Source organism: Mytilus galloprovincialis, chromosome 5, assembly GCF_965363235.1.
Source record: "Mytilus galloprovincialis chromosome 5, xbMytGall1.hap1.1, whole genome shotgun sequence".
NCBI lineage: Eukaryota > Metazoa > Mollusca > Bivalvia > Mytilida > Mytilidae > Mytilus > Mytilus galloprovincialis.
Window position 1 is genome coordinate 82,261,136 of NC_134842.1, and position 72,089 is coordinate 82,333,224.

The 72,089-nt window shown below is 33.4% G+C and overlaps 2 long non-coding RNA genes across 3 annotated transcripts; one reads left to right on the forward strand and one right to left on the reverse strand.

Annotated features, from left to right (window-relative positions):
* Positions 1-4,213: 4,213 nt before the first annotated feature.
* LOC143076512 (uncharacterized) lies at positions 4,214-28,487 on the reverse strand. 2 transcript variants are annotated; one of them, XR_012978678.1, is made up of 3 exons: positions 28,445-28,487; positions 5,899-6,103; positions 4,214-4,490 (listed from the first exon to the last, which is right to left on the reverse strand). It is a non-coding gene; the product is annotated as an uncharacterized LOC143076512 (long non-coding RNA). The 2 variants fall into 2 exon arrangements; XR_012978677.1 differs by lacking the exon at positions 28,445-28,487 and adding an exon at positions 15,367-15,460.
* Positions 26,253-44,004, forward strand: LOC143076511 (uncharacterized). The gene is made up of 3 exons (XR_012978676.1): positions 26,253-26,306; positions 41,223-41,309; positions 43,112-44,004. It is a non-coding gene; the product is annotated as an uncharacterized LOC143076511 (long non-coding RNA).
* The last annotated feature ends 28,085 nt before the right edge of the window (positions 44,005-72,089 follow it).

Consider the following 72,089-nt stretch of genomic DNA (forward strand, 5'->3'; position numbering starts at 1 on the left):
ATTTTCATATGATATGAATATAGCAATTTTTAAATCTGTTCAGAAATATATCAGTGACACTCAACGTTTTGTTTGATAATTACTTAATTTGTGTTTCATCTAGTTTTATTTCTTATTTTTTTCTACACTCCAACATTAATTCATTTATTCCACTTAGCAAGTTTAGTGTCGACGTCTCTTTTAAGCCATTTATATATTTCTAATGACTTATAAAGGACATTTGCATGTTTCAAGGTACTTTAAATGACTGATGATTAATTGCCTATTTATTTAAATATACTTTGCATTTAGTAAGTAACACTGTAAACATTTATTTGCTCATGTGTGCTCACAAGTAGCATGCATGTTCCACTATATTGCATTATTTTAAATACAGTTGTTGTAATTGAATTATACCTTGTACATGTATTATGGAGAGAGCTTGTATAGGCTGTGCCTGTTGTTCAATCCTTTTCATATCTTTATGAATAAGATATGTTTAAAATCAAATTAAACCTGTTTCTTAGCCTCGTACAAATACAGCTGATATTTAAGGACACTAAGCAGTTATTGACTATTTTATTTTGATATGATACGGAATGGTTGATAAAGAGATGCTTACTATAATGCTAGTTTATATTATCATAAAATGTCGGGGTTTCTTTTTGCCATTGTATTGCAGACGATCCTCATGGGGATTATAAATCAAGTAAAACTCTTTGCTACATCCCAGCAGATGCGGAGTAAATATCTCACAGCTGTTGCGATATTCCAAAGCTCGCTTTTCATATAATGATTTACTAGATAAAAGGATTACTGCTTTTCAAATAGAAACCACGCACGAGATCCAAGTGGTCAAGATTAAGTTATCCCTGCAAACGTTTTACGGCGTTATCACAAGTAAGTTGACTGTAAAAAAATAACTGTTCTACAAATGACGATGGGTAAGTTCAAATTGTCGTAACCACAACATCGTCTTTTTTTCCTGGAATATGACCCACCGAATTACACTTATCTCCCTGATTTTACTAGCATGCTCAACATGACGGGTGTCACATGAGGAGCAGGATCTTAACATTCTGAATCTGAGATCAAACGTTTTTTCGGGTTGCTCATTTTTCTATGTTGTGTTAACACGGCAATGTCAGTTCGTTTTCAATTTATGATGTTTACTATCCCTCAAGTATCTTCTGTCTTTTTTTAATGTTGGATTGAATGAGTATCAATGCTCTTCAACTTCGTATTTTATTTGGCCTTTTTAACTTTTTTGGATTCGAGCGTCACTGATGAGTCTTTTGTAGACAGAACGCGCGTCTGGTGTATAAACAAAATTTAGTCCTGGTATCTATGATGAGTTTATTTATATTCATTAAAGATTTAACGTGATAACATTCTCTTAAATATTTTTCCAAAATCCATTGTTTGTTCATCAGTCGCGAAAACTGTTTGCCAGAAGATCATACGGTCTTTTTTGTAATATTTCAAAGCGACTCCCATCACAGAAGTACACATTTTGAAACAGTTCAATGAGTGAATGATTAATTTGGTTGTCTTCAAAACAAGACAAGGTATCTGCTTGTGTGATAGCCGAAATCAATTTGCCTAAATGGATTGTACGTTGTATTTAATTGTCCACAAAGCTCTGTTTAAGAACGGGTTTTGTCTCACAAAAAAGAAAGCAGCTTCTTCTCGATCAGATGTTTTTCGGGGTCTCCCAACACTTGAGGTGCCAGTGAAGTACAAGCAATTGTTATCAAAATATTTGCAATCTTTCCTCATTTTTGAGATGCAATTGACCCATGATTTTAATTTAAAAACTCAAGTTGTTGAACTTTTTAAGTTATAACAAAATGCAAACATGGTAACAAAATTGAGCGTTCGTCTAGTTATTGGTACAATAATGCACGTGCTGGTATAAATTTGTTTTGTGTAGTCAAACATTTACAGGACACGGAAGTTAAACATTGTCCATGTAATTTTATAAATCACAAACTATTTCCCGGGTAACTTTATTTGTCATTTGTAAAAGATTCTATGAATTTTTTTCCATCAGTATACTAGTATATGAATATAGAAATACTCCTATTCAAAAAGAGTACACCTCAATTACAATATATTGTTTCATTTGTAGACAGAACGCGCGTCTGGTGTATAAACAAAATTTAGTCCTGGTATCTATGATGAGTTTATTTATATTCATTAAAGATTTAACGTGATAACATTCTCTTAAATATTTTTCCAAAATCCATTGTTTGTTCATCAGTCGCGAAAACTGTTTGCCAGAAGATCATACGGTCTTTTTTGTAATATTTCAAAGCGACTCCCATCACAGAAGTACACATTTTGAAACAGTTCAACGAGTGAATGATTAATTTGGTTGTCTTCAAAACAAGACAAGGTATCTGCTTGTGTGATAGCCGAAATCAATTTGCCTAAATGGATTGTACGTTGTATTTAATTGTCCACAAAGCTCTGTTTAAGAACGGGTTTTGTCTCACAAAAAAGAAAGCAGCTTCTTCTCGATCAGATGTTTTTCGGGGTCTCCCAACACTTGAGGTGCCAGTGAAGTACAAGCAATTGTTATCAAAATATTTGCAATCTTTCCTCATTTTTGAGATGCAATTGACCCATGATTTTAATTTAAAAACTCAAGTTGTTGAACTTTTTAAGTTATAACAAAATGCAAACATGGTAACAAAATTGAGCGTTCGTCTAGTTATTGGTACAATAATGCACGTGCTGGTTTAAATTTGTTTTGTGTAGTCAAACATTTACAGGACACGGAAGTTAAACATTGTCCATGTAATTTTATAAATCACAAATTATTTCCCGGGTAACTTTATTTGTCATTTGTAAAAGATTCTATGAATTTTTTTCCATCAGTATACTAGTATATGAATATAGAAATACTCCTATTCAAAAAAAGTACACCTCAATTACAATATATTGTTTCATACCTTGTATTTTCTTTTCACATGCAAAAATATATTGAGATTCACATCTTCTACTCTCCCACTCAAGGGAATCTCTCCTAATCATATAACATAGTTCAATTTCTCTGTAACTCTCTCCTTTTAACGTATGATAATCGTTTTCTATATCGAGCTCCGTGCAGTCATTCCATATAAAGAATCTTGGTATAGGTTCTGATAACCCTGACCAGTAGTCCATATCTCTACAAAATAAAGTGTAAACATACTAAAAAGTAAAATCACAAAAATACTGAACTTAGAGGAAAATCAATTCGGAAAAGTCCATAATCACATGGCAAAATCAAATAACAAAACGCATCAAAAACGAATGGACAAGAACTGCCATATTCCTGACTTGGTACAGGCATTTTCAAATGTAGAAAATGGTGGATTAAACCTGGTTCTATAGCGCTAACCCTCTCACTTTAATGACAGTCTCATCAATTTCCGATATATTTACATTGATGCGTTAAATAAACAGACACAATAAATAAAATAGTCAAAATATGGGTACATCAGTCATCATCGTATAACAATTAATCAACAGTTAATAAACTGGACACTTTAAATTTGCAAAACACTCATTTGCAAATCCGCCGCCGCCTCAAACAAGAGCTACAATATCATGAATATAACCAAAATGTGCGGAATTACATGGGATTCAATAATTTCATTGGTTTTCTACTGTTACTATTATATTTATTTTGCTATTTGATTTATAAAAACATGGGATTTTCAATATCCCATGGGACAGGGCAAAATCCCATGGGATTGACCATTATCCCATGGGATTTTGGTTAAATCCCATGGGATTTTTTTTTTCCCATGTGATAATTGTAGTCCCATGGGATATTTGTTGTCCCATGGGACAAAAAAAATCCCATGGGACTGTAATTATCCCATGGGATTTTTAATATATTATATCCCATGGGACAAATTAAATCCCATGGGATTCAAGTTTTAAATATATAGATATAAATATACAGTTATGTGTATGTTACAATGTATTCTATTTGGTAGTAAATTGTTATACGATGAATCTTTTTAATTGAATATCTTTTTTTCTTTGGAAATGTTAATTCAACATATTGTTTTATAACTGTTCAAAACTAAACTTTTAAACAACAAAGCAGATAATGTAAGTATCAATATATGTGTATTCATGAATTATAGAATACTTTCTTGAATCACAATTATTTACCATTTGAAATCAATGAAAAGCTCTATTTTTAGGGTTAACATACTAATTAATAGCTATTTAAGTAAATCTATTTTTTTTCACAATATCCCTCCACACAAAACATTAATAGTTTCTTATCATCCAGCATTGTTTGATGGTATCTATATAGTCCACTTTTTGGTCATTCAGCACAGAACTTTGACATTATTGTGGTTTCAATATCTTTTGGTATTTAAAAGAACTTCAAATCATTGACTGAGTGATGAAAATAATAACTGATCCAACTTTTGTCTTTGAATTTATTCTGGTCTTGTATCTATGTTTTCTCCATTTATTCTAGTTGATGAATTTCAATCCTTCTGAAAAAGAGAAGTTATGTATTATACAAAATTGTTTGCATACATGTAGCAATAATATGATTTTCAGTAAAAACAGCTATGCGGTATGGATTTAACTGAATGTTAAAGGTTGTCCAGTGTCATCAGTTGCTAACCTCCTACATCCTTTGGTCTCTGATGGAGAGTTGTCAAATTAGCAATATACCATATCTTCCTATTCTTATATTATATAACGATCAATTAATTTATTCTTCTTTATAACATTTGGGTATTTTCCCAAGTTATATATATAATATATATATAAAGATCAATGTTAAAACTTTAGGCAACTATAATAACATTCCATTATTCACAAGAATTTGCAATATATTATACAAAATGCAGACAACAGAAACAATATTTCTTTACGCTTTTAAAGTTCTGACAGATTTCAACTTGTGTTTTATTTCAATCAAAAAATACCTTTGGATATATTGGAAATTATAACATTGATACAAAAAATTATATTGTTTTATCCTTATTTTTTGTGTTGTTGGCTTGCCGTCTCATTTTAATATACATTTATACATACATCAATAATCTTCTTCTTTATCAAATGTAAAAATGGGATATTTTTGATTTTGATAATCTCAAAACATTATAGTTCTATCGAATAACTTATTACCAAGTTAAAAAAAAAACCAATGTGTTTGATATTAATTTTAAGACATGTATAAATGTTCCAGATCATATCAGTTTTTGGACCGTACGTTTACGGTCCAGAACATAAAAGTATACACTTACAGTCCCACCATATGCATACAGTCAGACCATTTGAGTATACTTGTAGTATAAAAAAGAAGTTGTGGTATGATTGTCAATGAGACAACAATCCACAAAAGACCAAAATGACACAGACATTAACAACTATAGGTCACCGTACGGCCTTCAACAATGAGCAAAGCCCATACCGCATAGTCAGCTATAATAGGCCCCGATAAGACAATGTAAAACAATTCAAACGAGAAAACTAACGGCCTTATTTATGTAAAAAAAAGTGTCTAGTACCAGCTCAACCAAACATGTGTTTTTATTTCAACTGCAAACTTTTTGTATAAATCTATTAAAGATTTCAGTTATGTTGATCTGTACTGTACATTTGTTTCTAATAAACTTGACCAACTTCTTAAAATTGGGCAGACTGTACGCGTACAGTCCAAACACTCATATGTTCTGGAACATAAACATGATTAACAAGCATTTTCCAGGATGTCATGCTAAAATCTCATTAATATTATTACTAAATTTTGAGTATAAACATGTAAATCCACAAGTTACTTACTGAAATTCATTGTGAACACTCACCAAAAACTTAAAGAGGATACAATTTAGAGGAAAGACTGGACAGATGAATGCACTAACACTATTAAAACAGGAGCATAAACCTTACCGAAAACAAGATGTTTTACATTTATCCTTCAGGAGCAGGATAATTGAAAAGTTTTTTTTTCTTTCTCTGCCATCCATCATATAAACTTTAAATTCATTCATGCAAAATATGAAAATCTGCAAAGGTATGACCTTTCAAGAACCTCAGCTTATCCACATTTTGAATTTTGAACTGCAATATTTGTCCTTTTCATCTTGCTGACAACCTAAACATAAAAAAATGATAAAAACATAATTCTAGATTAACTTTGTGTTTTTATTTTTGTTGGTACAAACAATTATCCCAACTTAAAAACAAAAACATCATCACAAAAAAGGAGGTCATAATAACCTCCGAAATATTTAAACAAACCGAAATTATTGCTTGATTAAGATCTTGTCATAAATTAATAGCATTGATACTCTTATTTTTGAAGACCATATATGTCTTTTGCATACTTATATTCCTTTGTACAAGAGTATGCATATTAAGATTGATTCCAAGGACTTTAATGTAAAATAAGCATGATTAGTTTTACAGTTTCTCAGCTCTATGTGTACATTTTGAGAGAATCTTGCAATACTGTTAATTCTGATATTCAGAACTTATTGTGAGGTTTTTATTAATGCAACTGAGAGCTGTATCTCAGTCTCATTTAGGATACATATTAATGAGCTGAAGACCAGAGCCGAAATTTTCTCATTGCATTGAAGAGAAAACATTTTGCTAGGTTGTATTTATATACCCCCCGAAAATACACGATATACTTCTGAAGAGTCGTTTTTGGAAATTGAAGATGAATTAATTAAATACTCAACTGATACAAAAAATATTGCATTAATTGGTGATTTTAACGCCAGAACTTCTACTGTCTCAGATTACATTATTCCTGACGAAAACTTATTAGAAATTTTAGATGTCAATGATTTTTATGATAATGATGATAATATTTTTTCATACCTTCATCTTAAAGATAAAGATATCCCTCTTGAGAGGTGTAGTAAAGATCGTGGTAGAGTAAATAAATATGGTAATATGTTAATAGAACTTTGTAAAAGAAGTGGTATTTATATTTGTAATGGCAGATTATTTGCTGATAAACATATTGGTTGTACAACTTGTAAAGATGCAAGTTTAGTAGATTATTTAATTATGTCTCCACGTATGTTTGATATAACATCAGATTTCGGTATTGTTGATTTTAATCCTATGTTTTCTGATGTTCACAATAGATTATATTTTTCATTTTCGTTTCCCTCGAGCAATTCATTAAACAATTCGCATAATCATACAATAAACAGTAATACTTACATCAGGTGGGACAGTACAAAAACTACGGAAGCGTATTAGGGACATAGAAAAAATAAAATTGGCAGTGAACTTTTTTTTTCAAAGTCGAAATTTTGACTTTTCAAACCTCGAAATTTTGACTTTAACTTGAAATTTTCACTTTTCAAATCCCGAAATTTTGACTAAGACTTGAAATTTTGACTTTCTAAAATCTTGAAATTTCGACTTTTCAAAAAGTCGAAATTTTGACTTTTTTGAAACTCGAAATTTCGACTTATTTAAAACTCGAAATTTCAACTTATTTTAAACTCAAAATTTCGACTTTTTTAAAACTCGAAATTTCGACTTATTCTAAACTCAAAATTTCAACTTATTTTAAACTCAAAATTTCTACTTTTTTAAAACTCGAAATTTCGACTGATTTTAAACTCGAAATTTCAACTTATTTTAAACTCAAAATTTTGACTTTCTGAAAACTCGAAATTTCGACTTATTTTAAACTCAAAATTTCGACTTATTTTAAACTCAAAATTTCGACTTTTTTTTATTCAAAATAGCGACTTTGATCTTAAAATTTCGACTGTTGAAATCTCGAAATTTTTACTTTTACTAAGTACTTTTAAAACTTTGATGTTTGTATTCAAACAAGTATTACAATTTCAGAGGAGTAGACATGGACGCAAATTGTTAAAGCGTCATTTACTTATTTTGGCAATTTATATTCAGGAACTGGTTTTGTTCTTAAATTAAGATATGGATTAGCATTTTTAAATATTAAAGAAACCATTCGTAAAGAACATGCATGTTGACAGAATCACCCCCTCCCCCTCCCCATATTCCATGTTTTAGTTTCCACGACACTGTCGTAGGATCGTCAGATCTGAGGACATTTAGCATTGCAGTTGCAAAGGCCTGTTTGGTATATCAATAGCAAGTCACTGACTTTGCCTTGTTTAAACAATGGTATTAAATCAAGTAGCAAAAAATGCCATGCATATTCAGAACGACAAATGAGCTGCCCCTGTTTTCTACTTTTGGAAGTTTGCATTATTATAACCCAAATATTAACCCTTGTCTTTATATATAAGACTGTTGAATAAAAGTATGTCGTAATATAGGTGTGTCGGAATAGCGGGGTTACATGATACACATATCTGAAGTCCAGACTTGAAATATGTATTTGAACGTGAAACATATTTTATTTATTCTTTGGCAAGAACAAGATTTTCTATCTAAAATAACCTCTTTAAAATGGTTTAGTTTATTAAAATATGCTTATTAATCTTTTGTGGATAGTTGTCTTATTGGCAATCATACCACATCTTCTTTTTTTTATATTATGCAGTTTATGATGTAAATGGCTCTCCGCTTCGTTGATATAAATGACTGTGAATGTGGTAATCGCAAACGTATAAATACTGAGGAAAAGTCGAAATTTTAAGTTTAAAAAAAGGCGAAATTTTGAGTTTAACAGAAGTCGAAATTTCGAGTTTAGAAAAAGTCGAAATTTTAAGTTTAAAAAAAGGCGAAATTTTGAGTTTAACAGAAGTCGAAATTTCGAGTTTAGAAAAAGTCGAAATTTCGAGTTTAAAAAAATTCGAAATTTCGAGTTTAAAAGAAGTCGAAATTTCGAGTTTAAAATAAGTTGAAATTTCGAGTTTTAAAAAAGTCGAAATTTCAAGATTTTAGAAAGTCAAAATTTCAAGTCTAAGTCGAAATTTCGAGTTTTGAAAGAGGTAGGAATTTCGAGTTTTAAAAAAGGTTGAAATTTCAAGATTTTAGAAAGTTAAAATTTTAAATTAAGAAAAGTTAAAATTTCGAGTTAAAGTCGAAATTTTTAGATTTGAAATGTCAAAATTTCGACTTTAAAAAAAAAGTTCACTGCCAATTTTTTTTTTCTATGTCCCTAATACGCTTCCGTAAAAAACAGACGATTTCACTCAGGTGTTGACAAACGATACAGGTAGTTCATTACAACAGTTTGTACGACTTTGCCCCCCGCAGAGCTATAGAAAAACAGTACATTAACGGGTGTTACACGGACTCTTTTTGGACGATACACGGACTCTTTTTAGTTGTTACACGGACACTTTTTATGAATAGAATCACTCGTGCATGATCAGTGAGTTCATGGGCACTTTATCTTTCAATTAGATTTGAACTTTTTGGTTCACCGACTTATTTCCCGTCTTTTTATTGAACAACATCAATATCTTTTTTTTTCAAATATTTCCAGTTAATTACTATTCACATCAGTACACTAAGGGATTAGACATTTAACTTCAATAGTGGGGGGTATTTTCTCCTAAAATAGATATTTTGGTCCCAAATTATATGAGAAAAAAATTATTATGGTCAAGTAGATGACAAATTAATGTTTTGAATGATTCCTGATTTTCCAAATACCGTTAATAGTGCTCATTGGCGGATCCGGGGGTTGGAACCCCCCTTTTTTGTTGGCCGATCAATGCATTTGAATGGGGACATATAGTTGGAACCCCCCTTTTTAAAATGACTGGATCCGCCCCTGGTGCTAATTTAAACAAAAACATTTGGGTGATGGCGTTGAAAAGTAAATAGTTAATATACTCAAAAAAGAACATACCGCCCCCTTTATGAAGCAAAATATTCGGTCAATAAATGTTTGCTTAAATATATGGACATGAATAGTATTTTGGACAATGCTGAAAGTAAAGAAAGGATGATACTGACGTGAACATTTCAATAAAAAATAAGACAGGAAATAAATAAATAAAAATCAAATCTAATATCAAAAGATAAAATACCTATCAACTCACCAATGCACGATTGATCCTATAAACAAAAAGTGTTCATGTAATACACGTCCAAATAAGCAGCAAATCTAGAAGAAAATCATTCAACTTGTCATCAATTTTGGGCGGTAAGCTGCGATTGGATCATATTGTAACACGTGTTTAATCCCGATCAACACTTGCAGCAGATCTAGAGACGAGCATGAATTAAAAAAAAAAAAATCAAAGTATATTCCTGAATATAAATAATATTAAGACAAAATCCATTTTTTTATAAATATTTCATTCACTAATGAAGTAGGAAATTCATTCTTTTGATACCTTTATATTGTTATCGGATTTATATCAGTGGCGGATCCATGTCTAAATCCAGAACAAAACAGGGGCGGGGGGGGGGGGGGGGGGGGTCCAACTTTATGTCCCCATTTAAATTTTAAATGCATTGATCTTCAAAAAAAGGGTTGTTCCAACCCGCGGGACCCCCACCACTTCATATTAAATTCATGTATTTGGCAACAAACGCGCGATTTTTACGATTTTTTTAAGGGGGAATGGCGGGATTTAATGGCTCATCCTGCATTTTTTCATCAAATATAAAGATCACAGCCTGTGTATTTTAAAATGAATTAGCCCCCTTCCCCCTCCCCGCTTTCCGTTTTATTCATAAAAATCAAACATTATCTTACTTACCACTAAAATATTCCTTAATATATTACTTTTTTACGAAGTTGCATTTTAAAAAGTCTTAAATGTGTACAACATTTATATTTTACTAGAAATGTTTTTTTTTTTTTATCAAACTATTAGATTCCTGATTTTTTTCCTTGAAAAAAAATCTCGGTTGAAGGGAAATGAAAAAAAAATGTGTTTATACTATAACTTACATTTACTGCTTTATGGCTATCAAAGATTCTCAAATGTTTAGTCTTGCTTAACGTATTATTACTTGAAACGTCGTACAAGTCAGATAAAAAACAAAAGTAACAAAAGAAACAGGCCGGTAACAACCAGCCGAATAGTTTTTCTGCACTTGTAGTCAGGTCAAGGTCCTCGGCTATCGCCTCGGACCTTGACCTGACTACTCGTGCAGAAAAACTATCCGGCAACGGTTGTTACCGGCCTGTTTCTTTGTTACCTTTGTATTTTATCTAATACTAAATGATATTTTTAATAGTATTGAAATTGACACAGCCACCAGTGAAAGTGTTAACGGTCTAGTAAATGACCTAGGTCGTGTACTTTTAGACACGGCTGAGACTGTATTTGGTAAATCAAAAAAGAAACTACACAACCCCGACCATGAAAATAAACCATGGTTCAATAAAGAATGTCGAATCAAACGAGATGCATTTCATAAAAGCAAAAGTACATACAATAAAGCAAAATCAGATGCAAACAAAACCGTATTAAATCACACAGCTCGAGAATATAAAAAAATTCTACAAGTTAATTATCACAAATATAAAGACAAATGTTCAAATGAGCTGAGAACATTGTCAAAGCATGACACAAAAGGATTTTGGAAAACACTAAAAAAAATGTCTTACACTAAAAAAGAATCTCCACCAATAGATATAAATACATTTTACGATTATTTTAAGGATTTAAACGCGGGTGAAGAAGATGATATACATGCACCCGATCTTGACATTAATCAGATATCTAGTAACCCCATTTATGATGAAATATTGAATGGAAGTATTACTGAACTGGAAGTCTTGGAAGCCATGAAAAATTTAAAAAATAACAAGGCACCTGGTTCTGATAAAATACTTAATGAATTTTTGAAAAATTCACCACCTTTTTTTATGTCATTGTATTGTAAATTATTTAATATTGTATTAGATACTGGAATTATTCCAGACTCTTGGACAAATGGCATTATTAAACCTGTGTTCAAAAATAAAGGCAATCCTACAGATCCTGATAATTTTAGAGCTATTACTCTTATCAGCTGTTTGGGAAAATTATTCACTTCTATTATTAATACTAGACTAAATTTTTTTGCGAATGAAATTTCGCTTATATCAGAAAATCAAGCTGGTTTTAGGAAAGGATATGCAACAACAGATAATATTTTTGTGTTACATGCACTTGTAGAATTATATTTTTCATTTGGAAAAAAACTTTTTTGTACATTTATTGACTTTAGAAAAGCTTTTGACACTGTTTTAAGAACTGGATTATGGCAAAAACTACATCTTAGTGAAATCAAGGGGAAATGTTTCAAAGTTATCTTTAATATGTATCAAGGTATTAAATCTTGTGTTCAATATAATGGTGAACAATCAGAATTTTTTCCATGTCTGATTGGTGTTAGGCAAGGGGAAAACTTGTCTCCTTTTTTATTTTCTATTTTCTTGAACGATTTGGAACAATATTTTAGAAATTTAGATGGTATTCCTTTAGAACTTTTAAAGGAAAAATTTGAAAACGAACTTCATATATTTTTTGAATTGTTCGTAATTCTGTATGCTGATGATACAGTAATCTTTTCAGAAACTAAAGAAGGCTTGCAACATTCCTTAGATATTTTCCAGTTGTACTGTGAAAATTGGAAATTGAAGGTGAATGTAAAGAAAACCAAAGTTATGGTATTTAGCAAGAGGAAAACTAAAGAAAATCTGAAATTTACACTGCAGAACGATTTACTTGAAGTTGTTGATACATATTCGTATTTGGGTGTAATTTTTAAATATAATGGTACATTTTTTGATACCAAGAAGAAACTTGTAGATCAAGCCCAAAAGGCACTGTTTTATATTTACAAAATTATACGGAATGAATCTTTACCAATTGATCTACAATTTAAACTCTTTGATTCTATGATAGAACCTATCTTACTGTATGGTTCTGAAGTTTGGGGCTTTGAAAACCTGAAAATTATCGAAAAAACTCACTTGAAATTCTGCAAAAGGGCGCTGAAAGTTAGAAACACTACGCCTAATTTTATGGTGTACGGAGAATTGGGTAGATTTCCTCTTGAAATAAAGGTGAAAATTAGAATGATTATATATTGGTGTAAAATTGTAAATAATGAATCAAAACTATGCAGTTTATTGTATAGACTGATGCTTGGTTTAAGGCCTAAATCTAAATACACCTTTAAATGGGTAAATTGTATAGAAGCAATATTAAAGGTCAATATTAAACGATACTGGCATTGGATATATTTTTGCCAATCAAACAGGCTACTGTGATAAAATGTACTTAAAACAGATACTTTGTGATCAATTTGTACAACAGTGGTTTAGTAATATTGAAAATTCATCACGAGGTCAATTCTACTCAATATTTAAAAAAGATTTTACTTTAGAAACATATCTGCTAAAACTTCCCGAATATTGCAGGCTTTGGATTACACACTTTAGGTGTTCAAATCTGCGTCTGCCTATAGAAACAGGCAGATGGCAAAATATCCCGAGGCATGATAGAATATGTACTTTGTGTAAGAGTAATATTGGTGATGAATTTCATTTGTTATTTAAGTGTACTTATCAAAATATTGTTGTATTAAGGGAAAAGTTTCTGCCAAGCTATTACACAGTGAACCCTAATTATAAAAAAATGGAAGGTCTTCTTTCAATATGTAATGTACAACTGTATAAACGTCTTTCTGTATTTATCAAAAACATTGCAAATATGTTCTGAAAATGTTAAAAAAAACCATGTTGTATGTTATTGTTATATCTTTATACTCTGTCATTGATACCACATAATTACTTCGTCATGTTTATATAATGCTATTATGTATGACCTCATGTTACACATGTATCTGTGTCTGAGTGTTCAAATAAAATCTTGAAATCTTGAATCTTGAAGACCCATAGGTGACCTTTGGCCATTGTCTGCTCTTTGGTTGGGTTGTTTTCTCTTTGTCAAATTCCCAGTTTCGTCTCTATAACATGTATGCAGATTTTTCTTATAAATCATACAATTTTCAACCATGCAGTTTTGTCCATTATTTAAAATAAGCACAAAATAAATGCACAAAAAATTTAACATTGTTATTAAAGGCTTTTTTAAAATTCAAAACAGTTGCCTGCACTGTTAATTTCCTTGTTTGATTTATTTCATATTTATAAAGCCTTTATAGCTAGCTAGATGGTATGCCGGGCGGATCCAGACATTATAAAAAGGGGGGTTCCCAACCCAAGACAAAGGGGATGATCCCATATTCATTTGATTTGTTTTATTGTCTCATAAATTTTTTCAACTAACCACTGGGGATCTCAACCATTTAAAAGTTTTTCAAACATAGGGGGGTGGGGGTGACCCCATGGACTCTCCCTATATTTCATTTGATGTGTTTTTTGTTCCATACAAGAATATATATATATGGTTAAGGGGTGGGGATCTTGACCGTTTACAAGTTTTCAAACTAGAGGGGGTGGGGTGACCCCCTAGGGACTTCCCTTTTATTTTATTTCATTTATTTTATTGTCCCCTACAAGAATATATATGGTTTAGGGATGAGGATCTGGATCATTCACAAGATAATAGCACATTCTCAAATTGAACAGGGTGGGGTAACCCCCAGGGACTTCCCTTTAATTACATTTGATTAGTTTTATTGTCCCGCATAAGAATATATGGTATAGGGGTGGGGTGATCCCCAGGGACTTCCCTTTTATTTCATTTCATTAATTTTATTGTCCCCTACAGGAATATATATGGTTTAGGGGTGGGGATCTTGATCGTTTACAAAATAATAGCACATTCTCAAATTGAACAGGGTGGGGTAACCCCAAGGGACCTCCCTTTCATTTCATTTGATTTGTTTTATCGTCCCATTCAAGAATATATATGGTTTAGGGGTGGGGATCTGGACCGTTTACAAGATAATAGCATATTCTCAAATTGAGGGCGTTGGGATTACCTCCCATGGACTCACCCTCCCTTCTTTCTTCCCCCAAAAATACCCTTTAATAGACCCCAATGCAAAGATAATTTACATTAATTTCCCTTGATTTACACTTTAGAATATTACAGGTGTAAAGCTTTTAAGATAATACAACTGAAGACCACGCCCACCGACTGCCTAAGAGGGGCTTGTATATATTTTCCAAAAAGGGGGCCCTGAACTGACACCAACCGCCCCCCCCCCCCCTTTCCCCTTTTCCTCATTTCAATCACCCTGATATAAATTTAGTTTTTTCACTTACAATAGGGATCAATAGGAATGGTTTGAATTCCCCAATAATTTTAATATACCATTAATATCAACATATTTCATTTTTAAATCTGATAAATAAAGGGCAAAAGTTTTCTATGGGTAGAAATGGATAGTTACAGTACAAGCTTTCAAATTCACACCATGCCGGTGGCTGTGTTCAAAGTGCTAGGTTTTATCACCCTCGTTGTTTGTGGACTAACGATTTAGGCCTGTGGTGAATAATAGTGTGCGTGCATTATTTTTCTATACCTTCTTAATCAATATTTTCATATACTGACGGCAAGTGTTGTAATGTATCAATGTCTTATTTGAGACCAACGTGCTATTTACATGTGCGATCGAGAAACTTGTCAATTATGACTATGTTTATGTTTAACCCAAAATAAAATAAGTTGCCGTAAAATTAACCTTGGGTAATCCTCAAATTGATGCAAAAGGGTTACGGGATGTCTTTGTCTCAAACTAACTCGGCAGCGTCAAATAACAGTTGAGGTAAGAATCGTCTCGGGGGGTGGGGGGTGGGGGGGTATTTTTTTCTGTCTTCTTTTTTTTAGCTATATTTTTAATAACTTACACTTTTTCCGATTATTCTCTTAAAGCTTTTTTTGTCCGTTATTCTCTATTCTGTTCAGTGGCGGATCCAGAAATTTTCATAAGTGGGGGCCCCGCCCGCTTCAGTCACGCTTCAGTGATTCCCTATATAAGCAACCAATTGTTTCAAAAAAAGGGGGGCCCGAGCCCCCTCCCCCCTAAATCCGCCTCTGCTGTTAATTCACATCCATACCCTCTTATGTGGACTTAAGGTGGTTTATTTTTTAGTTCTGGCAGAGACATAAGATACAATATATATATGTCTCTGGTTCTGGTATTATGCGATTAGTCTTTCTCATGCAGTTTCATGAAATAATGGTTTCATGCATATCAGCCAAGATTGTGCGTGAAATTTTATTAACCAATTCAACACTATATAATAACAGGAAGGTCTTGTTATAATAGAAGCCACCCGGGATGATGGTCGGGAAAATTTGGACTGCCACTGGAAAACGAGGGTATATTGGATAGGGGCAGACATTTTGCCTTGCAACAGGCCACCTACGGACCCCTCAAATAGTTGTTGCAAGGGTTCTTAACGTGCAAAGAGCGTGGCACTCTCTTTACCTCTTTACAAGAGGCATCGGATTTCAAGTAACGTCCTTATTCTGACCGGACAGCCAAACGGACGCCCCCCTAAGCGAGCGTTTTAAATTACTTCCGGTCGGGAGGAATCCAAGTGACCATGTGTTTCGTTTCCCCAGTCACTCTTGGGTCATTTGACACGAATTCCAAAACCTCACCCAAGTAGATCCTTAAAGAATATACGGTTTATATTATTTTTAAAATGCATCAGTGTTATATTAATAACATAATTGAATTTATTATTATACAAAATACACATATGGCGGAGAATGACAATAAAAATCAATGACATCCGTAATAAAGGTAACTTTTATAGAAGACAGATTAATATGATTGTTCTCTTTTTGGTATTTACCTCTTGAAGTCTTTCTATATCACTTCTATAATCGGGTTTTGAAGAACATGTTTTACTCTCAAATGTCTTTCGAGGTATCTCAGAAGCATTATTTTCTCAATTTATATCTCAAAACTGGCTTCTTAAAAAAAGTTTACTTAGCAATTTTCTTCAAAGCAAAATAAAACAAAAGGCAAAGTAAACACAAAATTCATTTTTTTTTTATTTTCTTTCATCAGCTTGAAATTTATAAAACACCCTAATCCGTTATGTTTATTCAATAAATATCCTTAACTATAATCAATTAGTAACGATCAGAAGACAATAGTTATTTGGAGATGGTTGATTGAACTTGATGATTGGGAATTTGCAATGAGCCGTTGGTCACGTGCCGAGTGGCACGCGCTGATTGAAAAAGAAATTTTACTTCAAAATTATAATATCTATTGATACCAAACTTTTTATTTCTTAGTTATATACTCATATCCTCTTATGTCCATGTTCTTTGTGGTCTTAAAACATAGTTTTAGTGTCCTTAGTGCAAAAACTTTCTTCTTAGTGCATTAAGAAGTCCTTTGCGGTATTTCTACACACCGAGTTCCAGCACCTCACCCAGCACCCTTGCCTTGCACACTGAGTTGGCAAACTGGTGTGTGTCAGTCTTTTTTGTTTGTTTTATCAGTTTGTTTGGATATTTTTTAGGATCGTTGTAAAATTATATCTATTAGCTGAGACTACTATAACACATGTGTTATAGCTGAGTCTTTTGCTAAATACGATTTTAAATTGTTCAATTCTTTCTATTTCATAATTTTGTCAAAGTCTACTTTTTATATATATCTTTTATTCTCATCACCAAATACAAAGGTACAGAGAAGACATGTAATACAATACATTAAACACATAAACATAAATATACAATATATACAACAACAACAAAACAAACAGAATGTATGCAGGAGGACACACTCGCTTGTTTATAATTCGTATAAACTTACATAAATTTATGAGAGCTGCCCTATTTGTAGACGACATAATTTCACTAAATAGTATAATATTTGGTCTTCTACTAAAATTTCGATTTATAAATTTATTTCTCAGGCTCTTCTTTAAAATGTGAGCAATTCATAATGTAATGAAATTCATCTCCAATATCTATATTACATGAATTACACTTTCTATTTTCCCTTTCTATATTGTACCATCTTCCAAGTTCGACTGGAAGTTTATGGTTACATATATTCTAAATTTACATAATGTTAAAAAATCTTTATCGTCTAAAATTTTAAATATTCTAGTCTACTTTTTAAAGTTTAAAATTTTAAAGAAAAAATGAATATTGCATTTTGATTTGAGGAAAATCTTTTTGAACTGTAATGGCATGGTCAGTCTGATTTGTTGCAAAGCTGATTACAGGTAATAATAACATACAGTAATTTTCCATTACGACAGTGCGTGTACCCTCGAGTGTGTATAACGTATAGTTTTCTGGAGAACATCCTGTCTACGTGTAATACAGATTGATGACATTACACAGAAATTCTTTTGTTAAATGTGATTAGGTATCTGTGTCCATTCCCTATTTCTACACCACAAATTTTTTGAAGAAAAAAATCAAAAAATCATTTATATGAAATTAAGAAGAAAAGTAGCAAATATAAACTTCAGTAACTGCGCATTGAGTAAACATAATTTCAATATTGCCTGAACAAACCCGTTAGAAAACGTATACATGTATGAAGATGTGTTTAAAAAGAACAATTCCCATTGGCTTTATTGCACACTAGGACCTAATATAACTAGAACTAAGCAATGGTTGATCCAGAAATTTTCATATCAAGATAAGGTGGGGGGGGGGGGGGGTGGAAAAAATCAAATCCGCCTCTGCTAATTGGGAAGTCATTTGGTCTGATACACACATATATATCAATATACCTTGTATGTACATAATTAAGAACAGCTTCAAATATATGCATATAAAATAATGGTACGTCTAAAACCTGTTCAGGATCTCCTGGGTGTACGCAGGACATTACAAGTCAGACTAAGATATAAAATAGAAGATGTGGTATGATTGCCAATGAGACAACTATCCACAAAAGACCAAAATGACACAGACATTAACATGTATATAAGTTTTAGTGAGCGTTCAGGGTATACATTCTGAAGGATTTGTATAGTAACTGGTTTAATGAAGTCCTTCATTGCTTCCACCCCATGATGAAATTTAAATGGCGAGACGTTAATTAATTAACTATCTATCTATCGGCATGCGTCGTTATTTGGAATACGTCACGGATGACCGATCTGATCATATTCAATATACCAATCATCCTTTGAATTTGGTCAATTGATCTTTAATGATTAGGACTGATTGGTGATGGCAGAGAATAAGTCTCTGGTGATGGTTATAAACACATAGAAGTAAACTTTGCAAAAAAAAAGTTTCCTTGGAAAAAATTATAAAAATATATGAATATGTTAAATAATTTTTTCTTTCGTATATAATAATTGAAGACGTTTAGAAATAACAAAAATTTTCACTAAATGGGAAATTTTCAATTCAAGTTATTTCATTTTGAAAACTTTGAGAAATATAGATCTTATTCGGTGTACAATGTGGCCCGCTTGGAGATCAACTTGTGAAACCCCGCTTAATTAGGGGTTGTCTACTTTCGTCTTTTTATATTGCTAAACATTCTATAATCAAGGATTTGTACAAGGCCTTGTTATAATACAAATGAATCTCGTCGCCAATATCACCATAATTACATAAAGAACAAATACAATCTTCTCCTAAATAGTTTGCCATCTTACAATTCAAAAAGAAATGTTGAGTCGAAACTGAGGTACCAAATCTATAAAAAGAATCACAATTTTTTTTGTAGCAGTAGACGTCGAAATTAAACTGTATATATTCTTTTTTTCAAAACTCCTGAAACAATTTAACATTATCTATAGACAGCTTACATATGCAAATCTTTTTAGAAGTATGTGAGCGTAAATAAAATTTGTTTATTACCTCCCCCCCCCCCCCCCCCACCACCTTTTTGCCTGTTTTAAAATTTAATTGTAAACGATTTTGTTTCTTAATTTGTGTTTGCTAATTAACTGGGATTCATACTGTCAAAAGTCAAAAATGTCTCCTTGTGTATAAGTTATTGATAAAAAAAATATTTGAAGCCGCCAGAAGAATAAATCATTTCCTGAACTATAAAATACATTTATCTGTAATTAAAGAAAATTCGCCTAAAACATTCTCTTATATATTTAAACAATTGTAAAATAATTCTGTCTGTTTACTAATACTTTTCTTGTTCAGTTTTTGTTTATACCGATAATAGATGAAGAGCTCTTCATCTATTCGAATAATAATTACTGATCACAAATTTTCCGGATGCATTTTATCCTATTTTCGTATCGAACTTACATGTTAGTAGTTGAACGGAATTAAGTACTTTTTAAGGAATTTACAACTCAAAGGAGAAGGTCCAGTAAGACCCCTTTTTGGCCCCAAAATATAGCAGTTTTACAAAATTGTTAAAATGTAAACTGTTATTTATTAATTGAACAGTATAATGCTTCTGTTACATAAATATGGGCTGTTTTTGACAATACAATGCACATATATCGGGTACAAGCACCATTAAGTCATGCTAAATCACTGAAATCTTCACAATTCTAGCATTTTAGTAAAATTTTAGACGGTTTTCGTGTTCATCCTTAATATTAAAATGCAAGTTGTATTTTATGATAATACATTACATATATAAAGGTTGAGGATGAACACGGATGCGGCCACTTTCATTTTTGACAAAAACCATCTGAAAAGTGGCATTTTTTTGCATATTTGATAGATTTTTCATATTTGAGCTTGAATCGGATCGTTTTTAATGACAAAATCAGTTAAAATCTTTCACATAAACTAATTGAATCAAATAAAATAGACACTTAAATGTTTAAAAAGTGGTCAAAATCTTTCGTCAGATGAACCTGAAATTTGAGGCCAAAATCGGTCCTTACCGGACCTACTCCTTTCAACAACAAAGGATACTACAGATACAGTTAAGTCGGCCTCATATCTTGACTTACATCTAGAAATTGACAATGAGGGTCGGTTGAAAACAAAACTTTACGACAAAAGAGATGATTTCAGCTTTCCAATTGTGAACTTTCCATTTCTAAGTAGCAACATTCCAGCAGCACCTGCATACGGGGTATATATCTCCCAATTGATACGATATTCTCGTGCTTGCATTTCCTATCATGATTTTCTTGATAGAGGGTTGCTGCTCACAAGGAAGCTATTAAACCAAGAGTTCCAAATGGTGAAGTTGAAATCATCCCTTCGTAAATTTTACGGACGCCATCACGAATTGGTTGACCGTTATGGAATAACCATATCACAAATGATATCGGATATGTTCCTTACGTCGTAACTACAATCCCCTTCCCTTTCCTGAATGTGACCTACCGAATTAGACTATTTACCGGATTTGTTATCACATAAGCAACACGACGGGTGCCGTATGTGGAGCAGGATCTGCTTACCCTTCCGGAGCACCTGAGATCACCCCTAGTTTTTTGGTGGGGTTCGTGTTGTTTATTCTTTAGTTTTCTATGTTGTGTCGTGTGTGCTGTTGTTTGTTTGTCTTTTTCATTTTTAGCCATGGTGTTGTCAGTTTATTTTAGATTTATGAGTTTGACTGTCCCTTTGGTATCTTTCGTCCCTCTTCTACACTTTTTACCTGGATTTTTTTCTCTATTTCGAAGCCGCCACCGGTGACCCCGTATCAAACATAGCCAACACCTCATATGACGTATTCACGATGTTAAGGTATTGACAATATACAATCACATTTATCAATATACAGCAAGTAAGTAATTTGGTGTTGAATGCCAGTAGATCAGAATTTGTTAATTGAACTTTACCTGTTTAAGGGGCACTAGCTGTCAAATTCATGTTCATCATCGATTTTAATAAAATTCACATAACGTGTTAACTTGCTCTCGTTGAAAATTCATGAAATGTTTGCCACTGGACGTAGATCAACCGACAATCAATCAATCGTGTCAAATGTTCGGACTCCTTGGTGTTTTTTCATACAATACAAGGTAAAACAATTTGCCCCATAACACCCATTTATTTTTTTCATATGAGACTTAATAGCTCATGAAAGGTCTTTGATTCTTTGATTTTCTTTCTTTTGTTTTGAGATCCAAATATATCAATGCAAAAATAAGGTTAAAGTCCGAGTCATCCTTTTCCCGCAATATTTTAAATCTCAAATATCTCGACTAGAAGGTCCATGACCTATCAATATTATTAGGTTATTTTATCCTTAACATATACTCTAACATCTTTTAGTATCAATTTTAAATTCTTGATTTATTGATTTTAACCTTACCTCACCTAAATGTATCTTTAAGCTGTATTGCTTCCAAATAAAACTCTTATAATCTTTTATTAGTATTTCGGTTGAACAAAATAACTGTTCTATAACTAAAATTTGGCCCAGATTTCAGATTTCAGAGGAGAAGATTTTTGTAAGAGCTAACGACGACGGACGAAAAGTGAGTTACAATAAGAATAGAAAATACGCTAATACATAGAAGTAAAAAATATAATCGCCAGAAATACAAAAAAAAAAACCATATAACTGCATTGATCATGTCTATAAAAATATTTCAGGTCTGTAAAATCATCACTATCAATGAAGCATATAGAAAAACAAGTTCTTCTACTTAGAATATTACATCAGGTCTTGTCAACCACAACAAAACAGTACTTTTAAAAAGATATATAAACTTATCATCATCAGACAAAATACTAAAATCACCATTACTTCTTTTAACTTCATAAAACAAACTTTCATGTAAATCTGCATATAAAGGACAGTCTAATATAGAATGTTTCGCATCTTCAATTTTACATGTGTAATCAGTATACAAAGTGGATTCTAAACGGTCATGGTTGAGCGAACATGAATTTCTATCGATTACACAGGTGACAATCATCTGATTGAGGCGCGTGTCGATAAAAAAAAACATAAAATAACTTTCTAATTACAAAAGATATGATCATAAAATTTGAAATTATATATTTACAAAGTCGATTTCTATATGTCATGTCCTTTGTGACAGTTGTATCATTCCATCAGGTTCTTAGTGCAAACTTTTTTCTTCTTAGAGCACTATGGAGGTTTTAATTGACATAATAAATGACCACTCCCCTGAGCAAATAGTATACAAACCAACAAGAGGTGTAAGAATACTCGATCTTATCTTAACAAATGCACCAAACATAAAAAATAAACTGGAACTAATGCCACCTATTGGTAATGCAGATCATGACATCGTATTCACTGAATGTTCAATATCACTGAAAAGGAACAAAAAACCAGCAAGACAAATTTGCCAATTCAAAAAAGCAAACTGGGAAAACATTAAATCAGACATACAAGTACTAGAAGGAAATATTAAAACTATATACAATACAAGTAACACCAATGAACTTTGGCAAACATTCAAAGAAGACCTTATAAAGACAATCAGTACTAAAATGATACCACAAAAACAAATAACACATAAAATGAAATTACCTTGGATCACAGACCAACTAAGAATCAAGATAAATAAAACTAAACGTCTGCACAAAAAATCAAAGAAAAATCATCATCTGCAAATTAGATACAAACATATGAAAAAAACATTGCAGACAGATATGCGTTCAGCCTATTGGCATTATATTGAAAACATGATCCTAGACCTCCCAATTGAAGAACTTGGAACCACCAACAAAAAGCACACACCAAAAGACTTGTTCTCATATATCAAGAGCATGAGAAATGATAATTCAGGTGTAGCTGCACTAAAAAAGGATGGATTGCTCGTAACAAACACCAAAGATAAGGCAAACATCCTCAACCAGCAATTTCAAAAGGCATTCTCTACTGAATCATCTGCAGATCCAATACCGTGCAGTAAAAAACTTATCATCACATCCACAAATGAATGAAATTCAAATATCAGAAAAGGGCGTCAACAAACTTCTTCACAACATTAATCCGAATAAAGCCACAGGCCCTGATGAACTATGTGGGAAGGTATTAAAGGAAATGAAAGATCATCTCAGTCCTATCATCACACTCATCTTTCAAAAATCTATTAACACTCATAAAATACCTACAGACTGGAAACATGCAAATGTCTGTCCTGCATTCAAAAAAGGCGACAAAAACAATGCCATAAATTACAGGCCAATTTCACTAACATGTATACTTTGCAAAATAATGGAGCATATCATAGCTAGTCAAGTAATGGAACATCTTGAAAAAAACAATATTTTATATGATTTACAACATGGCTTCCGATCAAAACGCTCTTGTGAGACACAACTATTATCTTTCATTCAGGACCTTGCAAGAGACAACAATATTAACATACAAACTGATGTCGTTGTGATGGACTTTGCCAAAGCTTTTGACAAAGTCCCTCACAAAAGATTACTTTACAAATTAAAATACTACGGCATAGACAATAATACCTTGGAATGGATTGGTGACTTTTTACACAACCGTACACAAACAGTCATGCTAGATGGAGAACAATCAGAAAAAATTGGGGTAACATCTGGGGTGCCACAAGGCACTGTCCTTGGCCCAATTTTATTCCTCATTTACATAAACGATTTCCCAGAATATTTACATCACAGCACCTTAAGATTATTTGCCGATGACAGCATCATCTATAGAAACATCAAAAACACAGATGATGCTGCCAAACTACAACAGGATTTAAATTCAGCGGCACAATGGGAAAAAGACTGGTTAATGTCATTTCATCCAGACAAATGTTCCATACTAAGAATTACACAAAAAAAGAAACCAGTCAACCATGACTACATCCTGCATGGTCACATCCTCCAAACTGAAACAGCAACAAAATATTTAGGCATAACCATACAATCTGATCTAAAATGGAATAAACACATCAATAACGTAACAGCTAATGCAAACAGACAACTGAATTTTCTCAAACGTAACCTTAAAGTTTCATCCCAAAAAATCAAAGAAAGGGCATACATGTCATTAGTTAGACCTAAGCTTGAGTACAGTTCTTGCGTCTGGGACCCTCACACCAAAAGTCAAATCAACCAAATTGAGATGGTCCAACGCAAAGCTGCTCGCTACACATGTAATAAATATCACAATACCAGCTCTGTCTCAAACATGCTTGATCACCTACAGTGGCCTACATTAGAACTGAGACGTATACAAACAAGACTAGTGGTATTCTATAAGATTATACACCAACACATAGCAATCTACCCTAAAGATCTTCTTGTTAAATCAGACAGTAGAACAAGATATAAACATACAAACCACTTTAAACAAATTCAAACAAATAAAGATTCATACAAGTTCTCATTTTATCCACATACAATAGTACAATGGAACCTACTTCCTACATCAGCAATCCTTTGTACAACAGTCGACGGCTTCAAAGAGCAGATTTCTATATCTGCTCTTTCACAAATATTCTAAAAAATGCATAACATGTACATAGTTTTAACAAGAAATATACATAGGATAACAATCCACAAAAAAAAAAAAAAAAAATTAAATCACTGTTATATTTTTACTTTATTTATTTTTTCTAAGCACCAATGCAATGTAACGTAATATTACTACAAATTTATTTATTTTTAATTTTAAATAAGCCACGCATGCAACGGCACGTAATAGTCAGAGTTGTGACTGAGTGCGGAAATATGAAGATAGATAGATAGGAGGTGCTTTGCGGTATTTCTACGGACCCGCTGGAACTTGATGTACATGTATCATTTAGTTACAGTTCTGTTATGATTTGACTGCCTTTTTACCGAGATATTCTAATCTTACTGTTATCAGTTAGTATATACTGTTCCTGGCTTAGAATGATTCTCTGCTCAGTAAATGGTGCGTAATTAGCATTTGATTCAAATTTCTTGTAGAAGTAAAAAACACAAATTAATGTATTTAACAACTTTATTCAGGAGCACAGTCTGTATTAATCGTAAATAACTTCGAGATTTATGTGTAAGTTTACTCTGCTGCTCGAGTTCTGCTAATCGATGTTCCAGTATTTCAGATTTATATTTATTCGTGAGGCCCTCGTCATTATTTATATTCACTAAAACTGAGACACAGTAGTTATAGTAGTCTCAGACTAAAAGCACAATTGCCTAAAGCTTAATAATTATAGCGAAAAAAAGTGAAAAATGGAGGAAATAAAATATTTTTAGTAGCATTATTATTAAATCTTAAGAGGTTCCCCGGCCGTTACTTGGAAATTTAACTCTAAAATGAGAAGCGTATGACGCCGAATATATATATCCATCCTGTGTGCAGATATGATGACTATAAAGGTCCTGAGTGCACTTTGTATGTCCTGTATGTATGTACTTAGAGATTCCGCGAGTATAGACGCACCCCTTGATTGACTGCAAGGGTACAGCGGATCCATGTACACTCGACCTAAGGATTAATGGAGATGTATCCCTGTGTGCACTCAGAAGGTCCTGAGCGGTGTTTAGACGTACCGGGAAAATCTTATCTAATTCGGGATCAATTCATCGGTTACACTCCCCTATCACGAGTGATTCTTTTTTTTAGCTGATATTCTGAAAATGTATTGTGTAAGTGTTGACTCTCATTTTGATGTGATTTTTTAACAGATATCGACTCGTTCACCGGACTACTACAAAAAACAATTATTCAGCTCACTGATTTAGATGGAAGGTAAACGGACAGAAAGTCACAGGACAAAAAGTCACAGGACATATTGATTAACTCAGACATAAAGTCACAAATTTGATAGGACAAAAAGTCACAAACAATTTATTGACAATTGCTTGAATATATATGAAAAAGATTTTAAAATATTTTCTTTTTATTACATATATATATATAACGTGACGGTACCCAAATTGCACCTATTTTGACCGTTTTTTCATCTACGTTTTTTTATGATAAAGACAAAAATGTCCATTCTGTGTTTATTTTGTAGCCGTATCCTTCTTTATTATAAAGGTACACCAATTTGATTTTTATTCCATATGGAATGATAGAAAAATTGGTCTAAACTGACCTCCAAACCATCAATTATTCTGAAATGAGGAGCACCCAAATTGCATCCATGCTTAAATTCACATCGTCAAAAGTCTAATAACAGAGCTTTTGTTTAATTTCTTCAAATATTTTGAACAATTGGATATTAGTCCATGCTTACTCTTCATTATTTTTTAAATGGATACTTGTAACCTGAGACTACTATAACACATGTGTTATAGTAGTCTCAGTTGTAACATATTGTATTTGCTCATTTTAAAAAGATGACGTTTTGATGACGTCGCATGGCGACGTTTCAGTACATTTTGCTTTTTCAGTAAATACTTCATCTGTTGATAAATACTGTGAAAGTTTTGTGTATATCTAAATATTTTTACCTATGTTGAAAGATGTGCTTAGTATCAAATCATAAAAATACAAATTGTTTAGTCTCTATGAAATCTTGTTAGATTTTTGCTGCTAGTTTTTCTAAATAGGTACAATTTGGGTACTCGGTGCAATTTGGGTACCGTTACGTTATATATTCATTTTTAATTTAAGGAAATTGCTGATAATCATGATAATATACATGATATAGAAAAGAAGATGTGGTATGATTGCCAATGAGACAACTGTCCACAAGAGACCAAAATGACACAGACATTAACAACTATAGGTCTTTACGGCTTTAAACAATGAGCAAAGCCCATACCGCATAGTCAGCTATAAAAGGCATTGATATGACAATGTTAAACAATTCAAACGAGAAAATTAACGGCCTTATTTATATAAAAATATGAACAAAACACAAATAAAACACATAAACAAACGACAACCACTGAATTACAGGCTCCTGACCATTAACCTTGATAAATGAAAATGTATTAGATTTTAATCGTGCAAAGAAAATATTTATTGGCAAATTGAAGTCATATGACATGTTTGAAAACCAAGCCTGACTTTGACATTTTGCATGTTTTGTTTTCATAACAATTATTTGATCAGATCATTATTGATATTTATTAGGGCGCACCACATTTGCGCGCATTTAGGGATTACAATGTTTTACGTTTGTGCAAACCTAATGCACCGATTTATTTATTTTAATAAATTTTAACTACTAAGTTGCTTCATCATGTTCATGTATAAAACTTCAAGAAAAATACAAAAAAAAGTTTTTTCTTGTTCAAAGAAAAATAATCTCGAAACTGAATTGTGACTTTTTGTCCGTGACAGTGTGTGACTTTTTGACCGTGACCTTTTAACCGTGAGTTTTTGTCCTGTGACTTTCTGTCCTACATTCAGATTGAATAGGGGAGTTTGGTTGGTCTCCCTCTATCTGAGACGTAACTATCTCAGTCATTCAGTGATGAACTTTATGCTTCATGTATTGTGCTTGTCATATATGTATGTCGGATAAAAGCTTGTGTTGTATAACCAACTTTAAATAAATCTTTTTTGCCAGCCCCTAACAAGTAAGAATTAAGTTACTTCTTTTTGTAATACAAACAATTATGACATCTTGTAAGGCTTTTTATATCCCCACTTTAAAATTTTACCCCTGCTTTAAAAAAGGGGGGGGGTATACTGTTTAACCTCTGTCTGTCCATCCATCCTTCTGTCAGTCCGTCCGTCCCATGAATATTTTTCGTAGCATTTTTCTCAGGAACTACAATACAAGAATTTCTGAAATTTGGTTTACAGGGTTTACATAAGTCAGCTATACCGTGTGATGCGTTTTCAGATTCTTCACTTGATAACTTCCCTTTTACCGAACACTTACAAGTATGATTTTACACATGATAGGCAAGTTGAAAATTTTTGTCAAATTTTTCTCAGGAACTACAATACAAAGATTTCTGAAATTTGGTTTCAGGGTTTATATAAGTCAGCTATACTGTGTGATGTGTTTTCAGAGTCATCACTCGACAACTTCCTGTTTACTGAACACTTACATATTTTTACACTATTAATATTATCCACTTGCGACGGGGTTATCATCAGTGAGCAGTAGCTCGCAGTTTCACTTGTTTTTTACTATGACAACGTCACAGAAAAAAGTTGAAATAGCCATGCAAGACGTCATTATTATTTTGACTAATATTATGGCACATATTGTTGTACCACAGGGATTTATGTCAATTTATCTGGTTTTCTATCCGCACGAAACCCCAAAATACTAGTGATAAAGTGTTAACTTACTTCTTAATTAAAGCCTAGTATCATGAATATTTAGAAGGCAGAAGACCTGGACCATTCATACTTTGCATATACATGCCTTATGTTATGAAGTTTTCGTCTGTCATATGTTCATTGACCTTGAGTGACCTCATTTCATGGCTAAGTGACTGTGCACATTGAAAAAAAGTTAAGGTTTTTCAGAATCCTTATTTCTATTATGATTATTATGAGTAATAGGATTATAAGAGAAATCAAGAATACTAAAAAATTTAAGGATAACTATATTTGATATGTCAGACCTTGCAAAGTCTTCATGTTTGCCAGACAGTTTTCACTTGGTTTGACCTTTTTTCATGGATCAGTGAACAAGTTAAGCTTTTGTGGTCACAACCATATCTCAGATACCATAAGGCCAGGATTTTTTAATTTGTTGGTTTACGGATCCGCCGACCCGATTTTTCCGATTTCCAGAATAAAAATAAAATTGACTTTTCATGCTTTTTTATTCCCGCCGACCCTAACAAATGCATTATCCCTGAAAAATAATTAAATAATTTTTTTTATGAAATGAAATGCATTAATCACTAACAAAATTGATAACACTTTCTGTTGTGAAAAAATAAAACTTCCAGTTTACGTTTCTAAAAATAGACAAATCAATTATAAATGACCTTGAAATGTCGTTTGCGCAAATAATATTGCGGAACGAACTTGTGTTTAAAACCAATTACACAATAAGTTCGTTTCCCTTATTTGTCATGATGAATTGTAATTGTAATTGAAGGTGGTGGATGTGTTTTTGTCTCGTGAGAGAAATATTCTGTTTATAGTCATATTTCAGAGCTTCAAAGAACTTTATGTGTTATTATCTGGTGACATTTACACGCATTTAACATTGGCGCAGATTTAAATTTGACATTTAAAAAAATATTAGACGAGTTTATACCTTTTCAAATTTACCTCGTGTAATTTACCCCCCGCGAAGGCAATCCTTCTTGTTCTTTAAAAAGTAGTTAAAGCCCCACCTGTTATAATCCAAACCTTTAATTATTCAATATAATATAATTCTAAGTGATTAATCATCATTTCTTTTTAGATTTTATCAATAAATTATAGAATTTGACTGTTGAAGTCGGACTATTTTTTGTGGTGACCGCCATTTGCAAATGGCGCACTTTTTAAATTTTTGAATAAATGTCCATGTGTACCCCTTATATTGTATAACTTCTGTTTTCACTGATAGAATATACTGATGACAGAACATAAACTAGAAAAATATTTGAAAAAGGAATTTATTCCCCCAACAAGTCCAGCATCATTGACTCCTGTGATTATTTCAGATAGCAAGGGAAGATATCTTGAAAATCAATGCACTACAGCTTTTGAAAAAAACATTAAGTGGTGGTATAAATCAGGCCAAACTTCATCACAGGGTCTTGCCTGGCTAAAAAACAACTTAGCATCTAAAATTGGACACTTGGATAACATTTCTCTTTATGTTTGGTTGGGAACGTGTGACCTTACCTCTTATGATCGCAGCTCAAAACTTGTCTCTCTAAGACCAAACCCTGAAGAAGAGGTACAAACTGTCATAAATAATTTCAGAGACATAAAAGAATTATTATCAGCTTATCCTATATGTAAATTAACATTTTTGGAAATTCCTATATTTTCAATTTTCGAGTGGAACAAATCTCACGATCACCCAAGTCCAAACCAATTTAAAAATCAGGACGACTCATTGATTGTCAACATAATTGAAATTAATCAGCAAATTCGACAGCTTAACAACTTAGTTCATGTAGGATCACCAGCTTTCTCCCTTGACATATATCATTCTGTAGCCTGTAAATCAAAAAACAGTCGCAAACGACCAAGAGATTTATACAACTTTAATTTATATATTGATGGTATTCATCCGAAAATCAACCTTTCAAAAGTCTGGCTGCGAAAAATTTCAAACAGGATTAGAACTGATTGCTGGCAATAGGTAGTGTAATATAATTCAGTATTCATATTTATTCTAAAATATAAATCTATTATTATTTACTGAATCTATACTTATAGGCGATGGTGGGTCCTACCACAACGTCCTATTTGTATTGATTTATTATAAATTATTTGACAATTAGAAGTCTTATTTCTAATATCAGACTCTGTATGGACGTAACTTAGCATCTGTTGAATTTGATATATAAATATATATACGTGGAACAGCTCATTATTCTACATAAAGTTGCTTGATTCTTTATTAAATTAAACAATATTATCAAATCATGGATTTGTGTATAACAGTTCCGCAACATCACAATGATGACCAAAACAACTCGTCAAAAAATTCTGATGCTACTGCATACAACCAAAGCTATGTCTTGAATTTAAAGAAATCTCTAAAGAAGAAACTTGATTGCACAAATAGAAATGAAATCACGTACAACTTTACAAAAGGAGGTATAACTATACAGCTTGACCCCATTTCATTCGAACTATTTATACATGCCTGTGATCAATATTACAAAAACCCAGTTACTAAATTGGATAGTTTCAATAAAACAACAATGAAAGACAGAATTGGTAACGAAACTCAACACATATTTCGTGTGTTTGATAGTCCATCGTTAGGATATACCATTAATGCATATTTAACCAAATGTAGCCTACTTATCAATGGTGGCAATACCAAAATGCTATTAGAAAGAGATTTACAACAGTTACAACATATTATGGATAATACAAAAATTAATAACTCCTGTATTGACATTCATATATTAAATAAAAAACTTGCTCATACACTCAAACAAGCTCTACAAACTTGGCCAGTACCAAATCATGTAACTAATGATAGAGAAACTCCAAGCAATGTGAGTACCACTGTAGGTACAGAAGAGAAATGCTATGTATGTAAGCGCAACTGCAAAACAAGAGCAGTTCAATGTATTAATGGGCACTGGGTTCATTACAGATGTGAAAGACTATCAGAGGAGGATATCTCAAAACTGGAAAAGGGGGATTACCCATATTCCTGCCGTTCATGTAACAAGGAAAATGAGGTACACACTTTAGAATGCAATGCATCACCCCAAACAGTCCAAAAACTTGATATCCAAAATACAGATCTAAGTACCATATCTAAACAGCTACATATAAGGAATAATGTTCTTGCCATAGAACAACATGTTCTTAAAGACAATGTGATCTCTAATGACCATATCTCTATTGCTGAATCTCTCCTCCGTGAAGAAACAGGCAAAAATTGCCCTTCTTGTAACTTCATTCTCGATGATGAGTGTACATGTATGGTATGTAATGATGCATTCCATAGTAAATGTATTGACAAAAACACAGAAACCTGTTATGGATGTATAGGTGCCAATCATCAACTTTCATTAAATATCTCGAAAGAAAAACCTGAAAAGAGCCATGACAATACCACAGAGACCCTCACTAATGTAGATGACAAAAGTAAAGAACATCTCTATAACAACCCTACCAATGTTAAATCCTCTATATCCTCATCAAAAGCAAATAAGAACAACCAAACAGCTAATGAACCTGACAGCAACAAACAGGAGACTGTCATTCCCAAAGAGATAAGGCAGATAGAACAAAAACTAAAGAAAAAGGAAGAGCAATTGAAAATAAAAGAGGCAATTTTAAATGAAAATGCAACAGAAAAGACCACTCTTCTAGATAGAATACTAAAGGCTGAAAGTAAGAATATTGAATTAGAACATACAATTAGAACATTAAATCAAGCTATTGATAGTAAAATTAAGATGAAAGAGGAAAACAGCAGTGATGACATTGTAGTAGGAATAAGAGACAGGGTCACAAAATATGTTTTGACAAAAGTGGATCAAGAACTGTCGCAACTTCTGGGCATGGACAAAAATAAGAAGCTTACCTCTTCAGCAGCTGATTATAATCCATTGGGTAACGGACCAAATATACAACAATCATATGGCAATCACCATTTATCTCACGATCGTTCCTCATGTGATAACAGTTATAATTCCCAGAATCACAGGCCTTATATGAATCAAACATATCACCATATTGATGACTCAACACAAGATACTCATGGTCGTCAGGGGAGCGATGGTGGGCTTTACCACAACGTCTCTTCTGTTCGTCCTACGAGTAATTTTTCTTATAATTCTCATTATCAGGATTTAGGAACACAATTACACCAACCATATTATCAAAATGACTATTATAATCAATATATGTATAGACATCAGGGAAGCGATGGTGGGCCTTACCACAACGTCTCTCCTGATCATCCCACAAGGAATTATAATTATAGTTCTCATTATCAAGACTTTAGAACAAACCAACCATACCACCATAATGACTATATTAATCAAAGCGTATATAGACATCAGGGAAGCGATGGTGGGCCTTACCACAACGTCTTTCCTGATTGTCCTACAAGTGACAAATGTCATAGCTCCCAAGATGAACAAATTTATACATATCAACCACATACTTATGATCAGTATTCAACTCCACAGGAACCAAGAAACTGTGCAGGTCCATCGAATCAAAATGCTTATAGACATCAGGGGAGCGATGGTGGGTCCAACCACAACGTCTCTCCTGATTGTTCTATGAGTAACAGTCATAATAGACAGAATGATGTGCAACATGGTTACCATCAGACCAACTATTCAATGTATGCATCAAGAAAATGCGCAGTTCTCTCAAATCTTATTGAGATTATTCCAGCACAAGATCCAAATAATCACCTTTGCTACCCCTCTTCCAATCAAGGTGCTGATATAAGAAACAAATGTGTCTCTGAGAAAAGAATCAAACCTGTGTATAATGATGACGTATATCAATACCTAGAACAGTATCATGACGATCGGCAAGGACAACCCTTATTTTATACACAAAAAGAGCAGCAGCAACATTTTTTAGTACAGAAAAGCCTCATTCCAGAGAGGCACAAAATTGTATAACTGTCTGCTTAAAAGAAAAGCAAGTTAATGCTTCATCTGATGAATGTTCAACTGTAAATAAACACAGCAATGTAAATAATATGCACCCTGTTTTAGATTTTAATACAAAGTCTGCAATTGATAACAGTAATAATTGTGAGTCTACAAAAGAGAAGGATATATTGAGTGTTTTAGATTTTAACTGTAAAAATATATTAACTACTGTGCCTCTTATACATGAGATTGAGAATAAGATTGATATAATGCTTATACAGGAACATTGGCTCTTTGATTGTCAAATACATCTTTTACAAGAACTGCATAAAAACTTCAATGGAACTGGTAAAGCGGTCGATATGAATGATCCCATTCCACCAAGTCATATGCCTCGAGGTTACGGAGGAGTGGCTATCCTTTGGAAACGTGAATTAGACGATATAATTACTCCAATGCAGCTAGGGAATGAAAGAATACAATGTGTGGAAATTAGAGGTAATCCCAATACTATATTAATATCTGTCTACCTGCCATGTAGGGGCTCTAATAACCATTTTACTGAACTCAATGAATGTCTGGACCACCTTCATGAAATTTTCGAAACCTTTAAAAACTCTCATCAAATGATAATAGGTGGAGACCTCAATGAAAACATATACAGTTCAACAAATTCTCAACGAAAAACAGCCATATCCAATTTTATGTCAGAACATAAACTTTCAACAGTTGAATGTGGAATTACTTTCATACACCCAAGTGGTCAAGCCATGTCCGCAATAGACTACATTCTATTTCAAGATCACTATAAGGAAAATGTTATCAAGATTGAAAAACAAGAAATAAATAGCAACGTCTCTGACCATACTCCACTGATGTTGTCATTGAAATGTGACATATCCTTTAAGAAGATGAAAGAACTCACTAATACAAAAAACCTCAAAGTTAATTGGAATAAGGTGGACAAGAATGAATATAAAACTTTGATTGATGATAAATTAGAGAAAATCAAACCTATCTCAGAAAAATTAAATTTAGATCAAGCATTTGATGAACTAAAATTCTATCAGATACAACTTCAAAAATTGCTCCAAGAAAACAAAAGGGTAAGAAAAAGAAGAAACTTCCAGTGATGAATGACGAAATCTTACAAGCTGTGAAAAGAAAGAAAACTGCCTTCTATATTTGGAAACAACAAGGTCGACCAAAAGAACCTGGTAACTTCTATCTTAAGGAAAAAACAATCACCACATATGATCTCAGGACACTATGTAGAAAAGAGCAAGCACTACAAAGGATTAATACTAGACAACAAATCTTGGATGCTAAATCCAGTGATACAACATTATTTTATAAGCTAATTAGAAAACAGAGGGGGAAAATGGGTAGATTTATTGAAGAACTTATAGTTGAAAATGAAACATATCAAACATCTGACAGTGTATTGGAAGGATGGACAAAACATTTCGGAGATCTTGCCAAAAAATCTAATTATCAAAACTTTGATCAGAATCATTTAGAAGCAGTTGAGGTTGAAACAGAAATAATATTAAAAATATGTAAGGAAAATTATTTACATGAAAAAGTCTCAATCCAAGAACTGAAAAATGCTGTAAAAAAATTAAATACAAATAAAGCTATGGACTTTTATGGAATCACTGCTGAAAATTTCATTTATGCCAGCGAAACACTTTTAGAGTATCTTCAACTTTTAATTAACACAAGTTTTGAACACTGCTACATACCAAATTTACTAAAAATTGGAACCCTTTTTCCTGTTTTCAAAAACAAAGGTGACATTAAGAATGCTAAAAATTACCGTGGGATCACTATAACGCCAACTTACTCAAAGATAATAGAGATTATAATTAAAGGAAGGGAAAATAATAAGATTTTGAAACATCAAAACCCTTTACAAAAAGGTTTTACGGCAAAATCCACTCCATTGCTTTGTGAATTGTTCATTGAGGAATTTGAAAGAGAAAATAAAGATCTTAAGTTACCAACCTATGTTGCATTACTGGATGGAAAATCTGCTTTTGATGTTGTAGTTCATAAAAACCTGATACGACGTCTTTTCCAAATTGGATTCTCACAGCAATCTATTTTACTGATCAGCAATTTATATGAAAATGCAACATCCTGTGTAAAATGGGGTAATACAATGTCAAATCGATTGTTTAATATTGAACAAGGTGTAAGACAGGGTGGAGCCATTAGCGCTGACCTCTACAAAGTTTATATCAACCCCCTACTACAAATTCTCAGCAACTCTGGACTGGGAGCCAAAATAGGAAATATAAACTGTTGTGCGCCAACTTGTGCTGACGATATTGCCTTGATATCTAACAATCCGTTTGAACTCCAAAATATGATAAATTTAGCAGTTGATTTCAGCCAAAGAGAGGGATATCTACTACAGCCTCAAAAAAGCGTAGTCTTGCCAATCAAAACGTGTAATAAAATGCTAGATGTTGAACAAGGTTTTTGGAAACTTAAAAATATAGATATGCCCATTGTCCAAGACTCCTCTCATATTGGAATAAAAAAATCTCAAAAAGATTCTACTAATGCAACCATCACTGAAAATATAAAAAAGGCCAGAAGATCTATGTACTGTCTTATGGGTGCTGGATTACATGGGGAAAATGGATTAGACCCGGAAACAATAGTCTCCTTATTTAGAACATATATCTTGCCAGTTTTGACCTACGGCCTAGAAGTCTTGATACCAACAGGCAAAAATTTAGATCTTATACAACAGCAACATAAAAGGTGGATTAAACAGATTTTATCTCTCAAACTAAATGTGGCTGACCCGGCTGTCTATATGTTATCAGGTTTGCTCCCACTTGAAGCAGAGATCCATATTAAAATTATTACACTATTTGGGAATATAACCAGATCTGAAAGATCGTCCATAGAATGGAGAATAGCTGAACGACAACTTCAAATTAAAACCTACTCAAGCAATAGCTGGTTTATTGATCTAAAAAAGATATGTGGCAAATATGACATCATAGAGATAGAACAGTATCTTGATAAGCCATTAACAAAAATTGAATGGAAGAGATTTATAACCAAAAAGATTCACAAGTACTGGGAGGATGACATAAAGACCAAAATGAAGGGGTACTCAACTCTAAAATATCTTAATTGTGAATATGACATTGGCAGAATTCATCCTTTACTTAAAACAACAAGTGCAAATATAACGGAGATCAAGAAACTGTCAATCTGCACTAAATTTGTTACGGGTACCTACATACTACAATCTAATAAAGCGGAGTATTCAAACTATGCAACAAATCCGATGTGTAGACTCTGTAATAAAGCTGACGAAACCATTGAACATTTTATCTTATTGTGTGAAACAACTTCACAAATAAGGTCATCCCTTATCGTCAAAATTCTACACGAAGGTAGTCTGGTCTTAGCAAAAGAGAGCCTGCAAACTCCTATTGATTTAATAACATTAATCATTAATCCTTATCATTACCTACCAAAGAAGATGTGCAAGGATGTTGAAGATAGAGTCGGTAATCACTTGGTACCGCTATGTCGCCAACTGTTATATACACTTCATTCCAAGCGATATGATGTGTTGACAAAAGCTGATACAAAAGCAAACAGAAAATGAAGAACTGTGAATTCATTTTAGCTGTAATATGTACATGTTGGGGTACACATGGATCTCCCTCTTTTAGAAGTTTTAAAGTCTATTAAATTTTTTACGGATTGCACTTATAAACTTTCCTATTTTTTTTTCCTTTTAACAGTGTTAAAAAAAAAAACTCTTTTTTTAATATATAATTGTACTTATTGTCTCTATTGTAACTTATTTTTAACTTATTTTAAAATTAGTTTTTACCATTTTAATTGCATTTGAAATATTTTTAACACTGTCGTGGCGTAAACATGTATGTTAAATAAGATAACCTTGTGTATGACTATTGTGAACTGTGAATTTACCTGTGTACATATATTGGTGGAGGAATTTCATTGACGGAACTACTTTCCTCTTTACGGAGGTGTGCCTTGATTGGCAGAAATTCGTTTACAGATACAGATACAGATCAGTCCGTAAGATGCATCATCTCATAGAAATGGACTTGTCCAAATGTGGATAGGGTAAAGGCATCAAGTTGAAGTACTGAATATTAACAAATCATTGGGAATTTTCTTGTTTCATAGATAATAAAAAAATTATCGTCCATTTGGATAAAAAAACGGGAATGCGAGACAACAGATTAACCCGATAATCTCGTTTTCCAGTGGACGAGTCTATTAGGTTTTTGACACGTGTGTTGAAACTTATTTTCGTACGACGTTTTTACATTTTTTCTTTATCAGTTTTCGTGCTTGAAGATCATTATATTATTCACCAAGTTTTCTGGAATTGATAAAGAGCTACGCGAATTTATTTTTCTTGTTTCTGAAATGACGATTTAATTTCGTCTTTGTCCGTGCACCCCCCTTTTTTTACTGTAAATTATTAGACAATGTCATGCGATGTTTATAACAGTTGAGCAATAATATTTCATCGAACTAACATTTAAGAAATGATGATAAAATAGCATAACAAACATATTGTTAGAAAGGTGAAATATATATTGATTTTGCATATTTTTCTGTCTTCAAAGATGATTTTTTTTCTTTCTTTTTTCCCGACCGACCGACCCGACTTTTTCATGGGGAAAATCCGTAAACCATCAAATTAAAAAACCGTGGCCTAAACAATGTGTCTACTTTATTTACTTTTAATTATTGTATGGAATGATTGTAAGGTATGCATGTCCAACTGGCAAGTTTCATCTGACCTTGACCTTGTTTTCATGGTTCAGTGGTTATTGTTAATTTTTTGTGTTTTGGTCAGGTTTTCTAATATTGTATGCCACATGTCAAGTATATTTGTTGTATGAACATTTTTAGGGATGTACATGTTAGTCTGGCATGTTTTTACTTTTATTCAATTTTGACCTCATTTTTATGGTTCATTGCTTAATGTTACTTTTTTTTTTGCCAGTTTTTCTACTTTCTTATTTTCAAATTAGCAAAAGGTCAACTAGGTGCATATGTCATTTTACTTTATTTTCATAATACATTGGACAATATAAAAAAGAGACCAAATGAAACAGAAATTAACAACACAAGGTCACCATACAGCCTTCAACAATGAACAAAACCCATACTGCATAGTCAGCTATAAAAGGTCCAGTAATGACAATTCAAACGAGACAACTGACGACCTAATTTATGTGCAAATAAACAGCTGCGCCATGAGCGCATGATACGCCCGACTTCTTGAGTGGAAGTTTTATGCAATAATCATAAATAGTTTCTGAGGAAGTTTTAAGCAATAACCATTTATTGTTTTTGAGACACGGCGGGACATGTGAAACCCCCCTCCCCCCCACCCTGTTTTTTTTTTACAAATATCACTAAAATAAAATTTTGAATCAAACCAAAAAGTATACAGATCTTTAAATTAGTATAACAAAGAAGTGTGTACAGTTTCAAGCAATAATCATAAATTGTTTTTGAGATACGGCGCGACATGTAAAAAAAAACCCTCCCCTTTTTTACAAAATACTCAATTACTCAAAAATGAAATTTTGAATCATCACCAAAAAGTATACAGATCTTTAGATTAATATAACAAAGAAGTGTGTAAAGTTTTAAGCAATAATCATAAATCGTTTTTGAGATACGGCGTGACATATGTAAAAAAAACCTCCCCCTTTTTTACAAAATACTCAAAAACTCAAAAATGAAATTTTGAATCATCACCAAAAAGTATACAGATATTAAGATTAATATAACTAAGAAGTGTGTAAAGTTTTGAGCAATAATCAAGAAACGTTTTTGAGATACAGTGCGACATGTGAAAAAAAACATAGTTACAAAGTGCCGTAACTCAAAAAGTTTAAATCTTATTTTCACCAAAAGGTATACAGATCATTTGACCATCATAAGAAACAACTATATTAAGTTTCATGAAATTTGGATAAGTCGTTCTCAAGTTACGGTGCAACATGTTTACGCCGGACAGACGGACAGACGGACGGACACCGGACATTTGTATACCATAATACGTCCCGTCAAAATTTTGACGGGCATATAAAAATGGAAAAACAGATATGTTACACATAAACAAACGACAATCACTGAATTATAGGATCCTGACTTGGAACAGGCACATCCATGACAAATTCTAATGCAATTATTTTGTATCAATGGTTCTGATTGAATGACATTAAGCGTAAAATTCTCTATCTCCTTGTCTGTAACTAAGGAAGCCGACATTTTGAATTGCTGAATGTATTGACATGTAATTTCTACAATAATAAGCCAAAATACTCACATGTTGCAAATAAAAATCTTCTTTTTATCAAATTTTATTACATTTTGAAGCGGCACAGAAGCCCGAAAACCCCCGGTGTTTATGTTCGACGCCAGAAGCATACCTATGACGTCACCTAGTGTAGGGAACAAAGAAGATAACTTCTTTTCGCGGAAATTTCTATAATGAAGATTTTACACTGAAATAATGATTAAAATTTAATTGCATTAGAATAGAGATAACTGTATTGTATTTGAAGCTTTGCGGACGTCCATCGGTAGTTTTGCTGTCGCAAATTTCCTTTTACCTGTCTCCGCTACGCGTCGCCAGGTAAACTAAATTTGCGACAGTAAAACTACCGATGGACGTCCGCAAAGCTTCAAAAACAATACAGTCATGACAGTTATCTCTTAATTGGCAGGGTATAAGGAACTTTGAAAATGTTTATTTTTTGTGGTTTGGTCTATTTTCCAGATACTGTAAGCAATAAGGCCCCTTTATTTATTGAATGGAATGATTGTAAGATGCACATGTCTGTCTACCATATTTTATATGACCTTGACCTCATTTTCATGGTTCATTGGTCAATGAAACACTGCATAGTTTTGTCAGTTTATCATATGTTTAAAGTTACAGGTAGATTAAATTTGGTGGATATATAACAATTGTAAGGTGTGCATGTCTGTCTGGCAGATTTATATAACCATGACTGCATTTTATGGTTCTTTGGTTAATGATAAGTTTTCTTGGTTTTGTCATTTTATCAGATATTATAACATGCATAAGCATAGGTCTACTTGTTGTTGTACGGAATCACTACAAGGTATCATATAAAAATAAGAAGATGTTTGTCTGCCAAGGTTAATTTTACTGTGACCTCATTTTCATAGAATAATGATAATATTAAACAGCAAGAATGATGAGCAAGTCGATGTTATATACAAATGAGGCAAAATGTTCAGTTGCCTACTAATTATGTAATAGTAGTTATTTTTGTTTTTAGTTTATTAAATGATAATATTTACCCTTTTATAAATGTGTAGGGCAAGAACATTAAAGATAAAGGGAAACTTTAAACAGAAGAAATTATCAACAAACATAGATTTACAGAGGTCAACAAAGCCTAAATGGTATGTCCACTGTTATAAAAGTTTTGGTCATAATGATTAAATATTTATTAGAATAAGATGTGGTATGACAATGTATGATGAATGAGAAAACTATCCAACAGAATTTAATTTAGTGGATGTAAGCATTGTAATTACTTATTAGAGGCCATTGATGACCTGTAAGTAATGAGAAAACCCATACCCTATACATGTGATAGTAATCTATAAAAGACAACACTAACAAAATTTGAAACAAAGCATCAATTCAAACTTCAAATATACCAGACTAATTTATAAAAACAAAAAATTATGAAAAACAAAAATGACCGATATGAACCAACTTCAACCACTGAACTATGTACAAGCTCCTGATATTGGACAGGTATAATATGGCTGTGTTGATATAAAAATAAGAAGCACTTAGCAGTCTGATTTCCAATATGAGACTTTTCTCCAATAGAGATCAAATGACATTTAAGGAGGCTCTAGGGTATACAAATTTCAGAAAAATATTTAAAATATTTTTTTTTCATAACTCATTTTATTTATAACTTTAGTAGTTGTTACTTTATCCATGTTATCATATGGTACACAAATCATTCAAAACAATCAATTCGTTTTGGCCCAAGATGACTTTTAAAATGTATATATCATTGAAAAAGCTCCAAATTATCTCCCTTTGGTGCAATTGTAATATCTTTTTTAACTCATTGGTGACCTATATTTTTATGCCCCACCTACGATAGTAGAGGGGCATTATGTTTTCTGGTCTGTTTGTTCGTTCAACTGTCCGTTCGTCCGTCCGTTCATCCGTCCGTCTGTCCCGCTTCAGATTAAAGTTTTTGGTCAAGGTAGTTTATGATGAAGCTGAAGTCCAATCAACTTCAAAACTTAGTACACATGTTGCTTATGATATGATCTTTCTAATTTTAAAGCCAAATTAGACTTTTGACCCCAATTTCACGGTCCACTGAACATAGAAAATCAAAGTGCGAGTTTCAGGTTAAAGTTTTTGGTCAAGGTAGTTTTTGATGAAGTTGAAGTCCAATCCACTTGAAACTTAGATCACATGTTCCCTATGGTATGATCTTTCTAAATTTAATTCCAAATTAGATTTTTTACCAAATTTACAGTCCATTGAACATGGAAAATGATAGTGCGAGTGGGGCATCAGTGTACTTTGGACACATTCTTGTTTATTATCATTTTCAAATAAGCTGTACTTAAACTAAACTATTATAAAATATAAGCGATTTCTGTAATTTAGTTCTTTTTTTATTTTCGATATTACCTCTATTTCTCCTATTACATGTATTAGTTCAACAGAAAAAAAAGTACCTTTACAAAAATGTATGTTTCTTTCGAAGGCAGATTGAGAGCGTAAATGAACGGTGACCCCATTTTAATTTTTTTTATTTTTCTATTAAGTATAAGATAAAGTTCATTTATAGAAAAATATAGCGAAATCATATATTAAGAAAAAAAATTGATTTAGACCCGCAAGCTGCCTTAATTTAACAAAAATAGTTCACTGTACAGCCTTTGACAATGAGCAAACCCTATACCGGACAGTGGTTTTAATAACAACACAACATTTGAACAAATTGTAAACATTTGTTGCAATGGGCTTAATTCAAAAGACTGCAACACGGAACCAAACAACAACCAATAATATGTAAATCATAGACACAAAGCACTGAAATAAGAGTACTAACAATGAATATATATTCAAATGAAAGTTTATCATAATGTTCATAAACATGATAACATAGCCATTTTATTGCTCTCTTCACTTATAATTTTTGAGTTTTGTGTATTTGTAGGTCAGACATCTCAGTTTTCATGGTCATCATACAACAGATCAATACTGAACAGAAAACTTAAAGTTGATATTTTTCTTCATAGTGCGACTTTTTTATTAATTTGAAATGGAACGTGTTTTTTCCTACATTTATTAGAAAGGGGAAATTTCAACATAATGACTATAAACAAATAGGAGTCATATCATCACGATCATAGATGCACAAGAACTTGATCATATAAATGCAAAAATGTAATTATCAATTGAAAGAAGGAACGAATGAACAAAATATTAGTATGTTGTTCAAATAAACTTGCTTTGTCTTCTCATTTGAATTGCTCCATCCAATAAAGATGTACGAAGAAGATCTTTGAAGAACAGATTGAAAAAATGTTTTGTCTAAGAATTGCAGGAATATTCTGGTGGATGAAATAATTTATTGACTTGACTCTTATATAGTGGACTGAATAATTGTACATAGCAAGTTGGGAAAAAAGAAAACAAAAACTTTCACAGAAAGTGTTTATATTATAAATTTGCAAATATAAGCATACCATTATGTACACCTCAAATGTATATAATTCAAATTGTTTGCATATTCATGTATTGCAATGAAACTATAACAAAGAAAACCTTACCTCGTGAAAAGAGTAAACAATTCAGTCAGAATATGAAATATTTTTTTCAGTTCTATTTTTCATAGTAGAAAAAACAAGACAAAGATTTCAAAACAATATTTTTTCATTTATTTAGACATTTCATCATTTTGTTTCAGTGAAAGGACTTTACTCTTTGACTGTAAATATTATTATACATTCCAAAATAAGAATAATCTTTATTGTCATATAAACAAATTAAAAACATGTTTGTGACAAAATGAAAAAAAATATTAAATATATGTACATGTATATTTAATAAATATTGAAAATCTTGTATACATTTAAAACATTTTACTACCAAACAGCATTCATTGTTACATTCACATTAAATACTGTATATTTATATCTATATATTTATAATTTTTATCCCATAGGATTTTATTTTGTCCCATGGGATATTAAAAATCCCATGGGATAATTAAAGTCCCATGGGATTTTTTTGGTCCAATGGGACAACAAATATCCCATGGGACTACAATTATCCCATGGGACAAAAAAAATCCCATGGGATTTTACCAAAATCCCATGGGATAATGGTCAATCCCATGGGATTTTGCCCTGTCCCATGGGATATTGAAAATCCCATGTTTTTATAAATCAAATAGCAAAATAAATATAATAGTAACAGTAGAAAACCAATGAAATTATTGAATCCCATGTAATTCTGCACATTTTGGTTATATTCATGACATTGTAGCTCTTGTTTGAGGCGGCGGCGGATTTGCAAATGAGTGTTTTGCAAATTTAAAGTGTCCAGTGTTATATTTATTATATCCTCCATAATTTCCGCCATTACTATCACTCCCTACCAAAATAAAATTAAAATGTACATGGACCCCAATGAAAAGCGAATGATATAAGCTTATTAAACTTAATCAAAAAGCAGTCCTGAGTATAAAAATGTGAAATAATAAGATAATGGACCCCAAGGAAACTTCAAATTGGTAAGTTCCTTATCAAATGTCAAAAACCAAAAGCTCAAACACATCAAACGAATAGAATAAAAACCTGTCATATTCTTGACTTAAGACAGACATTTCCTTCTGAAGAAAAAGTAGAAATAAAACCTCTCACTTTTATTTCAGTATCATGAAATTCTATTACATTTAACACAATGGGTGAATAAAATGGTGAAGATGTTACAAAAATTAAGGGCACAGCAGTCAACATTGTATCATAATCTTTTTTTTTTTCATTTTCAAAAATTGTCTAATACAACACATCATACATACGTACAGTTATATTAGCAATACATTTAAAATTGAGAATGGAAATGGGGAATGTGTCAAAGAGACAACAACCCGACCAAATAAAAAACAACAGCAGAGGGTCACCAACAGGTCTTCAATGTAGCGAGAAATTCCCGCACCCGGAGGTGTCCTTCAGCTGGCCCCTTAACAAATATATACTAGTCCAAAATTCCTCGCGAAGAGAGACTTTGCAAAAAATGCAAAGTACTAGATGATGAGAAACATTTCTTAATAAATTGTTCTCATAATTCAAATATTAGATTAACATATTTTAATTGCATTAACAGAGAAAGTAATTCATTTGCTAATCTCACTGACAATGACAAAATTATATATATACTTAACCCATCAACACCAACACAAGTGAATAAACTAGGATCCTTTATAAAAAAGTCAATGGAACTGAGGACAGGGGACCCTTTAATATTTACCTGAATTTGTGTATATATATTGAGTTACTTAGTTATTGTCTTTATTTGTTTTTATACGACCGCAAAATTTGAAAAATTTTTCGTCGTATATTGCTATCACGTTGGCGTCGGCGTCGTCGTCGTCGTCGTCGTCGTCGTCGTCCGGCGTCCGAATACTTTTAGTTTTCGCACTCTAACTTTAGTAAAAGTGAATGGAAATCTATGAAATTTTAACACAAGGTTTATGACCACAAAAGGAAGGTTGGTATTGATTTTGGGAGTTTTGGTCCCAACATTTTAGGAATTAGGGGCCAAAAAGGGCCCAAATAAGCATTTTCTTGGTTTTCGCACTATAACTTTAGTTTAAGTTAATAGAAATCTATGAAATTTTGACACAAGGTTTATGACCACAAAAGAACGGTTGGGATTGATTTTGGGAGTTTAGGTTTCAACAGTTTAGGAATTAGGGGCCAAAAAAGGGCCCAAATAAGCATTATTCTTGGTTTTCGCACAATAACTTTAGTTTAAGTAAATAGAAATCAATGAAATTTAAACACAATGTTAATGACTACAAAAGGAAGGTTGGTATTGATTTTGGGAGTTTAGGTCCCAACAGTTTAGGAATTAGGGGCCAAAAAGGGACCCAAATAAGCATTTTTCTTGGTTTTCGCACCATAACGTTAGTATAAGTAAATAGAAATCTATGAAATTTAAACACAAGGTTTATGACCATAAAAGGAAGGTTGGTATTGATTTTGGGAGTTTTGGTCCCAACAGAATAAGGGGCCCAAAGGGTCCAAAATTAAACTTTGTTTGATTTCATCAAAATTGAATAATTGGGGTTCTTTGATATGCCGAATCTAACTGTCATGACTGTGTATGTAGATTCTTAACTTTTGGTCCCGTTTTCAAATTGGTCTACATTAAGGTCCAAAGGGTCCAAAATTAAACTTAGTTTGATTTTGACAAAAAATGAATCAGTTAGGTTCTTTGATATACTGAATCTAAAAATGTACTTAGATTCTTGATTATTGGCCCAGTTTTCAAGTTGGTCCAAATCGGGGTCCAAAATTAAACTTTGTTTGATTTCATCAAAAATTGAATAAATGGGGTTCTTTGATATACCAAATCTAACTGTGTATGTAGATTCTTCATTTTTGGTCCTGTTTTCAAATTGGTCTACACTAAAGTCCAAAGGGTCCAAAATTAAACTTAGTCTGATTTCAACAAAAATTGAAATCTTGGGGTTCTTTGATATGCTGAATCCAAAAATGTACTTAGATTTTTTATTATGGGCCCAGTTTTCAAGTTGGTCCAAATCAGGATCTAAAATTATTATATTAAGTATTGTGCAATAGCAAGTCTTTTCAATTGCACAGTATTGCACAATGGCAAGAAATATCTAATTGCACAATATTGTGAAATAGCAAATTTTTTTTTAATTAGAGTTATCTTTCTTTGTCCAGAATAGTAAGCAAGAAATATCTAATTGCAAAATATTGTGCAATAGCAAGATTTTTTTTTAATTGGAGTTATCTTTCTTTGTCCAATCGACTTCAAACTTAGTACACATGTCCCCTATGATATGATCTTTCTAATTTTAATGCCAAATTAGAGTTTTTACCCCAATTTCACGGTCCACTGAACATGGAAAATGATAGTGCGAGTGGGGCATTCGTGTACTGAGGACACATTCTTGTTTTGAGAGGATTAATATTCAACAGCATAGTGAATTGCTCTAAGAGAAAACAAAAATTTTAAGTTCATTAGAACACATTCATTCTGTGTCAGAAACCTATGCTGTGTCAACTATTTAATCACAATCCAAATTTAGAGCTGAATCCAGCTTGAATGTTGTGTCCATACTTGCCCCAACCGTTCAGGGTTCAACCTCTGCGGACGTATACAGCTACGCCCTGCGGAGCATCTGGTTGGTGTTGTTATATGTCACAAACTGTATAGTTTATATGGCAATAAAACTTTGAATTGAATTGAATTGATAATGAACGCCATACTAATTTCCAAATTGTACACAAGAAACTAAAATAATACAAGACTAACAAAGGCCAGAGGCTCCTGACTTGGGACAGGCGCAAAAATGCGGCGGGGTTAAACATGTTTGTGAGATCTCAACCCTCCCCCTATACCTCTAACCAATGTAGAAAAGTAAACGTATAACAATACGCACATTAAAATTCAGTTCAAGAGAAGTCCGAGTCTGATGTCAGAAGATGTAACCAAAGAAAATAAACAAAATGACAATAATACATAAATAACAACAGACTACTAGCAGTTAACTGACATGCCAGCTCCAGACTTTAATTAAACTGACTGAAAGATTATGATTTCATCATATGAACATCAGGCACAATCCTTCCCGTTAGGGGTTTAGTATCATACCATCATAACATATATGAGAAGAACATAACCCGTGTCATGTTTGTATGTTTGTTGAGTTGTAAATACATTTATACTGTACATATATATACATATGAAAAGAGAATATAATTACGGAAAGAAAAGGTAATTTTTAAAGTACAGCTATTTGTAAGATCCAGGCAGGGGGTGATTCATGTATGTCTCAGAACTGCTTTATTCTTTTATATAATAGTTACATTTGTGTAGTTAGCTAAGATTGAAATAGAGTTTGCAAGCTTTATTTTTTAATTTTGTTGAACGGTTGCTATGGAAACATGCAGCCATTTTTTTGAGGAATTTATGATGAAATCAGGCATGAAAATTGGAAAATGTCTACTTTTTGGTTGCAGCAATTTCATGATAATGACAATTTCAAGAGAAAAAAATAATTTCAACATTTAATTAGGCATTATTTGAAGTTTATATTTTGATGTCGAGGTTGTGAAATTTTTTTTTATATTAGGCTAAAATGGTATTTAAAAAGATGCAAAAATCTGTATTTTGACATTTTCTGAAAATAGCTTAAATATCATACTTTAAATCGAGAAAAATTGACATTGAGCAGACAAGTTCATTATAAACTATGATTACATCTTAAAGTTCATACATTGAATTATTAAAAACAGGAAAAAAACATCTGTTTTTTTTTTATTTTTTTGTTACCATGGCAACAAAAATTGGTAAAATTCATAAAAATGACAAAACACAATACTTGTTCATTATCAAAATTTTTGCTATTTTTTTTATATTAATGTAATTTAACAGACAATAAAACTTATGATTTGTTTGAAAATGATAAAAAATATATAAGCTTTAATTTAAGTGGCTGAAAGACCATAGCAACCAAAACAAAAGCCCTAGCAACCGAAACAAAAGCCCTAGCAACCGGTCTGAAATTGCTGAATTATTTCAGAATCAGCATCAAATACATGGTTTTTGTATTGGATACATATAAATAATGGAGTTTGAATAATAGTTAGATAGTTAATTTACACTTGATCTGCTTTTGGTTACCATTGGAACAAAAAAGTTCAGATTTGATACAAACCATTATGTACCTTATAATAGCTGTTTTGCAGCCCTGTAAATGGACTTCTTTCAACCATAATCAACAAAAATCATATTTCTCTATATTTACAACTCATATCTCTTGATTTCATGAAAGGTCATTTGTTTATTGTAATAACAAAGTATGGCATAGAAATTTTAGATGGAGAGACAGAGTTAATAATGTAGGACTACTGAATTTGGTGCATGGTTTCATCAAAAATTTGTGTATTCCTTGATTTTTCTCAATATCTCAAAATTCAAATTTTATTTTGGTCTAGAATCGTAAAAGTAAACGGTGCGTCTAAACACTGCTAAGGACTCCTTAGTGCACGAAAGACCTATACAATGCCACTAAGGACTAGAAGGAGTGCTGTTATATATATTATTTTTACATATTATGGTAGAGATAGATATTTAATGCAAAAACAATTATAGAAAAATAATCATAAATAAATAAGATATTCAATATTATTTAAACGGTTCATTCCTCCTATTCCCACTTTTTTATAAATCTGGTAAGAAAAGTTAAAATTTCATGTGGGAATAGGAAGAAAACTTATGCAAACAAAGGATTATACTTAATCAACTTTTAATTGGCCAATGTTTTTTGGATAGGAAATAGGTTATTTTTGTATATGTTTGAAATTTGTGTTTTTAATTCAAATCTATGCTTATTTTGTTTGCTAAAACGACCCCGTATGTCTCGGCAGCCGATCGAGTCAGCCATATTTGTTTACCTTAACTTCTGTTTCCTGATTGACACAATATAAAGATTTTTTTACAAAGAATGAACGTTTACTTTATTGTTTATGAAAATATACTTTAAGTAAGCCTTTCTGACATTTTAGGAATCGTTTAAAAAATAATAGTTATACTTTCACTTCCTAGGCGTAAAATACCGAGGTGGTGAGAAAATTGAGACCTCGGTAAACTCCGGAAAATTTTCTGGAAATCGTTATTGTGGGTCGGATACCTTAAACGAGAAAGACCTGATTTTGTGTGTCGCTTCTCTTCCTCCCACAATACATTAATCATCATGCCTGTGTGTCCTATAGGTACTATGCATAGTCGCATTTATCATCCATTCTTATGACTATTCAGTTTGGGCTATTTTGGGAGAAAAACGAAAATGAAGGTGACTGTCCGATTATTGTTTCCGTTATCAAAGCGACTTTTATGTCAGACATGACTTCCGGATTTAACATTGAGAACCAATCGTATGAAAGAAATGGAATAAAATTGAGAATGGAAATTCTGAATAAGTGAAAGAGACAAAAACGTGACCATATAGCATACACCAATCGAAATAAAGAAATGTAGCAAATTATCTTATATTTCTTTTATAACACAAATTCAAAAGTAAAGTCACGCAAGCATTATAATATGAAACAAACAATACAAGTAAACAACACTAAAGTAAATCATGCATTGTAGCACACACATCAGAAATCCACCGTATATTAGCCTATTCAAGTTTATTAATCTATTCAACGTGAATAAGGTGGGTGGCTGCATCGCCAAACTGTACTGTTGTTACTTCTTGGTGGGGCATTAATGCTGCATAGCGAATCATGGTTGAGGCCTAGATTCCTCATGTTTCAGTAGTTTTATTTGTTTAAAATGTTTGGTCGCGGGTGCTGGAATGTTTCGTCGACTTGCTTTGCCATCCCTTTAGATGATGTGTAGTCTCAGTCCCAGTATTGTGTAATGATCCCATCAGTATTTTGTTTCATAGTCAATAAAGAGCATGCAGTCTAATTAGTTGTGTAATTTTTTTATTTGTTGTTTTGGCTTTAAATTAGCTTTGGCCTTTCAGTAACTGCAAGTACTCTCAGATATGTTCTTAGTGTCTTTTTGTGTTGGTATGTACAAGTAGCCGGCCATGTCCACTTTGTGTTTATGTTTTACAGGGAGGATTGGAATCCCACTTACATGTTTCACCTTGCCACATTCTGTATGTGTGTGCATTTCCCAAGTCAGGAGCCTGTAATACAGTGGTTGTCATTTGTTGTTGTGTTACATAAAAAAATATATTTGTCAAATTGATTTTTTTGTTCATTTGTGATTTCGGGGCCCTTTGTAGCTGACTATGTAGTATGGGATTTGCTTATTGTTGAAGGCGGTACAGTGACATATAGCAGTATGGAACCTAAATTCCTGTTCCTTGTGCTTTTCTCCAGATACTTTGTGTGTACTGGAAACAACAGTGGTTTGTGTTGATAAATTATTATATGCTGCATTCCTAATTTTAGATTAACAAATTCAATGATTTTCAAATCATATATTACGTATACCTCTGTCTATCTGACTTATTCTTTATTTTAAGGTACGCTTTGAAGAAAAAAAACAGTTTGCAAATAAACAGTCACTGTGTATCAAATTTGTATTAAAGTAATATACTTCAATAATATAACAGCAGTGGCGGATACAGACATTTCAAAAAGGGTGAGGGGTAAAGGGGGGGGGGGGGTTCCAACTATATGCTCCCATTCAAATGCATTGATCGTCAAAAAAAGGGGTTTCCAACCCCCGGACTACCCCCCCCCCCCCTTTTTCCCCCTGGATCCGCCACTGAACAGTGTACCAACTATATTTTCTTTTAAAAAAATACAGGTAAATCTTAGGTGAATTTTTAATTAACCTTGAATGTTATAAAAGCAATTTATAATTAATCAAACCATCTATTGAAGGAATAGTGATTTTTAAAAGTGTGAATAGGAGGAATACACCATTTAGACACGTGCCCTTTTTTCTTTGATATGCCGAAAAAAATCAATGAACCGATTGACACGTTCCAAATAACATAACAACAGTTACTGATTAAACAATCATGATCTTTATTATTCTAAGTAATTTTTTTCAACTGTTTTTTACAAAGCCTTCATATGGTACTATGTGGTATGTGCTTTACTTACTGTTGAAGGCCGAAGGGTGACTTATGGTTATTTATTTCTGTTTCAATTCGTTTCTTGTGAAGATTTGTCTCATATCATAAGTTTCACCCATGTCCGTCAGTACTTTAGTCGTCACGAAGTTGATTTCCATTTTCTAAATTTAGTTTGCCTCAACCAAATGTTATGAAACATATACATAATGCTTATTACCATAAAACAGAGATCAATTTCAATTTAGTTGCATGGCGTCACTTAAACTGTTCCCGAGTTATGCCCATTTTGCGTTACTTTTCTTTGTTTGATACTTTAGTACTTTAGTCGTCATGAAGTTGGTTTCCATTTTTTAATTTTAGTGTGCCTCAACCAAATGTTATGAAACATATATACACAATGCTTATTACCACAAAACAGAGATCAAGTTTGAATTTAGTTGGCGACACTTTAACTGTTCCCGAGTTATGCCCGTTTTGCGTTACTTTTCTTTGTTTGATACTTTAAAAATTGTTAAAACCGAGAACCAGATCAGTTTCATAGGCGGATCCTGGGGGGGACAGCCCCCCCCCCCTTTTCGTGGGAAAAAAATGGTTGATTATATAGGGAATCACTGAAGTGTGATTGGAGCGCCCCCCCCCCCCCCCCCCCCCCTTTACACAAAGTTCTGGATCTGCCACCGAGTTTAAAACTGTATAGTTTACCTTAAATGACCTGGTTAAGTGAAAAAATATCTAAAAGTGACCATTTGATATTTAAGGAAAACCTTTCTGAAGCCCTTTTTTTCTGTCATACATACCATATAATATTTCTTCGACTTTCATGTATTTTCACGGCTTTCAACATTGGGCAAAGCCCATGCCGAATAGTCAGCTATGAAAGGTCCCGAATTGACAATGTAAATCAATTCAAACAAGAAAACCTATCTATTTACAAAAAGTGAACGAAAAACTAATATGTAACACATAAACAGACGACAACCACTGAATTACAGGCTCCTGACTTGGGACAGGCACATACATAGAGAATGTGGCGGGGTTAAATATGTTAGCAGGATCCCAACTATATAAATTAATTCTCAAGAAAATCTTTATATAGATAAATTAGTAATGATTAAGAATTTGACATATTGTGTAGACACCTATAACTACTAGTATTGTTGAAATCTTTATGTTGCCTACTAAATGTCATTAGTTGGGTTTTTTTTTCGTTTGATTGCTGTGTTATTGACGTATAACCTACATCTCCTACAGTCTTAGTTCCATTTTGGTGTACTTTCAAAAAGGTGTATGCAAAATTATAACTAAATACAGATGTATTGCTTTTCTTCCCCTAGGTAATATGCTTAGAGAAAGATGAACCAATGAGAAATGTACCTCAATTTAGAAAGTTAAATAAACTGAAAAAAAGTTTCACTTTCCAATCTTAAACTCTCCCCATTTTTTTCCATTTTTCGTTCAATAAATTGTTTATATTTATTGACGGGAGTTCACTTTTAATTTGTATACGTTTTAGGTCACGGATAAATGTGATTTTAATCATAAAAAGGGGGAACATTCCAGTTTTCAGACAATGCTTTGAGCAGTTATGACACTTTGGTGACGCCAGGTTTATATCTATTAACATAACCTCCCATTAGTTTTTCATGAATTTGTGATATGACATCAAGTTATTAAACTTTTATTATTCTTTGAAAAAGCGACGGGCGTAACATGCGCTCATGGCGCAGCTGTTTATTTTTATTTTATGGAATTACACCCCTTTCAAAGTCTAGGATCAGATAAGAGTAAATTTGAACTTTGCAGTATATCTGAGGTAGTTAATGCACACCTTAGCTGTGCATGATCCTGATCTATGAAAGATTCAAAGAAAAACTACCCAACCTCCACTCCTCCCCCAAATTGCAACAGTGTATATATTTAAATTTGTTAAGTCTTTTCAATGAGCAAAGACAGTCATGACAGTACTGAGAGTGAAAAAAAGCAAAGCATGCAGTTATATTCCCATTAGAAAAATGAACATTATAAACATAATTATATGTAATTTTTTACATAAACTATATTATACATGTATATCATTTGATTGACTGTTATGGGTGATATTTGTCACCATGGCAACTGTTGTAATAATACTTAACGATTTCAGTTTAGAGCTTATATATGCTTCAATGCATGTCTTTTCATAAAGGTTTGGAAACAATTGAGAATATTGAATTCCCCACACCGCATTATTCAATAAATAATAACTCTGTTTCCAAGGGGAAAATACATTAACATGGTGATAAAATTCAAGAGAGCCCCACGCAATGTTTTATTTATTTTGGTCAGGTATTATTCAAACTTTGTTACTACAATGCTAACTATGATTTACATATTTTCAATTTTCGGAAAAACACACGAGAAAATTTGAAAATTTCACAATACTTCATGATTTCGAAAAAAATGAATGTTTTTTAGTATTTTTTAACAAAAAATCTAAAAGTCGGATTTAAACTGCAATACTAACTAAGCTCTCAGTGAAGCTAAAACCAAGTTATATCGATGTTATACATGTGTATGAAATTTCTGAAAATAAAATTGATTCTATTCATAATCATTATTCTATTCATAATCAGGCTCTCCGACCAAACGTTATCTTTTCAAGAATCTACATGTATGATTTTTTTTAAATAAACCTACCCCCCCTTTTTTTTCCTAACCTTCGGTTCTAACCTCAATGTTTCATTATATATTATATACAGACAAGACTGTGCGTGAAACAAAGCATGCAGTCATATTACAATTTGCATATAAACACCGTCTATATATAATATATGTATTTTTTTACATAAATTTCTATTGATACATTTTAAAATAGATGTTACTATGGGTAATATGTATTTCCATGGTAACTATTGAAGCCAGCAACTATTAACGATGGTAATTTAGAGTAAGCTTATGCTTAAATGTATTTTTTTTTATCAGTTATGGAACAATTCAGTACATTAAAGCTCTAAAACTGCAATATTCTGCAAATAATAACTCCGTTTCTAAGGAAAAAAATCGGTTGCTATGGTGATAAAACTAAAGAAAGTCCCTAGCTTTTTTCTATTTAATTTGGTAAAGTAGTATTTAAACTTCATAACTAAAGTGCTAACTATGCTATACACAGTTGCTCTTTTATGAAAAACACCACAAAAAATTTGATAATTTCGCAAAAATCCCTAATTCAGAAAAGTTGAAAATACATATGAAATATGCATTTTTTGGCAAAATTTTTAAAAAAATTTACAAATTTTGGTTTACATGCAATCTGAACTAAAATGATTCTAAAACCAAGTTGTATCAATGTTACATATGAAAATTAATGAAGAATGCTTGATTCTATTCCTATTCAGGCTCTGAATTGTAGTGATTTAGCTGATTTTTGGAAGATTTTACTTAGCTTCACACTACACGAAATCCCAAAAAATAGAGTGTCCGTTACCATGGCAACCACTCGTATTTTCCCACTCATATTTATTTTTTTAGCAGTATTCAGTTACTGATTCTTCTAGGCCATTTATAGATTAAATCTGAAACCCTCATAAATCACATGTATATGGCACCTACAAAGAGCTGTACTTTAAAAGTAAAATGTGGATGTACTACATGAGAAGGGTAATGTATTTTATCAAAAATATCCTGTAAGATTTCGGTACATAATAAATTGTGCTATGAGATAAATTGATAGTTTATGCTAGTTTTGATTAGAAGTATTTGTAAAAACTAAATGACAAATTGATTTTTTTTAAATAATTCTTTAAATGCATTCCACATGGTATCAAAGTGATCTTGTCTTTTATTTTTTATTGCCATAATTTTTTTTAAATTTTTTAATTGAACACATATTTTAGCTTATCTTTAATGGCACTGAGTGAAAGATCTTTTGAAAAACAAATACTGCTGTATATATATTGTTTCATGTATAGGAAAATCAAATTATATGGATTACCTTTTCGAACTTTTCTCCAAAAAATAAATTTAACACTCAATGACAGACATTTCCCCACCAGATAAAAACCAATACGTAGCTTCGTTTCGTGTGTATTTTAGCTTAAAGGCCACCTAATTAACTATCAAGTTGATCTCTAAAGTCATCCGATGACCATATAAGCGATGTAAACATGAATATAGATATAAATAAATTAATCAAACTCGTACTGTTTGATTTTTCTATGTCTATTTAATTTCATATTATAGATGACAAATAAATGTTTATCATCGTTTTTGCATGTATAAGAATGATTATTTGGGGATCGAATCAGTTCATAGATAGAATTTACCTTTGTTTCACTTTCAATGTTGACATTCTTATCCTTTAAATAACTTTACACATACAATACACGTGTTATCCATCTCAAACTAAGGGGTTAAATTGAAGTTCACATGAATACGGAATCAATGAGGTCAAATCATTCGCAAATATAAATCCACATGCAGACATCTTATACGTTCAGGTATTTCGCATTCGATCTTTTAAGGTAATAATCTAAGCAAAGCAAGCACAAAAATTTCGTCACTCAACTCAAAGCTATTCAAAACATTAAACAGACTTATTCCAAGGGATACAGTTACGATATTGTTGTTAGTTCATTAAAGATGACATTTCTTTAAGAATTAATATTGATTCACTCAAAGGGTTTAAACAAATTTATTCTAAGTTGTTGGCATGATACGTTTTATGTTCTCGAATATTTTATACCGGTATGATACTTAACCTCCAACGGGAGGGATTGTGCTTGATTTTCTTACGATGAAGACATAATATGTCAATCAGTTGAATTAAAGTCTGGTGGTACTGTTAGTATTATCCTTTGTTAATTTGTGTATCATTGTCAATTTGCTTAGTTTCTTCTGTTACATATTCTGACATCGGGCTGGGACTTCTTTTGAACTGAGTTTTAGTGTGCGTATTGATGTGTGTTTGTTTATTCTACACTGGCTAGATGTGCAAGTAGTAAAAGAATTGAGATCTCATAAAAAAAACATAATTATCACCGTCGTGTTTTTGCTGTCCTAATTCATGCATCTAGTAGCCTTTGTACGTCTTGGATTTTTTTTGTTTTTTTATTTTGGTTCATTTATATGTTTCGGAGTGTGACATCTATTTTCGCTGGACTAGTACACATTTAGGCCAATTAAAATTAATTGATAGATTTTCATCCCCGCCCGCCACTCTGAAATCTTCCCGCCCCGATTTTTTTTATTTTCAAAAAAAATACGATTTCCGGATTTTGTTCATTTCCGTTACCGGTAACCGTCGATATTTCCTTTCGTGTAAAACTTCCTGTTTCAAATTTCGGTTTTCGTAGAGATTCTAAGAGTATTCTAACTGAATGATTAAGTCGATATATTCTGCTGATCTATGATGACAACATCATTTACCGATAATAAAGACCAGGCAGAAGCTAGCGAACAATAGCTAGCGAACAATAAGGCGATATATCGAGAAACCAAAAAACAGAATAAGACAACAACGGCCGTTAAATAAAAAAATATTTAAAAAGGCAGAAAATCAGTTAAAATATAGCAATTTAAACTCAATTTTGAAATGGTTTTTATCAAATCTATTGATTTAACAAGTCGCATAACTTTTTAGGCTAATATTCAGTACCACAATAACTATGCATCTATCAACGGATTATTTGTAGGTGTAGGGTCACCTATGCACCCTCTTCAATTTAGAACGTATGTAAAAGTAGTCCTACCCTGTAAAATATAGCACCTTTTATGTCATTGTTTAATCTAGAGCTCAAAATTTGAAAAAAATGTCAAAAAATTAGGAGGGTCGGCCTATTCCAGGGCTTCTAGAGAAAAAATAATGAGGGGTGTCACGGGGAATGACTCTATAGGTCTTGTAGAGGAGAAACAGGCGCTTCTTTTGCGCTAGGTATCGAAGGGCGCTATCTTCAAAAATCTGAAACTAGAGCTCAAAATTTGGAAAAAAATTTAAAAAATTAGGGGGGTCGGCCTATTCTAGGACTTCTAGAAAAAAATAATGAGGGGTGTCACGGGGTATGACTATATAGGTCTTGTATAAGAGAAACAGGCGCTTCTTTTGCACTAGGTATCGAAGGGCGCTATGTTCAAAAATCTGAAACTAGAGCTCAAAATTCGAAAAAAAATGTCCAAAAAATGGGGGTAGGGTCGGCCTATTCCAGGAGTTCTAGAGAAAAATAATGAGGGGTGTCACAGGGTATGACTATATAGGTCTTGTAGAGGAGAAACAGGCGCTTCTTTTGCGCTAGGTATCGAAGGGCGCTATGTTCAAAAATCTGAAACTAGAACTCAAAATTTGAAAAAAATGTCAAAAAATTAGGGGGGTCGGTCTATTCCAGGGCTTCTAGAGAAAAATAATGAGGGGTGTCAAGGGGAATGACTATATAGGTCTTGTAGAAGAGAAACGGGCACTTCTTTTGCGCTAGGTATCGAAGGGCGCTATGTTCAAAAATCTGAAACTAGAGCTCAAAATTTGAAAAAAATGTCAAAAAATTAGGGGGGTCGGTCTATTCCAGGGCTTCTAGAGAAAAATAATGAGGGCTGTCACGGGGAATGACTATATAGGTCTTGTAGAGGAGAAACAGGCGCTTCTTTTGCGCTAGGTATCGAAGGGCGCTATGTTCAAAAATCTGAAACTAGAGCTCAAAATTTGAAAAAAATGTCAAAAAATTAGGGGGGTCGGCCTTTTCTAGGACTTCTAGAGAAAAATAATGAGGGGTGTCACGGAGAATGACTATATACATCTTGTAGAGGAGAAACAGGCGCTTCTTTTGCACTAGGTGTCGAAGGGCGCTATGTTCAAAAATCTGAAACTAGAGCTCAAAATTCGAAAAAAATGTCCAAAAAATGGGGGTAGGGTCGGCCTATTCCAGGAGTTCTAGAGAAAAATAATGAGTGGTGTCACGGAGTATGACTATATAGGTCTTGTAGAGGAGAAACAGGCGCTTCTTTTGCGCTAGGTATCGAAGGGCGCTATGTTCAAAAATCTGAAAGTAGAGCTCAAAATTTGAAAAAAATGTCAAAAAATTAGGGGGGTCGGCCTATTCCAGGGCTTCTAGAGAAAAATAATGAGGGGTGTCACGGGGAATGACTATATAGGTCTTGTAGAGGAGAAACAGGCGCTTCTTTTGCACTAGGTATCGAAGGGTGCTATGTTCAAAAATCTTAAACTAGAGCTCAAAATTCGAAAAAAATGTCCAAAAAATGGGGGTAGGGTCGGCCTATTCCAGGAGTTCTAGAGAAAAATAATGAGGGGTGTCACGGGGTATGACTATATAGGTCTTGTAGAGGAGAAACAGGCGCTTCTTTTGCGCTAGGTATCGAAGGGCACTATGTTCAAAAATCTGAAACTAGAGCTCAAAATTTGAAAAAAATGTCAAAAAATTAGGGGGGTCGGTCTATTCCAGGGCTTCTAGAGAAAAATAATGAGGGGTGTCACGGGGAATGATTATATATGTCTTGTAGAGGAGAAACAGGCACTTCTTTTGCGCTAGGTATCGAAGGGCGCTATGTTCAAAAATTTGAAACTAGAGCTCAAAATTTGAAAAAAATGTCAAACAATTAGGGGGGTCGGCCTATTCCAGGGCTTCTAGAGAAAAATAATGAGGGGTGTCACGGGGAATGACTATATAGGTCTTGTAAAGGAGAAACAGGTGCTTCTTTTGCACTAGGTATCGAAGGGCGCTATGTTCAAAAATCTGAAACTAGAGCTCAAAATTCGAAAAAAATGTCCAAAAAATGGGGGTAGGGTCGGCCTATTCCAGGAGTTCTAGAGAAAAATAATGAGGGGTGTCACGGGGTATGACTATATAGGTCTTGTAGAGGAGAAACAGGCGCTTCTTTTGCGCTAGGTATCGAAGGGCGCTATGTTCAAAAATCTGAAACTAGAGCTCAAAATTTGAAAAAAATGTCAAAAAATTAGGGGGGTCGGCCTATTCCAGGACTTCTAGAGAAAAATAATGAGGGGTGTCACGGGGAATGACTATATAGGTCTTGTAGAGGAGAAACAGGCGCTTCTTTTACGCTAGGTATCGAAGGGCGCTATGTTCAAAAATCCGAAACTAGAGCTCAAAATTTGAAAAAAATGTCAAAAAATTAGGGGGGTCGGCCTATTCTAGGACTTCTAGAGAAAAATAATGAGGGGTGTCACGGGGTATGACTATATAGGTCTTGTGGAGGAGAAACAGGCGCTTCTTTTGCACTAGGTATCGAAGGGCGTTATTTTCAAAAATCTGAAACTAGAGCTCAAAATTTAAAAAAAAAGGCAAAAAATTAGGGGGGTCATCCAGTAGCAGCATAACACAAAAAAACTCATCATAAATACCAGACGCGCGTTTCATCTACAAAGACTCATTAGTGACGCTCGAATCAAAATAATGATTGAAAGGCCAAAATAAAGGACGAAGTTGAAGAACATTGAGAACATAACATTCCTAGTAGTTTTACAAAATACAGGTAAGGCAGTCTATTCCTGGTGTAGAAAAACCTTAGTTTTTTCAAAAATTCAAAACGGTGTTAATTTATAAGATTATATCAATGATAAGCCAAGTCAACACAAGTGCTGACTACTGGGCTGGTGATACCCTCGGGGAAATAAATCTCTACCAGCAATGGCGTCGACTCAGTGGTTGCATTTTAAGTTTTAACTCATCATAGATACCAGTATTTAAATTTTATATTTACGCCAGACGCGCATTTCGTCTACAATATATCAGTGAATGTCCGGTAAAGGGAAAACAGGCGCATCGTTTGCGTAAGACTTTAAAGGGTGCTATAGAAAAAGGAAGATGTGGTGTGAGTGCCAATGAGACAACTCTCCATCCAAATAACAATTTAAAAAGTAAACCATTATAGGTTAAAGTACGGCCTTCAACACGGAGCCTTGGCTCACACCGAACAACAAACTATAAAGAGCCCAACATTACTAGTGTAAAACCATTCAAACGGGAAAACCAACGGTCTAATCTATATAAGCAAAACGAGAAACGAGAAACACGTATATATTACATAAACAAACGACAACTACTGTACATCAGATTCCTGACTTAGGACAGGTGCAAACATTTGCAGCGGGATTAAACGTTTTAATGGATCCAAACCTTTTCCCTTTTTCTGAAACAATAGCATAACATCACAACATAGAAAAACACACGATAAAATATCAATTGGTAGACTTAACTCAATCAAAAAACGTATGATTACACAATGAACAAAATATATTTGATCTGCAATATCTGAATACAAATGCATAGTTAATTAAATATTAGAGACAAAAATTCATGAACAAAAAGCTAACAAACAAATTTAAACAAAGCCATGGCAGGACATCACTGAGAAATATTTAACCCTTCGAAAATATTGATCAATATTCACTTTAGAAAAAAACCGGTTTTAAAAAAAAAATTATAATCTTGAAGTTTATACAAATGTAGTAAGAATAATGCTATGTTCAATTTTGTCGAAAGGAACTAAAAACTTTTAATGAAAAACTCAACTGTCAGACAAGAACGCGAAAACCAAAAAAAAACATATCATAGTCAGCAAAGACTAATTTGCAATTTCTTGTCATATAAAGTCATAATTTCCCCATCCGAATAACATGATAAAAGAGTTTGTAAAATGTGTTATGTAAATACTGATAAAAAAATGCTGATTACTGGCTGATTTTCTTTTTCAAGGGTATGTCGAAAAGAAAACGACGAAGATAAAAAGAACTTTAGTGCGAATGGCAGCTGGTATATAACCAAATTGGAATTGAAATTAAAACACACTCTTTATTTTTTTATGATATAATTTGTTAAAATAGAACTAGTTAAACACTATTTAAATATCACCTGAGTTTGATCAATAATTATCGACTCGATAAGTTCATATCTGCACATGCAGCTCCTGTACCCGTACACAGCAAAACATGTGTTTCATCCTCATTGTTTTCAACACTTTAAATAACCAAGTTTATAAAGTTATGTGATTGATACCTTGAAATAGGTCCTCCACAACTCATAACAGCAGCAAGATGGCAGATTATCAGCATGAGAGAGGCAGGAATGTCGCTGTGACAATTGCACGTATTGTCGTTCATCACTTTTCCACTATAAGTCGTTTAGAGAATAAAAATTAGGCAATACACGATATAAAAGACTATCCGAGATCAAAATTACCCCCTATGCCACCTGCTAGGGAAAATCAAGCATGATGAAGCTTAGTCAGAAAGAAACCCATTGCATACAATACAATCCTGAAAAGAGAGAGGTGGGCATACAGGAGCCTTTTAACAATAATTGTTCGAGATTGAATCATCTCTACTGGTTATTGTGCGATAAGACCATTTCAGGGACGTTTGCTTACGAACAGACACACAGTTATCCGTATCAAATGTAGTGCAGAGCTCGCCAAAATTGGAAATTAGCATCGTGGAGGAAGATCCAATGTTCAAATGGAATTCGGTTCATCTTCCTTGGCCAGATCGTAGCCGGATTTGAACCATATCGAGCATATTTGGGACACTATTGGGCGGAAAGTGCACAAAAGGACACACCAGTTCACACACATCATGAAATAAACAATGCCCTTCATCAGAAATGGTTGCTGCTACCTTAACAACATATTAGCCGATTCATGGCAGGAATCAAAAGACGTGGAGATGCGGTAATTCGTTTGATTGGAGGCTGCGCACAAAGTACTAATTCTTTGGCGTATAACGACCAACCATGATGCGAACAGTCATCTGAAGATTAATTTTGAAATACCTGACATTGTAAAGTTCGACTACAGTAAAAGTTGAAAAATGCATTTTTTGTACAAAAAACACTACATTTTGTTATTAAAATTGTGGTTGCCAATGTTATCATAAACTATGTTTCAATAATATCCTACACATATTTTATTATATTTCATCCAAAAAAAGAGGCTGATTTTTCAAGTTTTAAAAAATCAAGGTGCTGCAATACTTTTTTCCATGTGTATATATAATACAGCCGTGCGTAAGATGGGTCCATTAGGGTTGTTAACTAAGCGTCTTTTTGAAATAAGTCACTCGCCTATTGCAAATAATCAGTCGATGCTCAACATAAGAATACAACGACTCGCAACTATGTGAGTTAAAGAACATAGGTTGTTAACTATGCACTATATAACCGACTTCATCTAGTCAGCCGTTTAACAAACCTCATCTTCACAAAAGTACAAATCGGTCTAGGTGTCTTTATAGAAAAGTTTGTTAAACGGATAAAATATTTCGACGTAAATTCGAGAAACGATGCTTGATCGTTGTTCGTTTGAGTGAAACTTGGATTACAGTTCTGTTTTTACAGAATAAAGAATTCACGTTTATTCTTCGCATCATTTATGTTTTACTTGCCAATATGACTAAGTGCCGCCCAAGACCAAGAAGTTGTGATGATCCAGGTTGCTTTTCATTCCATATTCAAGTCAAGCATTTTCATAAAACTATGGACGGAAAAGATTACCGAATTCAACAACAAAGAGATCAAAGTACTATGTATAATACACTGCGTTGATGTCTACTCTATCGATCCCGTAAGATTTGAGGAAACTCGAGTTTTTCTCGATCACTGAGATACCATGATGGGGAAGATGAACTGATACTTTAAAGCCAAATATATTCGCACTTGCGTGATTGGTACTTTAGATGATCTCTTAACCAACAAAAACACCACCAAACAGAGACCGACTTAGGACATGTGGCCGCAACTTATAAGAAATATGAAAGATAATAAGGTGAAGTGTAACTTGTATGCAGACATACTAATTATACAGCAGGGTCAGTTCCGCGTGATTACCAATTCCAGAATTTTAACAATGAGGAAAAACAGGGTTCCCGAACTTCTGAATACCGCGTATCGCATCTATAATCGTATAATTGGGGTGATGTAAATGATCTCTTGGAGGAATGGAAAGGTATTATCAATCATTTATTTCTTGGTTCAAACAATTAGACATGGAGTCACAACCTCTATTTTCAAACACAAAGGTTCGTGGTTCCATCTCCGTTTCTGGGAGACAATTTCAGGGACCAAATTTTCGGCTCTTCATTCACACCATTTGCGAGTATTATCTTCTGGAACAACGATAGTCTGTCGGAAGGATACGCGACTGATCACGTGTTAAAAGAGAGCCATACCACTTGCACGTAAAAGACAACTTGTTAGCTTCAAAAAAAGAGCAGCACTCGCACAATAAAAGTAGAAAGGGGTATGATTACTAGTAATTTAACTCATAATAACTTGTTTCCGGAATAACTATGATTAAACTAACATCTCTAGACGGTCTATATTCTTGATGATTCTCCAAGACTGTAAAGGTTATAAGAATGTAAAGGTTACTACTTGTAACCAATGATTCAGCGGTTTTCTCTGATAAATCAGAGTAACTACTATGAATATATGCTGCATTCTATTAAACAAGAGATGTCGACGTGCATCAATTTAATTTGCGTGCCGGTGCTATTGAGAGGAGTGACTTGCGGGTACACATTGCCTGTAGGTGAAATTATGATATGTATTGGTGTATTATAGAGGCAGTAACATGGCTATCTTAAAAAAACGATAGTATTCACGGGTAAGTTATAACTAGATGATTGTGAGGATTGAATAAAAAAAATATAATTTGACGGATTTCTTAATCTTAACGAACATTTACGGATTTGTTTGCTAAATCTCTTCCACCACCTTTTTATAAGAGGAATCTTCTGCAATTTTATCATGATGACCTATATAAATGTCATTTTTTGTGAGTATGAATCTAAAATTTCTCAATTTTTATATCGAAACTATCCAGTTATGTATCCAAAATTCTTCTAAAGTCTTGTAAGTGCTCGTTCATTTCCGGAACAAATGGCTTTTAGCTTTGTATTACTTTTCCTTTCTTAAAATAGAAATAAAGGACTTCTTAACTATGTGAGAGATGTATTAATCATAGAAAGATGTCAAAGTGACGTGACATTACATTGAGTGCGGCACATAGTAAACGCCATGTGTGTGGTATTTACGAGAGGTATGAGTATGATGCAACGTATTACCCTCAAATTTTAAGGTTTCAATATCTACTCTAGTTTGTCTCAACACATCTCACTCCGTGAATCTATTCAATTTCTCTTTCTTGTTCTTCTTGTTTTGCTTACCAAACATTCATCACCTGGATCTCAGCTGCCGTTTTATTTTCGTGAAGTTAACAAATCAATGGTTCTGCATGTTTAAATTTGTGGTCATACTTGTCCAGCTTGTTCATTATTTTATTTTCACGTTCTTTTATTGCTGCATCATATTTTATTTGCATCCATTTTATATCCGTTTCATACGTGCTTTTGAATGAACCAACATTTCATTACAGAATCCGAAATGGCCCTCAGAGGTTTCAGGATGGTGATATTGTGGTAATTCATGTTCCAGTATCTGAAGAAACTATTCTTGATCGTCCTTTTTATCAATGACCCTTTCTGTTGTTACTTTCCCTGAAAAGTATTATTCAAGTTGGATGACCGTTTCCGAAGGATTTGAGCTCTTTTTGGTGAGTCGTCCAATTTCGTCCAAAAGATGTCCCATTGGCGATAATCTGAAGACAATACTGGGCACGGCAACACTCGAATGCGATTATTCTCCAAAATTCATTAAAATGTGTTTACAACGGGCGTTTTCTGTTTAAAATGTAGTTTAACGATGCCTTCGGAGAAACGGGAGAACTAGTGGAGCCAGAATTTCGTTCCTATACCCTTTTGCATTTAGGTTTCCTTCACTAATTGTCAGATCGGGGCGTTCCTGGTAGGTTATCCATCCCATACCATTAATTCGCCACCCTAAAGCCAATTTGTTTCCTGTACGCACGCATCAAAAAGCATGCCTTGTACCTGCGGCAGACCATGTCTCTGCCATCGATAAATGTCAAGTTGAATTTCGATTCAGCGGTAAAAAGGATTAGTCTCCATGTTAGTCTATGTCATCGAATCCGTACCCTCTCCATTCAACTCGCGACATCCTTCGATTCTGCGTAAGGATAGATCACTTCAACGAACGAAGAGCTCTTAGGCTGCCCAGATGAAGTCGGTTACAAACTGTTTGCGCATATAGCCTATTTTTGTTTCTTCCATGAGTTTCTCCAAATCGATTACGGAGATAAATAATGCGGATTTGCCAATCTTCACATAACTTCGTTTCACGTGAGTTGCAACCTCGGGGACGTTAAAATGTTGTACCAGTATCTCTAAGACGAGTCTTTAGCGCCTTTCAAAGTCATTCTAGAGACATTGAATAGTGCTCGATACATTTAATGATCAAAAGGACAACGCAGTTCCATCTCTATAAAGGTAAATGGTTGAAAAAATGCGTATTTGTTTGAAATCGGAAAATGGCGTAAAGTTATCTTCGAATTTAAAAGAAAATACTAAATGATCATGAATAGATTATTCAGGTCATTAGTTTTAATCGTGAAAATATTACAAACTAATATATTAAATATATTTTACTTAAAAAGCAAAGTAATGTTTCTTTTTTTATATATACACATGGAAAAAAGTATTGCAAAATATTGATTTTTTAAAACTTGAATAATCAGCCTTTATTTTGTATGGAATATGATAAAATATTTGTAAAATAATATTGAAACATAGTTTATGAAAACATTGGCATTTTAACGAACAAAAAATGTTTGAAAAAAAAAAATATTTATCTAACCACAATTCTAAAAACAAAATGAGGTGTTTTTTTGTACAAAAAAACTGCATTTTACAACTTTTACTGTAGTCGAACTTTACAATGTCAGACATTTCAAAATTAATCTTAAGATGATTGTTCACATCATGGTTAATCGTTATACGCCAAAGAAATAGCACTTTATGCGCAGTCTCCATTTAAACGGTCAACCGCCACTTAACGTCTTATGATTTCTGCCATAAATCGACTAATTTGTTGCTTAGGTAGCAGCAACCATTTCTGATGAAGGGCATTGTTTATTTCATCACGTGTTTGGACTGGGGTGTCCTTTTGTGCAAATTACGCCCAATAGTGTCCCATACATCCTTGATATGGTTCAAATCCGGGCTATGATTGGACCAAGGAAGATAAACAGAATTCCATTTGAACAATGGATCTTCCTCCACGATGCTTATTTCCAATTTTGGCGAGCTCTGCACTACATTGGATACGGATAACTGTGTGTCTGTTCGTAAGCAAACGTCCCTGAAATGGTCTTATCGCACAATAACCAGAAGGGATGATTCAATCTCGAACAATTATTGTTAAAAGGCTCCTGTATGCCCACCCCTCTCTTTTCAGGATTGTATTGTATGCAATGGGTTTCTTTCTGACTAAGCTTCATCATGCTTGATTTTCCCTAGCAGGTGGCATAGGGGGTCTTTTTGGTCTCGGATAGTCTTTTATATCGTGTATTGCCTGATTTTTATTCTCTAAACGACTAATAGTGGAAAAGTGATGACCGACAATACGTACAGTTGTCACAGCGACATTCCTGCCTCTCTCATGCTGATAATCTACCATCTTGCTGCGGTTAAGAGTTGTGGAGGACCTATTTCAAGGTGTCAATCACATAACTTTATAAACTTGGTTATTTAAAGTGTTGAAAACAATGAGGATAAAAACACATGTTTTGCTGTGTATGGGTACAGTAGCTGCATGTGCAGATAAGAACTTATCGAGTCGATAATTATTGATCAAACTCAGGTGATATTTAAATAGTGTTTAACTAGTTCTATTTTAACAAATTATATCATAAAAAAATAAAGAGTGTTTTTTTAATTTCAATTCCAATTTGGTTATATACCAGTTGGCAATCGCACTAAAGTTTTTTTTATCTTCGTCGTTTTCTTTTCGACATACCCTTGAAAAAGAAAATCAGCCAGTAATCAGCATTTTTTTATCAGTATTTACATAACACATTTTACAAAATACTTTTTTCCATGTGTATACATGTACATCTATTTTTATCAGACAACACCCGCACGTGGACGAGGGTACTTATACCGTCTTTAAGGTTGTGGCGCTTGTATTGTCATTGATAAAGTTAACTGGTCTGTATGTTGTTTTACTATCATACTTTTTTAACAATGCAGTATTCTTTGCTGATTTTGGTTATCTGGTACAAAACCTCTGATATGAAAAAAACTTTTGAAAGAATAAAAAGTAGACTGTCTATTAAGAAGTAAGTGTATATAGAACTTTAGGTTATATACCAGCTGGTATTTGCACTAAAGTTCTTTCATCTTCGTCGTTTTCTTTTCGACATACCCTTGAAAAAGAAAATCAGCCAGTAATCAGCATTCTTTTTATCAGTATTTACATAACACATTTTACAAACTCTTTTATCATGTTATTCGGATGGGGAAATTATGACTTTATATGACAAGATTTTGAAAATTAGTTTTTACTGACTCTGATATGTTGGTTTTTTTTTTTGGTTTTCGCGTTCTTGTCGGAAAGTTGAGTTTTTTTTTTTTTTTTCAGTTCCTTTCGACAAAATTGAACATAGCACCTTTTGAAGTCTTACGCAAACGATGTGCCTGTTTTCCCTTCACAGGACATTCACTGATATATTGTAGACGAAACGCGCGTCTGGCGTAAATATAAAATTAAAATACTGGTATCTATGATGAGTTAAAACTTAAAATGCAACCTCTGAGTCGATGCCACTGCTGGTAAAGATTTATTTCCCCGAGGGTATCACCATCCCAGTAGTTGGCACTTGTGTGTTGACTTGGCTTATCATTAATATAATCTTATAAATTAACACCGCTTTGAATTTTTGAAAAAAACTAAGGTTTTTCTACACCAGGAATAAACTGTCTTACCTGTATTTGGCAAAACTGCTAGGAATGTTTGGTTCTCAATGATCTTCAACTTCGTCCTTTATTTTGGCCTTTCAACCATTATTTTGATTCGAGCGTCACTAATGAGTCTTTTGTAGACGAAACGCGCGTCTGGTATTTATGATGAGTTTTTTTTTGTTATGCCGCTGCTGAGTGACCCCCCTAATTTTTTGACATTTTGTTCAAATTTTGAGCTCTAGTTTCAGATTTTTGAACAGAGCACCCTTCGATACCTAGCGCAAAAGAAGCGCCTGTTTCTCCTCTACAAGACCTATATAGTCATTCCCCGTGACACCCCTCATTATTTTTCTCTAGAAGCCCTGGAATAGGCCGACGCCCCTAATTTTTTGACATTTTTTTCAAATTTTGAGCTCTAGTTTCAGATTTTTGAACATAGTGCCCTTCGATACTTAGCGCAAAAGAAGCGCCTGTTTCTCCTCTACAAGACCTATATAGTCATTCCCCGTGACAACCCTCATTATTTTTCTCTAGAAGTCCTAGAATAGGCCGACCCCCCTAATTTTTTGACATTTTTTTCAAATTTTGAGTTCTAGTTTCAGATTTTTGAACATAGCGCCCTTCGATACCTAGCGCAAAAGAAGCGCCTGTTTCTCCTCTACAAGACCTATATAGTCATTCCCCGTGACACCCATCATTATTTTTCTCTAGAAGTCCTAGAAAAGGCCGACCCCCCTAATTTTTTGACATTTTTTTCAAATTTTGAGCTCTAGTTTCAGATTTTTTAACATAGCGCCCTTCGATACCTAGCGTAAAAGAAGCGCCTGTTTCTCCTCTACAAGACCTATATAATTCCCCGTGACACCCCTCATTATTTTTTTCTAGAAGTCCTAGAATAGGCCGACCCCCCTAATTTTTTGACATTTTTTTCAAATTTTGAGCTCTAGTTTCAGATTTTTGAACATAGCGCCCTTCGATACCTAGCGCAAAAGAAGCGCCTGTTTCTCTTCTACAAGACCTATATAGTCATTCTCCGTGACACCCCTCATTATTTTTCTCTAGAAGCCCTGGAATAGGCCGACCCCCCTAATTTTTTGACATTTTTTTCAAATTTTGAGCTCTAGTTTCAGATTTTTGAACATAGCGCCCTTCGATACCTAGCGCAAAAGAAGCGCCTGTTTCTCTTCTACAAGACCTATATAGTCATACCCCGTGACACCCCTCATTATTTTTCTCTAGAACTCCTGGAATAGGCCGACCCTACCCCCATTTTTTGGACATTTTTTTTCGAATTTTGAGCTCTAGTTTCAGATTTTTGAACATAGCGCCCTTCGATACCTAGTGCAAAAGAAGCGCCTGTTTCTCCTCTACAAGACCTATATAGTCATACCCCGTGACACCCCTCATTATTTTTCTCTAGAAGTCCTAGAATAGGCCGACCTCCCTAATTTTTTGACATTTTTTTTCAAATTTTGAGCTCTAGTTTCAGATTTTTGAACATAGCGCCCTTCGATACCTAGCGTAAAAGAAGGGCCTGTTTCTCCTCTACAAGACCTATATAGTCAATTCCCCGTGACACCCCTCATTATTTTTCTCTAGAAGTCCTAGAATAGGCCGACCCCCCTAATTTTTTGACATTTTTTCAAATTTTGAGCTCTAGTTTCAGATTTTTGAACATAGCGCCCTTTGATACATAGCGCAAAAGAAGCGCCTGTTTCTCCTCTACAAGACCTATATAGTCATACCCCGTGACACCCCTCATTATTTTTCTCTAGATTTCCTGGAATAGGCTGACCCTACCCCCATTTTTTGGACATTTTTTTCGAATTTTGAGCTCTAGTTTCAGATTTCTGAACATAGCGCCCTTCGATACCTAGTGCAAAAGAAGCGCCTGTTACTCCTCTACAAGACCTATATAGTCATTCCCCGTGACATCCCTCATTATTTTTCTCTAGAAGTCCTAGAAAAGGCCGACCCCCCTAATTTTTGACATTTTTTTCAAATTTTGAGCTCTATTTTCAGATTTTTGAACATAGCGCCCTTCGATACCTAGCGCAAAAGAAGCGCCTGTTTCTCCTCTACACGACCTATATAGTCATTCCCCGTGACACCCCTCATTATTTTTCTCTAGAAGTCCTAGAATAGGCCGACCCCCCTAATTTTTTGACATTTTTTTCAAATTTTGAGCTCTAGTTTCAGATTTTTGAACATAGCGCCCTTCGATACCTAGCGCAAAAGAAGCGCCTGATTCTCTTCTACAAGACCTATATAGTCATTCTCCGTGACACCCCTCATTATTTTTCTCTAGAAGCCCTGGAATAGGCCGACCCCCCTAATTTTTTTACATTTTTTTCGAATTTTGAGCTCTAGTTTCAGATTTTTAAACATAGCGCCCTTCGATACCTAGCGCAAAAGAAGCGCCTGTTTCTCTTCTACAAGACCAATATAGTTATACCCCGTGACACCCCTCATTATTTTTCTCTAGAACTCCTGGAATAGGCCGACCCTACCCCCATTTTTTGGACATTTTTTTCGAATTTTGAGCTCTAGTTTCAGATTTTTGAACATAGCGCCCTTCGATACCTAGTGCAAAAGAAGCGCCTGTTTCTCCTCTACAAGACCTATATAGTCATACCCCGTGACACCCCTCATTATTTTTCTCTAGAAGTCCTAGAATAGGCCGACCTCCCTAATTTTTTGACATTTTTTTTCAAATTTTGAGCTCTAGTTTCAGATTTTTGAACATAGCGCCCTTCGATACCTAGCGCAAAAGAAGCGCCTGTTTCTCCTCTACAAGACCTATATCGTCATTCCCCGTGACACCCCTCATTATTTTTCTCTAGAAGTCCTAGAAAAGGCCGACCCCCCTAATTTTTTGACATTTTTAAAAATTTTGAGCTCTAGTTTCAGATTTTTGCACATAGCGCCCTTTGATACCTAGCGCAAAAGAAGCGCCTGTTTCTCCTCTACAAGACCTATATAGTCATACCCCGTGACACCCCTCATTATTTTTCTCTAGAAGTCCTAGAATAGGCCGACCCCCCTATTTTTTGACATTTTTTTCAAGTTTTGAGCTCTAGTTTCAGATTTTTGAACATAGCGCCCTTCGACACCTAGCGCAAAAAAAGAAGCGCCTGTTTCTCCTCTACAAGACCTATATAGTCATTCCCCGTGACACCCCTCATTATTTTTCTCTAGAAGCCCTGGAATAGACCGACCCCCCTAATTTTTTGACATTTTTTTCAAATTTTGAGCTCTAGTTTCAGATTTTTGAACATAGTGCCCTTCGATACCTAGCGCAAAAGAAGCGCCTGTTTCTCCTCTACAAGACCTATATAGTCATACCCCGTGACACCCCTCATTATTTTTCTCTAGAAGCCCTGGAATAAGCCGACCCCCCTAATTCTTTGACATTTTTTTCCAATTTTGAGCTCTAGTTTCAGATTTTTGAACATAGCGCCCTTCGATATCTAGCGCAAAAGCAGCGCCTGTTTCTCCTCTACAAGACCTATATAG